The 72,089-nt window shown below is 36.0% G+C and overlaps 1 long non-coding RNA gene across 1 annotated transcript; it reads right to left on the bottom strand.

Annotated features, from left to right (window-relative positions):
- Positions 1 to 39,738: 39,738 nt before the first annotated feature.
- Positions 39,739 to 69,760, bottom strand: LOC120093250 (uncharacterized). The gene is made up of 3 exons (XR_005486365.2): positions 68,308 to 69,760; positions 60,584 to 60,699; positions 39,739 to 40,112 (listed from the first exon to the last, which is right to left on the bottom strand). It is a non-coding gene; the product is annotated as an uncharacterized LOC120093250 (long non-coding RNA).
- Between the last annotated feature and the right edge of the window lie 2,329 nt (positions 69,761 to 72,089).

Below are 72,089 nucleotides of genomic sequence, written 5' to 3'. Positions count from 1 at the left end.
ATTTAACTATCCTAAGACATTTATTTTTGTGCATATGTTAAGCCTAAACTCAGCAAACGATAAAACAAAATGAACCATTTCCTTGAAATCTGTAGAGAATGGTGACCATGAACAAACAAAAGAAGCTCTGGTGCTCAGATGAGTAGATTGAAAGTCTACCACAGGAGGACTTTGTAAACCGTCCAAAATTTCCAAAGGATGGGTTGTGGTTGTTCCTTCTTAAGGTGGGGGAGAGTCTGTCTCCCGCTAGATATAGCAGTCAGTGAAGATCATTCTAAAGATATAATATTAAAATTAAGAATTGATGGCTCAAAATTAGTAAAATAAACACATCTATAGGAAAGCAGAAGACTGCTAGAGTAATGAAGCCAAGCTTTCATGTTCTAACACAGTGATGAACAGCGAGAGATTGGGAGGTAGAGAAGTGAAGCATAAAAGTGGGGCAAGAAGACAGGAACCAGATAATAGGACAAAACATCCATGCCTAACAACTTTCAGGAAATGCATCCAGAAATGAAAGTGAAGTAAGTTTGTTCCCCAGCTGATCTTCCAATCTGAATTGGAAGTCAGGGTACACTGTGAATGCACCTTGTAGTAGGAAGACTCTGTGTTGATGCACTTTACTGCCTCCCAGGTCAGATCCAAGAAACAAACAAACAAAACTGTTAAAAATGGCAGACATGTTGTTACGCTTATATGGATTGAAAAAGTCTAGCTGGTTGTTCAAACAGCACCTCACAACTTATTTTTCTTGGGCAGATTATGTAATTCAAACTCTGAGCTTCAGCTCTCCTTGAGCAGGAAAATATCAGTTAAATTTCTTTGTGTCACCTAGGTTGACTTCTGAAAACTGTACATTTCAGGAGCAGAGTATGTGATCTCATTCCATACTTTCATTTATAAAATATTCATAATCAAACCTATCTCCTAACGACGTATAAATGTTCTCTTTTAATTTTTGTAAATGAGATACCATAGTCAAAGATCATTAGCTATTTATAACTCAAGCTAGAAGTCCAGAGTTGTCATTTTGTCTGAAGGACTACTGAGGAGAAATAATGCCCAATAAATGACCTTCAATGCACAGAATCATGTACCAGACATTGCTTTATGAGGTTCTGATTTAATGAGAAAATGATGGAGCTGTTTTAATATGAGCAGCGGGTATTATGGTATCTTCTTTGAGAAAGTTCAGATCATGGGCTGGAGAGGTGGCTCAGCAGTTAAGAGCACTGACTAATCTTCCAGAGGTCAATTCCAAGTAACCACATGGTGGCTCACAATCATCTGTAAAGGGATCTGATACCCTCTTCAGGTGTGGTTGGAAACAGCTACAGTGCACTCATATAAATAACTCTTTTTTAAGAAAGTAACTAAAGATCAGCCTAGGGAGAAAGATAGGTAGTAGTGATTTATATGATATTAAGCTCTTTCTTACCAAAACATAACTGCCTAACATGAACATCTGAAAGTTTTGCCAACCAGAACTACATTCTGGATGACACAACTTCTCATTCTCTCCCAGAACCAGACAGCACACTTCGAATTTTATTAAACAAAATGCATCAATATTGGAAGCATTTGTTCATTTAATCTTATGTATAGGTTTTAATGGTTTCAAGGTATTGGGGAATCTCTGAGACTGTATAAAAATGCATTGACTACTTTTAGAAGTATCCTTATTCACCTTTTGTAATTGTTGTCTTATAATTGTTCACTTACTGCCTCCTAGGTTACTGCTAACCTAGGTAGGCCTGGTCCTGGAAGCTTGTAACTTCTTTACTCTCTAATCTAGGTAGGCCTAGAATGTTTTCAGCCCCTGAGACTGGCTTCAGAATAAACTCACCCTTTCTAGGTTTGTTTTAATTAATTCAATTAATTAATTAATTAATTAATTTATATACAAATATCAGCACCCTTTTTCCTCTCTGTCCCCCCTCATGCAGATCTCCTTTCATTATGTGTCCTTACCTTCTGCTCTAAGAAGACAGACACCCAATTAGGTATCACACATAGAGAGAGAGAGTAAGAGAGAGAGAGAGAGAGAGAGAGAGAGAGAGAGAGAGAGAGAGAGACTGCCTCCCAACACTAAGTAACTGCAGGACTCCCATTGAGGCCAGACAAGGGGAACATGCTTCACAGTCCGGATACAAGTTTAGGGACACCCCCTGCTCCAGTTCTTGGATGAGCAACATGAAGATGAAGCTGCACATCTGCTACACGCTGCTTAGGGGGAGGGATCTAGGTCTACCCCATGCGTGCTCTTTAGTTGGTGGTTCAGTCTCTGGGAGCTCACAAGTGTCCAGGTTATTTGCCTCTGGTGGTCTTCCTGTAGTATCCCTGTCCTCTTCAGGTGCCTCAACTCTTCCATGACTCTGTGCTCCAACAAATACTGGGCTGTGGTTCTCTGGAGAGCTCTGCCTGGCATCTTCAACTTAACTGTTCTGGCTCCAATTCCTCTTCAGACTGACTAATTCAATCTGGCCATTTTTCCTCTCAGCTTCTCCTAAATAGCTCACAGTAACTTTGTGTTATATATGCTAATTTCCTGGCTCCTCATTCTTTGGCGTATTCTGTCTTCACCTATGTCTACTCTATTCTCTCCTCAACTTCTGTCTGTAAACGTCTCTTAGTACAACTCCCTTATTTTCCCCACTTTGTGCTATTATCTTAAGTAGCCTCCTTTTCCTCTCTTCCTTAGAGTTCGGCATAATCTAGTCTGTCAAATCTTTCTCTGATTTGTCACTTTGCCACTCAAATTAGACATCAGTTTCAAATATGGTTGCTTCTTTCTATGAACAAACTTTACTCTCACTTTTCGGAATGAAAGTTTTTTACACAGGGAATGTCTCTATTCCCATCAGAGGGATTACAGGTGTCTGCTAAAGGCTGAGCACAATTAGAAACATTTTTTTCAGTTAACATAATCTTGGGGTTCACAGTTGTGTTCAAAGATCCTGTTACTTTTTAACATTTTACATGCTAATGCATTTGTATATTCATATAAAATATCAGAATGATTGAGAAAGAAGAAAACGTTTGGGATTCAATACTATGTGAACAAGAATAGTTTCTCGCATGTTCTAACTTGAGATCTGGGTGATGGCTATGCACATAGTATGGTGAGTATGAGAAAAATTCCTTCAGCTATAGACACATGATGTTTGTTTAGCTATATACATTTACTAATGAAGACCTTCACTTAGTTTTCAGTCAAATAAGGTACTGTGGTAATCCAAAAATTGTCAACTATGGACTCAGAGAAGACTTTCTTTGAAATTGTTTTTCTATTACTTTGAAACTGGCTTAAGTATTAACACTTCTAAAGTTAATTCACCACTGTATTGAGGATAAACAAATACTTTCATGATTTTCTGTCCAAATATAACCATTTCTTTATAATTATTGATATACCTGATTTTTCTAATATTCAAATTTTTATATTCTATGAAACTACAAAGTAACTAATAACTGATTTCTCTATAATATGAATCTAACACAATGAGTAAAAGACACCATGAGTGATTGAAGGCAATTATTTGAAGCTTAATAGCACAGGATAACTTGGCTACAGAAATGAATGTTCCTGGGGTAGATAGATAAGCAAGATTGGATATTTGAAAATGGAGACACGGCTTTAGAAGTCAGCACATACTGTTATCACAGCTGTTACTACATGTATATCTACAAATAAAATAAATGTAGAGAATCCGATCATTCCACAGACCACAGATTACAAAATAAGACAAAAAATACATTGATTCAGATGTGTATTGATTATGTAGAAACATACTGTCAAAAATGCAAAACTGAGTAAGAATAGTGCACACTAGCTATAAAAGTGCAAGAAATAATAGCCTGGCATACATGTGCTGAAGTTACTAATGTCATAGTTCTACATAGTAGAAATTCAAATAAAAATGTTTCTTAAACATATGGGATGTGACTTTCTTTTTAAATCACACCAGTTTTATTAGCGAATCATATTTCAAAGGGAAGCTGATTTGGAGAATTTGGGGAATTCAAAGAAAAATGTATTTATAATGCAATGATGCCATAAAGAAAAGAAACTAATCATATGCAGAAAGATATGGAAAGATGAAGTCTAAGACAAGCTGATCAGATAAAGTAATCAAAAAGAGAACTATGAACGAAAAAGTATTGGCTAGCTCTTGAAGAAAGAAAATTGAGATTTCTTCATTTGTTTGTAATAATTTTGAATAGGAAAATTATATTAACCAATGAAAGAATTAATCATAGAAATGTAGATGAATTTCATATTTCCAACTTGGTTAGTCTCTGAGTAAGAAATGAGTGAATGTGACCTGAGTCAGCAGGGAGCAGACACCCTGGCTATAGGAAAGTCACACTCACAGGAGCTTCTGGGAGAATAGTAGCCATTGAGCACTCTTTCAGTGAGCTTCCCTCACTGCTACAGCTCAGTCAGTATTAACACATGCTTAAATTCCTCACATTTACGTACGATGTATGAAGTTATAGTTGATAATGTCGAGGAAAGCATGAGCTGAGGACATTGAGCTGGTGATGTTATCTGAAGCCCAAAAGCAGAAAATATATGGTACTGAAAATAGCACTGGACTGTAATCTCCAAATATCTTCCCTCTCCTGCAAATAGCACCTCATCCAATGGTCCTCCCCTCCTAATCATTCCCTTCTTCCTAAATGTAGCACAACCTTCCAAACAGAACAATGTATTATAGACAAAGCAATAAAACAGAAGAATATCTACACAATGACATCATCAATCCCAAGACAAAAATAAGTCTTCACAAAAACCAGTGTTCACATTTTCATACTGCACACTTAATGGTAGAATCCACTTTTAATTATATCAAATAAACCCATGTGATAATCTGTATATATTAAAGTATCTTCCTTTACATATATTATGTAAAGTATTTTACAAGTCCTAGAATAAGTTGGGGCATCCAGGAACATAGCATAGGGGGATAAATCAAATCTGTTATTTCATGGCCACACTGAAAAAACACTTAACATAAATAGTAGATATATAGGCTTATCATATCCATAGCTTTGGTATCTACTGTGGATCTTGAAGTATCTTCCCAGTGAAAAATGGCTGTTTTAAACTATATGCCTACAACCCTTGTACCTTTTACTTTACATTCACTTCTAATTTCTAAAGGAGGGATTGTGTTGTTTTTCACTCTATGTGCTATTTTCTCTATAAACTTCATGAATATTTTTATTATTTCCTTGGACTAGAGAAACCAAGGCACAGAAAAGTATTTCTTTCAGTGTAGGCATGAGGTGTGAATGTTGAATGTTCTTTCTCCAGTGAAATGCTGCCTCATATATCTGTCAGGCTTTTCAAATATTTAGCAAATGCTAAAAATTAAGTATAGAAACTGAATTATAGTTTTGTAGTTTCTGTATCCATAATTTGCATAGAAAGAAGTAAAATATTGAATGTTTCAGGGAAACAGTAAGACTAGTCAAGTGATCCAGAAAATTTTCTCTTTCATCTGAGATGTCCCAAATAGCTCTACTTGATAAGGTATGTTCCTTTTTACTGGACTTTCTCCTAAAAACTAGTTTGAAGTATATAGTGTTTGATCAGGATTGGGGGGAAATAATAGAAAAACAACCTTCATTTCCAAAAGCAGAATTGTTCCTTGAATCAGAACAACTGAAGGTTCTACAGAGTTGACTCTGTGCATGTGTCAAGGGGTGCTTTGGGTTTTATAGAATGGAAAGCACTTTGTGGGAAGATTAGATCTGTGGGTCCCCTGGAGTCTCAAGTGACAGCTACTACTCAAATAGGTATGTTGATCCTCTCGTCAAAGCACATTGTCAGATGTTATTATTAAAGTCAGCTTCCCTGTCCAGAACTTCTCAGTTCACCTGAGGATCTTAGGTGATTAAACTTTTATATACATATATCTTAGATATAAACTTTTTGAGCATAACTATAAAGAAGTTATGGGCATTGAAGTCTCAAAGCTACCAATCACCAACATTTAACAATGTTCCCTTTGGTGACTTGGTAGCTGTTTCGAGGAACAAGTTTGTACCTTATGAGTTTTTATGTTTATTCCTTCAAAACAGAGAGCTCACACTGAGAGAAAGGAAGAGGTTTCTCTTTTCCTTATCAAAAGTTAGATTGGCCTTATGGATGCATTTAGAGAGAAAGGTGCAGACGGGTATTAAATTGTATTATAAATTTGACATGTGGGTTATAGTGATCCAAGTATGGATGTACTGCAGTGCGAGCCTTAATCAAATATCTGTGGTGGAAAGGAGTGAAGATTAGAGCATCAAGAAGTCGGAAAAAAATAACATCAAATTAATAGTTATAAAATAAATGGCAACAATATAACATCGCCTCTACTAAATTTGGCATTAAACATACCATTTGTCTAAGACCTCTGTCATCTAATACATAAATTTTCTAATAAACGGGTTCTTTCTATTGTTGCCATCATAGAAACCAGAGTTTTCTGAAGACAGACCCAATTCCTGTGTTTTCTGCTACTAAAAAGTCTACTCACTGGAGAGCAAAGAAACCAAGAGAAACTCCATATCATTCAAACAAAAAAGAAGCATCTTAGCACAGTGAGACAGATACTTAGAAAACCATCTCTTTACAATTTGCAAGGATTTAAGCTTACTTATTTTTAAGAGTCTTATTCTACTTTTGATCATGCCATTTTGAAATGACTTTTAATGATGACAAGCAATTCTAATTGAATAAATACTTTTGAAATCAAATGGTTTGAGAAAAGGCACTGTGTAGGACCATTTTTTCCAGAGAAATATGTACTTAGACTGTCAGAACAAACTAATAATTTTCCTTCAAATCTCTATTAATTCCTCACAGAAGAGCAAAAGAGGTAATTTTTGTTTATGGAACTTCTTTTGTGTTGGTGGAATGAGTCATACAAAAATGCAGTTTCTGGCAAATGTGTCATTATAATCTAGGACTTAGTAGTTCTTTTGTTAAATTATAATGCTATAATAGGCGGTGCTTTTCTTCAGCTATCCTAATGATAATATCACTTCATAAATCATTATTGCTATTAAAAGTGTAAATCAATGCATTTGAGAACATGTCACATTTTGAAAATATGGATGTTTTTATTTCTCACGTATATTACAGCTTACCCTCAATTTTAGGATTGCACAATTAAATTCTAAATATAGTTGATTTATCTTCTTTCAAATTTTGATTCTAAGGACAATCACTGGAAGAATGGTGTCTTGCATACAAGGCCGCTCATTTTCTTAAATTTATAAAGTAAGTTTTGATCATTTTCTAAGTAAGAAGACTAAGACTCAGGTGCTATTTTCTAACCCACAGGATTATCTATACTAGAAAGTATTTTAATGACTAGCATGAATTATTTTCGCTATAATTTACAACTGATAACTGGTACTAGGCATGTATTATTATATTAAACAACAATAAAAATAAAAGCACACAGTGAGTCAATTGTTTTTGGCCATTAGACCAAAGACTATAGTGTAATCAAGTCTGAGAGGAGGCACAGTCATCCCAGTATTCCTCTCTTTTTTTGATGAAAGATTGTTGCTGAAGCCATGCAGGAGGAATTAAAAATGGCTTTAGCACTCATGGAATGTGATCCCCACCAGTTACCACAGCCACTTGGGTGAGCCTCAGTGTGGGACGACCTGAGAACCAATGGCTCTCATCAGCAGTACTCCATGCTGTTAAGGAGTTCTGCTCACCCATCTCCTAATCTCAGAATTACTTGAAAACTCTGTGGGGGTTTTCAATCCATTATTGGACAGTATATATGGCATTCACAATAATAATGTCTGGTATCTTTCAAGCATTGCTGCTGGGGCAGATTAATGATTCAATCATCACCGTACAAAAGAATGTAGAGACGTAGATTGTCAGGAATGAATAGTACCCATAGGAAAACATTTAGCATAAATGAAATTGTGAGTGAAGCTAGGTTGAGATGTTTTTGCTACTTGCTCTGATGTAGAAAATCTTGGGGAATGAAACTATGAACCCTGCCTGTATGGTCAGGGACAAGAACAATGGCAGCACTGGCTGACATGACTCTCACTTAGGCTAGAGAGCTGATAATTGTTTTCTTATTCCGATTTTTGCTCTTACCTTCCTGATATGATTCATTAAGAAATGCTGATGAGTAGATATGTATTTTGAGGATTTAAAGTAGATATAACTGATTTTTATATAAATATTTAGATTTATGATTCTTTTAAGATTCTTACAATATTACATTTTATTAAAAATTGTTCTATTTATCTACATTCCAAATGTTTTCCCCTTCCTGGTCTCCATTCCAAGAGTTCTTCACCCCGCTCCCTCCCGTTTGCCTCTGATTGGGTACTCCCCAATTCACCGCATACACAACCTTGTACACACTCACTCACTGGAACCTTACCAAGATTATTTTTAAAAATATATAATAAAGTAATTACTCCCTTCTTTGTGACTGCAGATTGTTTTGTGTCAGTAAGAGAAACTGGCTGAGAAAACTAATGTTCCTGCTTACACTTTGTTAATTTATAACAATTGCTTAGTTACGAATGAATGTACCCAGGTTTGGGGAATAATTTGTTTTCTTTACCAGTATAACATAATGTCATTTCGTATAATGATCTTGGGAAACACCCAGATTTTTCCACAATCACTCATTAGAAGAAAACTAAAAGGTAATTGCATTGTAATTTCATACTATTTGAGAGATTTTGCTTGGATAGATAAGCCATAGGAAAAAATAAACTGTTAGCATTGGAAAATTGTTCTTAATATCCATCACCTCTCCACCTATCTATATGTATGTATGTATGTATGTATGTATGTATGTATGTATGTATGCATGTATATGTATAAGGGCTGTATGAGTGGGGGTTGGAATACTGTTTCTTTCACCTATCAACTACATATATATATGATATATATTATATTATTTATTATATATCACACATTTTATATATTATGTATTATATAAATGTACTTTATATCATATATTGTATGATATATATTATATACTATATAGTATATAGTATATACTGAATGATATATATTATATATTACATGTTATATATTTTATCATATATTATATATTATATATCATATATCATATATATGCACATACATATGTAAAACTTCTCTGAATATGTCTTAGAGCTTGCTTCATCCACCAATTTTGTGTATATATGTATGTATTTACATGTGCGAAATGCTTGGAACCTGCTTTCTGGAACTTTGCTCTAAACATTCTATGTCTGAATGAGTATGTCTGTCTACCAACATGTGTGTGTGTGTGTGTGTGTGTGTGTGTGTGTGTGTGTGTGTGTGTGTGTGAATTTTCTATCTCTTCTCAAACCACTGGCTGCCATTGGCTGCATCCTCTGTAGGTATCTTGCAGGTATCTAGATTCACATGTGTAAGCTGCTCTCAATACTGACCTCTGCCCAACAGCTAAATGACTCAGTTTATCCTTCAGTGTCAAAGCTTGTTTTTGGCAGATGGTAGATCCACTGTCACAATGCAGATACCTTTTTGAAAAGGTTTTAAAAGTTGATATCTGTTGACCAAGATGTCTATAACCAAAGTGAATCTCTCAGGTTGTAAATACAGGATGTCTCAAACAGCAAGCGAGGTTGCTTCTGAGGAATGATACCTGAAGTTTTCTTCTGGCATCCATCCATACATACACACATGTTCATAGGGCATAGACCTATATACGAAGGAAGAGCAAATATGCTTGATAATGAAACAAAGCCAAATTTTGGAACTACTGCCATATAGTAGATGATAATTAATTGAGATTAAAAGATATCCAAAAGTCATCAGAGGTTAAGCACTGTGAGAAAACTTGAAATACTTGCTTAAAAACTGGAGGGATTTAAGAAATATTTGTTTACATGAAGACATGACCTTAGATTTATTTTTTCTTAATTTCAAGTAATTGCACGCAAAAAGATTGTTTTTACCTAAAAGAAAATGAGAGGTAACTCAGTACTTTTAACTCTAAAGAGGGACGATAAATTCTTTGGGGTATTTGGAATAGATTTTTCTAGAGCATGTGATGGTTACATACATTTGTACAGTTTCCCAAGCTCACAACATTGTGTATTTAAAATGTGCTTAACTTTGATTTATCTACTTAAGTCTCCCTAACTATCCTAAGCAGCATTGTCTAACGCCATTTCTCTGTAAAACAATAATTCCTGGTTTAGTTTCTGTTAGGTACTAAAGACAAAGGTTATGGAGAGCCTCATATTTCAGCTCAGATTTTTCGTGTAAAAAGAACATCTAAATACTGAAATCATTAAATGATTCATCTCGTTTTAATTTTAAACAGAATTGGAACAAGAATGCATATTTCTTAAGCCTTTCAAGTGTTCTCAGTGGAAGAATGTCATCTAAAAAATATTTACATGGCTCCCTATCCTTCCTACTCATTGATATACCCTTAAATGCCAAAGCTGATCCAAGATTAAAAACATGAACTCATCTTATCTTTATTTCAGAAGAGAAACACACAAACCTCAAAGAAATACAAAATGACTGAGTGGGCTAAGAAGACTGCTTTTATGGTATTTTTTATGGAGATGGCACATTATTTACAGACTGTTAGAAACAATTATCACCTTTTCCCTAAAGAAAGCTCTCTAATACCTTTCTTCAAAACTTTGATGGTTTCTTCCATTTTTGCACATTATTTAGTTTGTAAAACCGTGGATGTTGTTCTTAGTTTTGACAAATTATCTTACTTTGTATATGAAAATAATCTAAGGATATATTTCTTGCTACCCAATTGTTTTCTACTTCTTTAAAGTAACTTTATTGCATTATAATGACTTCAAATTCTGCATCATAAATGGTCTATATCACCAACTTGTTTGAATATTAATATAACATCTTTCCACATGTATAATTTACCACTTTTTATGTTTGGGAGAATTGTCTCATTGTACTTTCTAAGATGTTTATATGTTTGTGGGCTCAAGCGTTCCTTTGACCTCAGTTTCAATAATAGGTGTTGGTATAAATGAACACAAAGTCAGGGCATTCTAACTTCTTAAATCTTCACCCATAACTTCTTCCAGAAGTCGTGGAGGAGGGCAACCCCATAGAAAGATCAGCATTTTCAACTAACCTGGATCCCTGAGATCTCTCAGTTACTGAACCACCATCAGGCAGCATACATTAGCTGGTACAGTGTCTCCAACACATATACAGCAGAAGACTGGCTGGTCTTGCCTCCATGAGAGAAAAGAAAGAAAGAAAGAAAGAAAGAAAGAAAGAAAGAAAGAAAGAAAGAAAGAAAGAGAGAGAGAGAGAGAAAGGAAGGAAGAAAGAAAGAAAGAAAGGAAGGAAGGAAGGAAGAAAGAAAGGAAGGAAGGAAGGAAGGAAGGAAGAAAGAAAGAAAGAAAGAAAGAAAGAAAGAAAGAAAGAAAAATTTACCAATGAACTCCTTAAAAACCACAGTTATTGATATGTCTCCTAGTTGTTTGAAACCACTTCAATAAAAACTTCTGTGCTTCATTGTTGCAGGGGGAGGATTTTTTTTTGTATTATCTCATAGAAGCTAGTTCTAGTGAGATCATAGATCTTGGAGGAGAACCTATATCAACTAATTTATTAAACCACTATAATTCCTAATAGCAATAAGTACAATTACCTTTCACAGATCAGTGTGGTCTTCACCCATAATCAGGAAAATGTTTCTTTGCAGCAGACAAAAACCACTATAGAATACCATAACCAAGAAAATTATAGAGTTCTGAAGCACAATTCCAGTGGCTGTATTATAAAACATACCCACCTCTAAGTCTCAGAAAACCTTACTGAAAAGAAGTCAGAGATTGTAAAAGCCAGAAATCGGGAAGTTTTCTATGATACTATAATTCAAATGTCAGAAGCTACATCCATAAAGTATCACTAACGTGACTGTCCACACATGAGCTGAACAAGGAAGACATTAGTAAACATGCAAAAGTGGGACCTGGAACAGCTCTTGAGGCTTCAACCCTATACAAAGTTAACTAACAACTAAGAAATGCTGATCATTGGATAAATAGCCTTCCCAGGGATGAGCACACCAATTTATTATCTCATACCAAATAATCAGTCCCGGAAGCATGCATACACGTTACATTAGATGGACTCAACAGGTTATATTTGGGGTACTTAAGCACATGCATATGTGTGTGTGTGTGTGTGTACATAATAAAATATATGTAATATAATATTAAGAAGTAATAAACAAAATTTGCCATGAATAGAAAAGAGTGGAGGATTGCTTGAAAGTGTGTGGAAGTGACAAAGGGAAGGAAGAGTTGCAATTATTGTATAATCTAAGAACTGTTTTGCAGTCATATTACAAAAATTGTTCCTGTCAACAGAATCATTAGTGATCTCAAACTTTTACCATCCCTTTACTCTTGCTTGAGTCTGTAATGCAGTTGCCATTTTGACATCTCTAAAGAACTTAGTCATTTGCAATCCAAACTTAATATGTGAAATCTATATAATAGTTTAGTACCCTCATTCACTTTCCAGCCACCCTTCAGTGTTTCTGTATTCAACACAGACCACATTTCATTTGCTTCTTCAAACACTGACTAATCTCCTCCATTTCCACCACTACCTTATTCAGATTCTGTTCATTCCTTGACAAAATCATGATAGTAACTCTCATTTGAGACTTCCAATTGTCAGTATTTAACTTCTACATTCTTTCCCACCAGCATACAGATAAAAATTAAACAAAATAAACCATAAAATCTAAAATAAAACTACAAATGTATTGAATGAGAAATTATTTCACCAGTGTTTTACTATGTTTTCTTTAAATGATGTGACTTCAAACATTATTTTTGTCCTCCAATCAATATTTAAAATATACATGAAGGACAGCTAATATTTCCTATGAATATTTTTCTGATATAACTAATAGATAGATATACTTGCAAATGTTAGTAAACTTGAGAAACCTACATTATTTTTCGTTCTTTTACAGGGTATTTTTATTTACATTTCAAATGTTATTCCCTTTCCCGGTTTCCCAGACATAAGTTCCCTATCCCATCACCCTCCCCTTCTTCTATAAAGGTGTTCCTCAACATTTACCTTCTTCTCACCCCCAACATTTCCCTACACTGGGGGTCCAACCTTAGCAGGACCAAGGGTTTCTCCTTCCATTAGTGCCCAATAAGGCCATTCTGTGCTCCATATGGAGCTGTAGCCATGGGTCAGTCCATGTGTAGTCTTTAGAAACCTACATTATTATCCTAGCATGTATTTTTCTTCTCTATTAAGTAAAATAGACTGTAGGTTTGTTGTCAATATTTTTTGGTTTATTTTCTTAGCTTTAATAAAACTTTTTTTAACTTATTCACTCGATATCCAACTCATGGTTCCCCTCTTGGTCATCCCTTCCACAATATGTCTCCCCACCCCCTTCTCCTCTAGGTAAGTTGGGGCACACCGGGTATCCCTTCACTGTAGCATATCAAGTCTGCGAATACTCTATCACTGAGGCCAGACAAGGCAGTACAGCCTGAACAACATTATCTCACGGAAGGCAACTTTTTAATTATTTCTTTTATTTGTGAGATTACAATATAATTAAATCATTTCCTCCTTCTCTTCCCTCCCTTCTTTTTTTTTTTTTTTTTTGGTTCTTTTTTTCGGAGCTGGGGACCGAACCCAGGACCTTGCGCTTCCTAGGCAAGCGCTCTACCACTGAGCTAAATCCCCAACCCCTCTTCCCTTCTTTCAAACACTACTATATCTCTCCTTCCTATTCAAGTTAATGGCCCATTTTTTCCATTAATTATAGTTACATTCACAGATATAGATACATGTTCTTAAATATAACATGCTCAGTATTTAATGGTACTTCTATTTATATTTACAAGGATGACCATTTAGTATTGGGTAACCAACTGATGTGGACTTCCTTGCTAAGATTCTTTCCTACACTCATCATTACTCATTTTTTTTGTGTAGAGTTGAGTGTTCATAGTCTTTCTCTTACGAACTTAGTATGTCTGTTGTTGTGGTCCTTGTTCAGCCTATGTTTACAGTTATGTTGTTAAGAATTTATAGACATAGCTTCTGAAATTTCTGGAGATACAATCTCACAGCCATATCCTCTGTCTTCTGACTCACAATTTTTTTTATTCCCCTCTTCCATAATGTTCTAGTAGCATTAGGGTACTGAGTATTTTGTTAGATGTGTCCGTTGGGACAGGCCTCCACTACTCTATAATTTTTTTTCGTTTTAATTTTACTTAATCTGTGGGTTTTTGTTTTGTTTTGTTTCATTTTATATACTCTTGATTTTATCCCCCTCCAGGTCCACCGTCTGACTGTTCGCCATCCCATATCTCCTCCCAACCCCCTGTCTTCAAGAGAATATCCCCACCCCCACAACCCCCAAAACTACTAGACCTATAAATATCCCGGACCCTCCAGTCTCTTGGTGGTTAGGTACAGCTTGTTGGACTGAACCCAGACCAGGCAGTTCTCTTCTGTATATGTGTTGGGGCCTCATATCACTTGTTGTGTGCTGCCTGGTCCAGTGTTGAGAGATCTCGAGGGTTCAGGTTAATTGAGGCTGCTGGTACTCCTACAGCGTTGCTGTCCTCCTCACCTTCCTCCAGCTTTTCCCTAATTCAGTCACAGTGGTCAGGTCAGCAGCTTCTGTCCAATGGTTGGATACAAATATCTGCATCTGACACTTTCAGAAGCTTGTTGGGTTTTTCTGTGGGTAGTCACATGTCCCTTTTTGTGAGCACCCCATAGCTTTAGTAATACTATCAGACTTTGGGGCCTACTATAGTTATTTTGTAATGATCTCCATCTCTATAAGCATTTCTTGAAAGATTTTAAAAATAAATTTGTTGTCTTTCTGTCATTCAACCTTTGTCTTTGACTCTGTTTCTGTTTCTCTCTATTTTTCTCTACCTGTGTGTGTATGTGTGTGGGGGGGAGGTGTTCATGTGTCCACATGTGCAAATGTGAGTGCAGTGCCCACTGAGGTCAGAAGAAAGCATGAAATTCAAAGAGTTATCATTCAAGGCAGTTGTATGCCAACAGAAAGGAATGCTGGCAGCATAACTCAGGTTCTCTGTAAGAACAATACTCAACTCTGAATTACCAAGCTTTCTCTCCATACCAAATTTGTAGCCATCTTGAGAGAACCATTGTCTTTAAGATGAAAGCCGTAAGTCTCTTTCACATGTTTTTGATAGATTTTAAGATCTTACTATAAGGTAATTTTAAAGTTGTGTTTATAAGTAGAGAAGAAATGGATATTCAGATGTACAGTTTTACTATACATTTGTACCTTCAGTTTGAAGAACAGTAAGTTTTCTTTGTATGCATAATCAGTCTGTCCAGTTTAGAAACCATGGCTCTGCCTTTGGAAAAACAATGAAAAAGGGTTAAGTTCCATGTTCTTGTCTCTGTCATGTGTGCAATTAACCTCTTGAGACCTTTGTAAGTTTCTTAAATTAGTAGATTTCTAGGGACATTGTATGTTTTACAGGTTTGTGCAAAAACATGCTATATTGGTAGATGAGATGGCCCAATATCTGGACAAACAGGTTGAAGTGCAAAACTTTTGGAACATTTGCTTTATTCTGTTATTTGTTTCTTATACTTCCATCACCCTTACTCTTCTCCCACCTAATCCATTCTAAACCAACAACACTAGAAAGATAAGAGAATAAGAGAAAGTAAATTAGTGTAGAAAGGAGACAGGGACCACTATATCCTACTTCCCATAGATTAGGTTCACTGGGTTCTTTGGAGCAAACCCAAACTTCCTCATCAAAATATCCAGCATTCCAGTAATCCAGCAATAAGTAGCAAATACAGCAAGAATATGGCAGCAACAGCAGGGAACAGTAGTTGTCTTCTTTTTGGAGTACATCCTAGCCCCCTCGAGCCTCTGGCATTTATTCCCTCTTGAATGATCCCAGAATCCAAACGTAATCTATCCACATCAGGCAAAATGCCTTTCTAGAGCATGAGATAATCAGAGTTAGCATCTGTGGACAAACTGAAGCAGCCCCATACCCCATATCTGGGAGTAAAAGAAAAACATTAACATAACATAACTGGATTTTTAAAGAGATTAAAATTCTCACTACACAAAGCTTTGGACTCTTGTAACTGTGAATGCAGCATAATACTGAGTAAACTCTTTATCAACTGATCACCTGCTTTCTTACCAGGAAGTGGTGCTTAAAAAACATCATTGTTATTTTTGTTTCTCTGACTGCTGTTGTAACAATACATAACATAATAGGTTTGGAAAAAGTTGATCTCTTTAGAGAAAATACTTTATCATTTGGTAGCTATTACTTGACATGAGAGTTTATCCATGAGTTTGTTGATTTTCGTAAGCATCTGGTATTCACGTGTATTCATTAGTGATACATGGCAGTAAATATCCGTGTGTGTACACTGCATTCAAGAAGACTAAATGTTCCTTTCAATTGGTATAATACATCTTTAGTGAAGAAGGGAGGGGGAGTCAGATGGATGGAGACTTATCAAAAATATTTTAACTTTTTAATAAAAGTTATGTGATTATTTGTTCTGTTGTATTGTGACTCACACTCAAGAGAATAGAGAGATCAAGGAATGACCCAGTTATGACACTGTCAGTTGGAAAAATACCATGCAAAGAGGTGGTTTACGTAGAGGATGATCTTGGGGGAATTCTCAGGATTACAAAATCTTCAAACTCTATTTACTCCATGGTAACTATAAAAATGACCTTTCCATGGCAAAAAAAAAAAAAATGAAAACAGACACATTGCACCGAACTATAAATTATATAAAATATGGAGATTATTTGATATTTTCCTCTAAGTTCATGGAAAACAAGTGTTTCTGTGAGGCATGGATTTTATCATAAGAATTCTAGTATCTTATAAGTATATCAGACAATTATTGATTTCCACAAAAACAATATATTCATTAACTTCCTCAGTACCTATATTTCTTAACTTAGTAGCATTATAGTTAAACATCATGTTCATGCACTGGTGTAAATCATGACCCAGGATAAAATAGAGAACAGTTCACAGATCAGATTAGACTCAGGAAAATAAGGTGTTGCCTGCTTTATTTCTTTATTTTTAAACCCTAGTTTACCTGAACCACACCAGTTTTCTCAGTATTTCTTAGTTTTCAAATACTTGCTCAGTTCCTCCATGTCAGATCACTTTAAATTGCCATCGTTCCAAACAGAATTTTCCATATTTACATGAATGGCTAAATTCTAAGATTTGTATCCCTTCTGTACTGCTTATTATACATTCCTCTTAGTCAATGAATTGTGGGAAATTGTAAAGCATTTCAGTTGAGCAAAAAGAGTTACATGCATTTTACCAAGAAGAGAATATTTTCTGTTTCAGCATCAGAAAGATCAACCATAAAAATCTAACAACATTAGTTGTTTTTGAAAAAATAGAAATACAGTATTTAAAGTATGATCAATAAAATGACTTATAAAAATAAAATGTAAAATAAATAACTCAGATTTTCTATTTTAATAACTGTCTACAAAAATTGAGAAACCTATAGGAAATTTCAACATAATAAATATTGTCTAAAATCACTGATCAATAAAAGACAGTTTCAATAATACATGTATCTAAACATTAATTTTGATAAACTATGTAAGATTTTTGCTAAGATGTTTCTTTTTTAAAGGTTTCTTCTGTAAATTTAATAGTAATATCTAGAAACCATCAAGTGCTAGTTTCATGTTAGGTATCACCTGTGTGTCAGAAGTAGCAGTAAAACAGAGCCATGCTTTGAAGCTGTGAAGCTACAGAATAGAAGACGAAAGTTTTGAGCCTGAGTGCCAACTCAACTTACTATGACACAAGACATGCACACTGCCATTGGAAAAACAAAATGAAAATTGTCATATGAATAATATATGGAAAAGACATTTAAGACTTACATTACTTTTAATGCTTTTTAACTAATCTTCATTGCCAACTCTATCCCTTGGAATGAAATATAACTGTCTTCAGGATATTAGTAGGAAAAAGGAGAAAAATGTTGAAAAGAATATATGAATATGGAATGATGTGAAGTGGCATTTGAAATTCATAGTTGTATTGAATCTTTTCTATATATTTTATGAATCTAAGAGGGAAATTGCCAAATTCTTCTCCTCATCCAAATTGTTGAGGTTTGTCTAGTTTTTTGTTTGTTTTGTTTTGTTCTGTTCTGTTTTTTGTCAGAGAGGATGTTAAGGAGTCTACACAACCCTCAAGTTCACTATGTATTCTAGTCTAGACTAGAATACCCTATCTTCCCCCTTCTACCTTGCGAGTGTTGAAATGGTAGATGTATAATATCAGACCCACTGTACGCAATTCTCAGGATCAATCTAGGGCCTCTACCAAATGAGCCTGTTCTGACAGGATCTCTATCTATTGAAATCCATCCACAGCACTTTCAGCTGAATTCTAGGATATGTGCTTACGAAGTCTTGTCTCTGTGACATGTAACCGTAACCTCAAAATGAAAAACGTCCACTCCAAGTTCACAGTTCTTTTAAGCAGTGATTGGTATTAGAATAATCCTTGCTGAGTCTGGAGACATAGGACTCTAATCCAACATACTCAGAAGGCTGATACAGAAAAGTCACAAATACTGCTGAGTGTACAGAATGAGGTAAAAGCTAGCATTGGTAACTTTGTGAGACTCTGACTTGTAGCAAAGATATATGTAGAGGCCGCTGTAGCACTTACCCAGAAGATCAACCTCAAGCTCAGTCATGCAGAATGAAAACTCGACTGACCTTGCCTCATCATTAATACTGAGAAGCAAATATGAGTTTGAAAAGCTTCTAAATGTATAAGTACATATACTATTATATGAACTAATTTTGGACCATGTGTTTTCAGTTTGGACCAAGTAGTCTCCCCCCTTTTCCCCCACCTCTCTGTGTGTGTGTTTGTGCGTGTGTGTGTGTGTGTGTGTGTGTGTGTGTGTGTGTGTGTGTGTAGCTAGGATTTATTTGAAATCATTTGTGTGCTATTTCCGTGTTCACAGTGAAATGTTTTTGAACTATTCTTTGAAGAGTTTCTCTTTCAAACAACATATTATCTGCCATATGTTCTTGATATTTATGTTTAAAAATAACAGTATTCCTTATGCTGTTTTATTAAGATATGTTAATTATGAAATTCTGTTATTTCAAAGATAAGAGCATATCTGACTCTTCATGTTTTAGATAGAAGCAGAGTACAGATTTTTTTAAACAGTTTTGCTATATATGATGTCTAAGATTCTTTCCTTTCAGTATGGGGTTTATGAATTTGCCCAAATGTTTAAATGCTTAAACATTGTTTTCTATTTTAATTGTGAATGTATATATAAGATAATAGCTTAAACTATGTAGGAAAATGTGGATATGAAAACACTTTATTCTTAAGTCAAAAAGAATTTCGTTAATGAAAACTTGTTCAGCTGGAGCATAGAAGTGGTGAACTGTTGATGTTTTGGGGTCATTCACATACGATTACAAACTTGGGTCAGATCCCTTAGGGCAGGGTGTGGGAGAAGGGTGGGAGGTGTCAAATGTACAAACTGCAAATATTATTTCCAAAAAATGAGTGATGATGACTACATCGTTTCAGTCATTCCACATGGCAAGAACTACAAGTCAAAGTATTTACAAACAGTAAAGTTTACCTTAAGCTTTATTAAAGCTACAGCACAAAGGACTGTGCCCCTAATTTTGATGCATTTCACCAATATGAAAAAAATTTCTATCACTATCTTGGGTGACCTATATTGCATAAAATTCCAGACAAAATTTAAAATGAAGACAATACTGTAAATATAATCTTCTTCTTCCTATATATATCTCCAAAAGTGACTAGCATGGGCTGTGATAAATTGATTCTTAGTTTCATTAGTTAATTATTTGGTTTACTCAGAATCTAGGAGTTCTGAATGTCACTTTCTTTGTAACCTTGGCAAAGTCCGTTAAGTACTCTAAAACTCGATGTCTTTTAAATAGGAACCCTGAAACCTTACCAATTATCACTCATTTTTAAAACCAATAGTAAGGTGTCCAACACCATCAGTCCGTAATAGGACCCATTTGAAGCTCATCATTGGCATGTGTCCTTAGGGCAGTAAAGGAATTAGAACTGTTTAATTAGATATTAACAGCTTAAGGGAACCCAGAGTTGTCCCCACTGAGAACAGCTCAAGTGCAAACTGTGTGTCTTGGGAGTCATGAAGAATGCAGGAGAAGAGTGAAGAGTGTTCTCAGAGGCTGAGAAAGCATAGCTTATTCTTGTTTTCACATCGTAGTTGTGATTTCATGACTACAGGTCACACTTCCATAGACAAAATGCACATTGGTTACTTAAAGTACATTTGAAATTTATGAAATACATTTATAAAATCTCCTCTTCAACGACAACAAAAAAAACACAGAAAAATTGACAGTTGTGACTATGCTACAAATCCATAGTAGAATATGCTTTAGAGAAGATTAATTTGTGTATACAATAGACCAAAAGTTAACTTGTCAGAACAAATTTATATATGTTACAAATCCCATATATGTGCAGGGGTTCTGATAACAAACAAGATGCATTCCTTTCGCCTATGTCAAAGGCTGAATGTAGACTAAAATGTAAAATGGAAGAGAAATAAGCAGTCAACCTCAAAGAACCCTGTGATGGCCTACTTTTAAGGGCCCACTTCACTGGGTTGAAACAGATAGCATTAGTAAATATACATTTCCTCTATCTGTGAATGTAGTAATAAAGGGGATTAACCAGGTAGGAAGTGTTGCGCTGAGTGTGGGAGACATTGTCCAGTAGGCTTAGTCCTGATAGAATAAATAAATGTAATTGAGGTGGTGGAGACATGGCTCAGCAATGCTGCTTTTCAAGAATAATTGAGTTCAGTTGGCCTCCATGTTGGATAGCCTACAGCTACCTGCAATACCAGTTCCAGGGCATCTGACTCTCTGTTCTAGCATCTACAAACACCTACATCCATAAGAGCAGTTGCACTTGTGCGCGTGAACATGTGTGCCTGCACGCACACCCAGACGCACACACACACACACACACATACACATACACACACACACACACACACACACACACACTTTTGAAAAAAAATTCAAAGACACCACACCTCAAATATCTCTCTGCTGATTCTGAGTTCTTTTTTCTTAAATGCCCTTGAAACTCTAAAACACATTTTCCAATTAATGCTTTACTCTCTGAGTTTTTTTTTTTAATATGGTATTTTGTCGTACAGACCAGGAAGATAAATGACATAAACATATGTTCAAGATACTGACCAACATCAAGAGCAAGATAAGAAATAGTTGGGAAACTCACTCAATGATAGAAGGATAGTCATTTGAAATGACTTTAAGTTATGAAGTAAATTACTTTCTTTGTTTTAGTCCATAACAAGGTAAACCTGTTCTAAGGTATTTGCAAATAATCTAACACATGGAAACATATTTTCATGGGACAACACATTTGTAGTGACTAACTAGATTGTACATCCCCATCATGGACATTCTGAACTCCTTTATTTAATATTGTAACAGATCACTCATGTTCAGAAAATTTCTTGCTCCCCATTCTTCTTGGGTGTTCTCTCTGAATTTCACTCATGTTTTTATATGTTTGGAATCATCTGACTGACTTCCTATTGATTTCTGATTTTCCAGTACATTTGAGTGAATTTATTTACACTTTAGGAGGAAAGGCTACTCAACTTATCCACATAGACTTTTGTATTTCTGTTGCTGGTTTCCAGATATCTTCCTTGTTTATATCTGTATTGTTTCATGTGCCTATTGTTTTCCACCACTAGTGCAGACTAAAAAAGAAAGAAGGACTTACCACTTGGATGTGAACCCATACGCAAAGGTACATTCATGATATGTGTTCATTTAAAGGTGTATGTTGGCCATAAAGTGCAGTCCATAGGCCCAAAGAACTCAATTAACAAGGAGGGCTTAGAAGGGGAAATCAATATAAGAGATGGGTGGAGAATGGGAACTGGTGGGGAGGGGATGAGAAGGGGAAGTGAGAATCAGGTGTAGGGAGAGAAGAGGAAAGAGAAAGAAAATCAGTGGTAAGCAGAGGAAAACAATCTACGGAAACTTGTAGCAGTGGGAGATACAGATCCTGAAGTAGCCAGATAGAACTAACAGCAGACAGATAAGGACAGTAACCCACCCACAAAAACCTTCGACCTAAAATGTGTCCTGCCTACAAGATGTGTAGGAAAAAGGAAAGAAAAGAGTGAAGGAATGGTCAACCAATGACTGGCCCAAATTAAGAAAAATCTCATGGGCAAAACCCAATTTCTGTCACTATATTAATGATACTCTGTTATGCTTGCAGACAGGACCATAGCCCAATTCTCCTCTGAGAATCTCCAGAGGAAATGGGGAAGGGACTGCCAAAGGGGAAATTGGGAGGAGAGGGAACCAATGATAGTTAATTAATTAATATTAAAAGAAAGACATCTATATTCTTGTCGTTGTATGAAAAGAGCTACTCAGGAAAAATGCCTTTGAAGCAGACCTATTATACTTAGAATTGTCCGTTGTGACAGTGATGTGCCAGTTTCTTATTCCAGTTTACTGAAGACTGACAGTGATGATTCCTTCGGTATTGATGTAGATTATGTATTTTATTAATTTGTTATTATTGTGAAATATGGAGAAAATTTTGTGTGTGTGTGTGTGTGTGTGTGTGTGTGTGTGTGTGTGTGTATACACATATAAACAACTGAGTCCATTAAGCATTGGAGGTATACACCTGTGTTAAGGCTGTCCATTTGTAATCGTACAAACTATGTTTGAGCTTGTTCCAGCAAGAAACACTTATCTACTCTCAGTAGCCTCTGACGACCTATAGTTTTCAGCTTGAAGTAGATTAATATGCAAAGTCTCATGTCCAGGTTGGCATGTCGACTGGTACTGGTGTTATGCTAGTCTTGTTTAGGCAATCATGCTGTTAAGATTTTATGGGTACATTTTCCCTATTTTGTTTAGGAGATACTGTCTAGAAGCAAGCCTTCTGTGATTCTGTCTATTATAATCTTTCTTTTTCCACTTCCTTGATTTTCCCACATGCATATTGGTTGCATTTTGATATGTTTTATTTTCTCTTATATTATATTTAAACTGATTATTTTCTGTGTTTTTACCAATACTGGACTTTTCATCTGTACCTTTTTTTTAAAGTCATTAGTGATCATATCTCATTTCTAAAATATTGCAGCAACACCTTCCAGTTGAACTATCCTGCCCAAATGCAATGTTGAGTAATATTTGCCGCTAGTTATCCTGCTTCCAAATGTATTGTTATCTCCACACCTTTACTCCACTTTGCTCAATGTGGATAGGTTATGATGGAGATCAAATCCACTAACTGCTCCACTTTGAATATTGCCTTGATATTTTCTATGAAAATATTCAAAATGTCTTTTTAATTTTTCATGTTGAGTGTATATATTTTATAATCTATTATCTATGTAAATTACCTTATATGCTCACCGTGATAAATCACCTGCTTTTGATGGCTTTCTCCTGACTTAGTTTCAATTATTCTCAGACTGGTTCATGCATCCACTGTGGATGTTGCATATTCGACTCTTTATTCTCAGTTTCATCATTATTAATAGCAGTCACTTGTAGAGTCATGAATTCTAACAGATTAGTGTTGAAGCTCAGCAATAGCAGATCTGCTGAGATGCAGGAAGTCTCTGTCTCTATACAAATTACTCTCTTCTAGGTAGTTAGGTAGGTCAATAGACAAGTGAGGACATAGAAAAACATATAGGTGACAGATCGATAAAAATACATACTTACAAATTACATAAATATGTTAATTTTATATAAATATTTATGTTATTTGTATATATGTAAAATATATTTTTTACTTTACTACTAATGCATTTTTGCTATTGCTTAGTTATATTGTGTTAACCCATTACAATGAAATTATATCTTTTATTAAACATAAAAAGAAATAATAAATTTAAATTGGTATTGGTGAAAAAATAAAATAGAAGCAATAATTTTTTAATGTCCAGTGACATGGTTCGCTACTTGTTTTTGGTGAAGTTTTTCCAAATGTAATATATTAAAATTAGTGATGGTAAGCTTGAACTTTCCTTTCCTTTTTAACAGGTGTTTCAGATAATTTTAATATGCAAATAGATACAAACACAACTGGTCATAGATTACTGCCCATCATTCTGTTAAAAATTTTAAACTCTTGTTAAATAAATTGATAGAATATCCCCTGTATTAAATGAAAATACCTGTCTTTTGCTTATAATCTCAGCACTAGGCTGAGTAATTAAATTGCAGCATACTTAAAATAATCTATATAACAGCAAAGTCAGAAGAAAATGAAACTGGAAAAGCATAGAAAAACATATTGCTTCTCTCTCTTACTCAGTGGGAAAATGTTATTTAATGGTTTCAAGGATGTCATATGTCTATTGATGATTGTAACTATTAAAAATTTTGTAAGTTCAGATTAGACACTATGGTAAATATCAGAGGAAATATCTGTCTGGTGTGTACAAAAGCTTAGTAAATATTACTGTCACTGAAGTGTTTATCTTTTTGAGAATTTCAAAGACCATTCTATCTCATTCTTCACTCACACACTGAAATACTCCTTCTTACTCTGATGTCCCTGAATGTACTTTCTTTTTTTTCCAATTTACTTTTAATTTTTAAGTTAACCTTTGTATGTTTTGCATTTTCATATTGTGTATTTTCTGTATTCACATTTCCAATGTGATTGATCCCCCATCCAGGTTTCCCCTCCAGAAGCCCACTATCCCATCACCCCTCCCCTGCTTTTTTGAGGGTGCTCCCTCACCCACCCAGCAACTCTGGCATCCGTGTCCTGGCATTCCCCTACACTGGGACATCAACTCTTCCAAAACCAAGGGCCTTTTCTCCCACTGATGTCTGAAAAGGCCATCCTCTGCTACATATGCAGCCAGAGCCATGGATCGCTCCATTTGTACTCTTTTGTTGGTAGTTTAGAAGAAGGAAGAGAAAAGTGTGGATGCTTCAGTCCTTCTTAGAAAGGGGAAGAAAATATCACAGGAGGAAATATGGAGACAAAATGTGGAGCAGAGACTGAAGGAAAGGCCATCCAGATACTGCCCCGCCTGGGGATCCATCCCATATACAGTCACCAAAACCAGACACTATTATGGATGGCAAGAACTACTTGTAGACAGGAATCTGATATAGCTGCTTCCTGCTCTACCAGAGTCTGACAAATACGGAGGTAGACACTGACAACAAACTCTTCAGTGGCTATACCACTGAAAAACTGATGCTCCTTCCTGCAGTGATCACTCAGGCATGGGTAAAGTCTCATGAACTCACAATGCGACAGGCACTTCACCCCTAGAATTATTTTCCCTGCGCACTTTCCTATGCTCTGGTTGGTAAATTCTTGCTTATCCTCTTAGTCAATGTTTTCTGAACCTTGGATGTGAAACATACATGTGCTCTGTTTAAGGCTAAGCACATAAAGCTGACTTACTCTCACTTAAATAGCTAAACGAGAGTCTCTGCATTAACCCCTGCCCATTGTCAAAAGTGAGCTTCTATGACAGAAATGGAAAGCTGCATTAGTTTATAAATATAAAGAAGGAGATCCTTCAACATGTTTTTTGTTTTGTTTTGTTTAGTAGAGAACAATTATAGGTTTAACGCTTGGGCCTATGGCCTACCTATCTATGGGTTCCTGTCCAGGTTTATAGTACAAAGCATGAGTTCCTACCTGTGGAGCAAACTTCTAGTTGAACCAGAGCTGCCACTTACCCTGAGAATAGTCATGTCACTATTGTATCAGTAAGTTCATATTTTGCCAGGCAAGGTCCACAGCCAGGAAGAACCCTCAATAACTATTTGCCCGTAACAGAGCTCATGGAATGCAGTAGGAGATCTTTTGAAGTTCTTGCAGGACTAACACTGCATATCACAGTTTTTAACATGCCACTGTTAACTTACACATTTTAAGTTTTAAATTGAATGCTTTTCAAATTTTAAAGTAGATGAAATATTATTCTGTATGACTTTATTTTATTTATTTTGCCTTCAAATGACAATATCAGTTTTTTTCCTCTTCCAACAGGTATTAGCAAATCACAATGTGCCAAATAATGTGTGTGATAGAACAGTTGAACTTTCCCACTCTTCTCCTATAATAAATTACTTTAACAAAGGTGTAATAAAACTAATATTTTTACAAAATCTCTTCTGAGAAATAGAAATCCCTAAGAGTTTCAAATCTGAGTGTCCAGTGATGCTTTGTGGAGATATTAATAAAAGGAAGTTAACCACTGTAGATATGCCTGGACAAGCTGACATACTCAAATTGTTTTTATCAAAAATCTGTTGGCATGACGCTTCAATCTCTCACTGGCTTTTTGTAGGCATATCTGTTTCTCAAAATGTGACCTTGACTGTGTCCAATGTGATCTTAAAACATGTAGGTAGCTTTTTGAAAGCTAGTTAAAGCTAAGACTTACAGAACTAAAAATGCATCGACAGAAACGCTGCCTATTCACACAGTCTCTTCCAAACCAAGTTGACATTGCTTCTACCAAAAGAATTATTTAAAACATTTTCTTATTCTCTTTATTGTGCCAACAATCATGCCAACAAATCTGTTGACTGTGTGAACATTTTTTGTTAGATATTTCCTATGGACTACCTCCTAAAAACTTCTCACTCACTCCCTACTTTGATATAAAGAAGTACTGAGTTTTTCCCATGAAAATTTCAGAGACCTTTTTGTCTTAAAAAGCATTCTAAAACCCTGATCTTGACTTTCTTCTTAGAGGATGTTTCTTGATGCTGTTTCTATCTGCAGACATTAATAATTCAGAGCAATCAAGTGCTTCAAGAGTATTTTGTCTTTCTCCTGTAACATTGTAAGAAGAACTCAAGTAGATTCTTCAATATTTGATTTCCTAAGTTCCATTGCTGCATACCCAAGCTTGTTGGGTCCAATTTTTACTTGCTAACTTTTTTTAAACAATTCTTGCTAAACTTTTTTGATACTAACTGAAAGATTTCAAGTTTCTAGTAAGATTTTTAATATCTAGTTTCTAACCCCAAACACTGTCCTCAAATTGCACATAAGATTTCTTCAAGGCTATTAACATCTTCATTTTCTTTGCTAGTTTGTAGCTAATGCTCAGCTCCAAAATGGCTCACAGAGATTTCAACCTTCTCATAGAAAACTAGGGCTGATTCATTTCGAGTATTATTTTTGACTAACAATTAGAAGCTACAGTTCTCTAAGAAATGGTTGCATCCCATTTGTTAGAAAAGAATTGGAAGATTTCAGCTCACTCTTAGATGAAACAGTGTCAAAGTGTTTGATTTGTGTGTATAGTACAAAACTCTAGAGGATGAAGTTATTAATAATAAATGTCATTTCACTTTAAGGCACTCATAAGTAGAAAACAACAAAAGGAAAAGTAAGTTTGATAATATGAAAGCCACAAAATTCAATTTATTTGTGATGTTGCAGGTACTGAAAAAGAAATGTAAATGTCAGTTTCATAAGTTGGTAAAATTTAACAGTGAATTCAAAGAAACAACTCAAAGAAGGTGAAGAATGGTATTTTAAATAAAGGAGTGCAAGAGGGTTAGGAATGAATGAAATAGAGGATGAGTTTGAAGTTTGAAACTATTGTCCATTAGAGACAAAGGAATTCAGTATTGAAATATTATAGGATGTAGTCATGGCTGCAGTCCAAGTGTGAAGAGAATTGTATACTACAAAGAGGAGACCAGACTAAACATCAAAAATTAATTTTATAGTTATTTGATTTTGTTTAGGTTCCTCTGAAAATTCATATTCAATTACAAAATTAATGTGGCATTTTAGTCAAAGTAACTTTTATTAATCTAAGGTAACTGTCAGATGGGTGACTTACTGCTAAATCACCTCACGCTTTTTACTTATTTCTGAACTATGGCTTGCTGGCCAAAGTTCCCTTCAAGCTGACTGATTCGATCTAACTTCTCTCAGCTCTGTTTGACATCAAACTAAATCTTGCAACTTGTTGAAATCTCTGGCTTCTTCTTCTTCTTTTTTTTTTTGTTTGAAAAGAATTTTTTTTATTTACCTGAGTATTTCTTATTTGCATTTTGAGTGTTATTCCCATTCCCGGTTTCTGGGCAAACATCCCCCTAATCCCTCCCCCTCCCCTTCTTTATGAGTATTCCCCTCCCCATCCTCCCCCCATTGCTGCCCTCCCCCTACAATCTAGTTCACTGGGGGTTCAGTCTTAGCAGGACCCAGGGCTTCCCTTTCCACTGGTGCTCTTACTAGGATATTCATTGCTACTTATGAAGTCACAGTCCAGGGTCAGTCCATGTATAGTCTTTAGGTAAGGGCTTAGCCCCTGGAAGCTCTGGTTGCTTGAAATTGTTGTACATATGGGGTCTCGAGCCCCTTCAAGCTCTTCCAGTTCTTTCTCTGATTCCTTCAACGGGGGTCCTATTCTCAGTTCAGTGGTTTGCTGCTGGCATTCGCCTCTGTATTTGCTGTATTCTGGCTGTGTCTCTCAGGAGCGAACTACATCCGGCTCCTGTCGCCCTGCACTTCTTTGCTTCATCCATCTTGTCTAATTGGGTGGCTGTACATGTATGGGCCACATGTGGGGCAGGCTCTGAATGGGTGTTCCTTCTGTGTCTGTTTTAATCTTTGCCTCTCTATTCCCTGCTAAGGGTATTCTTGTTCGCCTTTTAAAGAAGGAGTGAAGCATTCACATTTTGATCTTCCGTCTTGAGTTTCATGTGTTCTAGGCATCTAGGGCAATTCAAGCATTTGGGCTAATAGCCACTTATCAATGAGTGCATACCATGTGTGTTTTTCTGTGATTTGGTTACCTCACTCAGGATGATATTTTCCAGTTCCAACCATTTGCCTACGAATTTCATAAAGTCATTGTTTTTGATAGCTAAGTAATATTCCATTGTGTAGATGTACCACATTTTCTATATCCATTCCTCTGTTGAAGGTCATCTGGGTTCTTTCCAGTTTCTGGCTATTATAAATAAGGCTGCGATGAACATAGTGGAGCACGTGTCTTTTTTATATGTTGGGGCATCTTTTGGGTATATGCCCAAGAGAGGTATAGCTGGATCCTCAGGCAGTTCAATGTCCAATTTTCTGAGGAACCTCCAGACTGATTTCCAGTATGGTTGTACCAGTCTGCAATCCCACCAAAATGGAGGAGAGTTCCTCTTTCTCTGCATCCTCGCCAGCATCTGCTGTCACCTGAGTTTTAGATCTTAGCCATTCTCACATGTGAGGTGAAATCTCAGGGTTCTTTTGATTTGCATTTCCCTTATGATTAAAGATGTTGAACAATTCTTTAGGTGTTTCTCAGCCATTTTGCATTCCTCAGCTGTGAATTCTTTGTTTAGCTCTGAACCCCATTTTTAATAGAGTTATTTGTCTCCCTGCAGTCTAACTTCATGAGTTCTTTGTATATTTTGGATATAAGGCCTCTATCTGTTGTAGGATTGGTAAAGGTCTTTTCCCAGTCTGTTGGTTGCCGTTTTGTCCTAACCACAGTGTCCTTTGCCTTACAGAAGCTTTGCAGTTTTATGAGATCCCATTTGTCGATTCTTGATCTTAGAGCATAAGCCATTGGTGTTTTGTTCAGGAATTTTTTTCCAGATGCTTCCCTAGTTTTTCTTCTATCAGTTTGAGTGTATCTGGTTTGATGTGGAGGTCCTTGATCCACTTGGACTTAAGCTTTGTACAGGGTGATAAGCAAGGATCGATATGCATTCGTCTACATGTTGACCTCCAGTTGAACCAGCACTATTTGCTGAAAATGCTATCTTTTTTTCCATTTGATGGTTTTGGATCCTTTGTCAAAATCACGTGCCCATAGGTGTGTGGGTTCATTTCTGGGTCTTCAATTCTGTTCCATTGGTCTATCTGTCTGTCTCTGTACCAATACCATGCAGTTTTTATCACTATTGCTCTGTAATACTGCTTGAGTTCAGGGATAGTGATTCCCCCTGAAGTCCTTTTATTGTTGAGGATAGTTTTAGCTATCCCGGGTTTTTGTTATTCCAGATGAATTTGCAAATTGTTCTGTCTAACTCTTTGAGGAATTGGATGGTATTTTGATGGGTATTGCATTGAATCTGTGGATTGCTTTTGGTAAAATGGCCATGTTTACTATATTGATCCTGCCAATCCATGAGCATGGGAGATCTTTCCATCTTCTGAGGTCTTCTTCAATTTCTTTCTTCAGAGTCTTGACGTTCTTATTGTACAGATCTTTTACTTGCTTGGTTAAAGTCACACCGAGGTACTTTATATTATTTGGGTCTATTATGAAGGGTGTCGTTTCCCTAATTTCTTTCTCGGCTTGTTTCTCTTTTGTGTAGAGGAAGGCTACTGATTTATTTGAGTTAATTTTATACCCAGCCACTTTGCTGAAGTTGTTTTTCAGCTTTAGCAGTTCTCTGGTGGAATTTTTGGGATCACTTAAATATACTATCATATCATCTGCAAATAGTGATATTTTGACTTCTTCTTTTCCAATCTGTATCCCCTTGACCTCCTTTTGTTGTCTGATTGCCCTGGCTAGAACTTCAAGAACTATATTGAATAAGTAGGGGGAGGGGTTGGGGATTTAGCTCAGTGGTAGAGCGCTTGCCTACCAAACACAAGGTCCCGGGTTCGGTCCCCAGCTCCGGAAAAAAAAAAAGAAACAAAAGAAAAAGAATAAGAAGGGGGAGAGTGGGCTGCCTTGTCTAATCCCTGATTTTAGTGGGATTGTTTCAAGTTTCTCTCCATTTAGTTTAATGCTAGCAACTGGTTTTCTGTATATGGCTTTTACTCTGTTTAGGTATGGGCCTTCAATTCCTATTCTTTCCAGGACTTTTATCATGAAGGGGTGTTGAATTTTGTCAAATGCTTCTCAGTGTCTAATGAAATGATCATGTGGTTTTGTTCTTTCAGTTTGTTTATATAATGGATCACATTGATGGTTTTCCATATGTTAAACCATCCCTGCATGCCTGGGATGAAGCCTACTTGATCATGGTGGATGATTGTTTTGATGTGCTCTTGGATTCGGTTTGCCAGAATTTTATTGAGCATTTTTGCGTCGATATTCATAAGGGAAATTGGTCTGAAGTTCTCTTTTTTTGTTGGGTCTTTGTGTGGTTTAGGTATAAGAGTAATTGTGGCTTCATAGAAGGAATTCGGTAGTGATCCATCTGTTTCAATTTTGTGGAATAGTTTGGATAATATTGGTACAAGGTCTTCTATGAAGGTTTGATAGAATTCTGCACTAAACCCGTCTGGACCTGGGCTCTTTTTGGTTGGGAGACCTTTAATGACTGCTTCTATTTCCTTAGGAGTTATGGGGTTGTTTAACAGGTTTATCTGTTCCTGATTTAACTTCGGTACCTGGTATCTGTCTAGGAAATTGTCCATTTCCTGCAGATTTTCAAGTTTTGTTGAATATAGGCTTTTATAGTAAGATCTGATGATTTTTTGAATTTCCTCTGAATCTGTAGTTATGTCTCCCTTTTCATTTCTGATTTTGTTAATTTGGACACACTCTCTGTGTCCTCTTGTTAGTCTGGCTAAGGGTTTACCTATCTTGTTGATTTTCTCAAAGAACCAACTTTTGGTTCTGTTGATTCTTTCTATGGTCCTTTTTGTTTCTACTTGGTTGATTTTAGCTCTGAGTTTGATTATTTCCTGCCTTCTAATCCTCGTGGGTGTATTTGCTTCTTTTTGTTCTAGAGCTTTCAGGTGTGCTGTCAAGCTGGTGACATATGCTCTTTCCTGTTTCTTTCTGCAGGCACTCAGCGCTTTGAGTTTTCCTCTTAGCACAGCATTCATTGTGTCCCATAAGTTTGGGTATGTTGTACATTCATTTTTACTACATTCTAAAAAGTCTTTAATTTCTTTCTTTATTTCTTCCTTGACCAGGTTATCATTGAGTAGAGAATTGTTCAATTTCCACGTATATGTGGGCATTCTTCCCTTATTGTTATTGAAGACCAGTTTTAGGCCGTGGTGGTCCGATAGCACGCATGGGATTATTTCCATCTTTCTGTACCTGTTGAGGCCTGTTTTTTGACCAATTATATGGTCAATTTTCGAGAAAGTACCATGAGGAGCTGAGAAGAAGGTTTATCCTTTTGTTTTAGGATAGAATGTTCTATAAATATCTGTTAAGTCCACTTGGTTCCTGACTTCTCTTAGTCTGTCTACGTCTCTGTTTAATTTCTGTTTCCATGATCTGTCCATTGATGAGAGTGGGGTGTTGAAATCTCCCTCTGGCTTCTTCTTGTTCTCTGGCTTCAACTACTTCTGCTTACCTGCAATGAATTGCATGAACTCATAAACTAACTTATCTGTTAAACTCAACTAACTTACCTGCATTACCTTAACTCAACTCAACTTCTTTCTTCTTGTCTATATTCGTGAGAGTTGGACATAACCTATATCTAACACATATTTTTTCTCTGGTTCCTTACCTTATCTGCCAATGAAATAGTCATTCTTTTCATACATGGCTGCTTCCTTCAATAAATTATCCTTACATCCATTGTTAGGGCTTAAAGGTATACTCTAATTGAGTTTCCACATTCTAGCCAGAGCTGCCATGTTGCTGCATTAAAACTCCTCTACAACTTCCATGTTTCTGTTTAAGCAAAACAGTGTACACAGTTTAACTTTTTACAACAAAACTATTATCAGTCCCATAAAACTATCAGTACAAATACCTTTATGAAGATCCATTGATGTGTTGATCTTTATCCCATGAAGAATCCTAATCACACGTCTTTCAGCAATGTCTATTTCAATACCTAGGTTTTCAATCTGCTAGAATTGGATCTTTATGAATTATGATGTTTTTTAATCTTTTATCACTTGTGAAAATATAGATAAAACTTCTACCCAGTGTAACATTCTGAAGTTATATCACCTTTATATAACACATGTACATCTAACTCAACAGTTTTTTCCTACAATCCAGTCTCTTTCAGCTAATTTTATTCTGCTTTACTGTTTGTCAAGGTACAACTAGATCTTTATGAATCCATGCATAAATTAGACACTTAGGAAGTAACATTCCATGCCCAGGTCCACATCAGTGAGCTGAGCTTCTTACCTATACATGTTATCCAAGGTAAATCTATATTTATTTAAGTTTTCCTAATTACTAAGTATATTTCTGGAACAAATGTACTTGCTCTGCTTTGAGCAGATTATTGGTGTGGAATACTTATGAATTATCTTTGAAGATTTAGCACAGTCTACCATGTCCTCAAAAAGTTCCTTTTGGAAATAATTAGCATCACAAACTATATTTTGAATAATTGAGAAATAATATTATTTTATACAATGATTTATGTCTAAACTGTTGACCTGAATGACAAATGGAACAGAACGAGTTTAATAAATATGGGAGCTCAGTGGAATGAATCAAATTCTTTATGTTGCACAAATCTTTGTTTTCAAACTAGCTCATTTAAATCTTTATCCTGAGAGGATTTCCTCTGGAAGCAAGTCTTCCTCATTCTGGTCATCTTGTAAGAGTCACACTATAGAGGTATAGAAGATGTCACAGAGTAGAGGCCTCTAGAAGTTGTATTTCACTTTTCACTAACTACAAGTCTAAGCGTAGTCTAATTAGATGAAGTTTTATTTATTAAGCCAGGGTAAATAAAATGTATAATTTGCAACCTTGGCATTGTTGTGCCAAAGATATCAGAGATTTATTTCAGATTGCATTCATAGCAACCCATCATATTAATGATGCACATATAAAATTTCACAAAGAAAAAACTATGCCAGGATTCTATTTCAAAAATAAATCTAATACCCCTCAAAATTATATATTTATTGGTTTCTTACAAGCCTGCCATTTACTTTCTTGTGCTCTCAACTCTCAGAGTTTATTGCTTAGCCTATTAGAAATGAGGAAAAAAATATAGTATGTCTGCAAATCCACTCTACTAGCCCACTTCCTGCTGAAGGGAAAGGAGAAAAAAAGACTAGTATTGAAATCCTGTTTGTGTATTTTTGTTTTTTTTTCATGTTGTCACATAGTTTTAGAATCTGAAAATATAAAATATATTTCAATAACTTACCTTTCTTCCACTAAAAGCCAATTATCCAGAGGAAAAATTTAAGTAGAATGTGTGGGAGGAATTGTCAGAATGCACACAAGAGGCATCAGGAATGAGGATTAAAATGATCTTCCTGACAACTTGCCTCCTACTTACCAAATCCTTGTGAGATGACAGCATTGCCTGAGTTAAGCAGATGCCAGACATAAGAGCAGAGAAAGCTGGACAGAAATCACAAAATGACCATTAAGACAAAATCCTCTAGAGAGGAAGAACCATGTTCAACCATGGTTTAACATTTCTGACTACAAAATGTTTCAGACTAAGACACAGAAAAATGCCTCTAATATAAATGCCTTGTTATAGTTAAATGGTAGGAAAAATAGTGCTGATCGTTTACAAGTTTTCTATGAAGCAATAGCGGAAGCTCTAGGAAGACATTAGAAAATCAGGTGCTTTCGTACTGCCATTTCAACACAACTGTTATTTGGTGAGGATTAAAAATGTGAAAACAGAAAAAGAATATACTTTGATGACAATGGAGAGCTCATTTTTTCATATATAGTAGGAATTCATTTTTTCTTTTTTCTTCTATTGGACATTTTATTTATTTACATTTCAAATGCTATCTCTCCCTTTCCCCGTTGTTTTCCTTCTGGAACCCGGCACCAAATCCCTCCTCCCCCTGCCTGTATGAGGGTGCTCCCCTGCTCTCTACTCACTCCCACCTCACCGGCCTAGCAGTTTCCTACACTGGGACACCAAGTCTTTACAGGACCAAGGGCCTCTCCTTTCATTGATGCCAGATAAAGCCATCCTCTTCTACATATGCAGCTTCAGGCGTGGGTCACTCCATGTGTGCTCTTTAGTTGGTAGTTTAGTCCCTGAGAGTTCTGGAGTATCACCTTGGTTGATATTGTTGTTCTTCCCATGGGTTTACAAACCCTTTCAGCCCCTTCAGTCCTTTCCCTAACTCCCCCATTGAGCTCCACATGCTCAGTCCAATGATTGGCTGTGAGCATCTGCATCTGCATCTGTATTGGTCAGGCACTGGCAGAACCTCTCAGGAGACAGCCATGCCAGGCTCCTATCAGCAAGAGCTTCTTGGCATCTGCAATAGTATCTGGGTTTGGTGTCTGTGTATGGGATGGATCGCTAGGTGGGGCAGTGTCTGGATGGCCTTTCCTTCAATCTCTGTTCCACATTTTGTCCCCATATTTCCTTTATAGAGGAACAATTCTTAAGCAGCACACACCAGGGTATACTAAAATTAGATACTCTTTTTATGAGCTTTAGTGCCTGCCCTTACCTCAAAAGACTTTATTACATGTGCATGTGTGTATGTGAAAATCAACAAAATTAAAACAAAATGAAACAAAGCAAACTAATTACCCAAACTAAATAAGGCATGGAAAAACTGTCCTAATTAGCAAAATCAGAAATTAAATGGGGGAAACATAACAACATATACTCGAAAATTCAGAGAATCCTAAGGATACTATAAAAATCTGTACTCCATCAAATTGAAAAATCTAAAATAAGTATGTAATTTTCCTCATAAGTATCACTAACCAAAGTTAAATCAAGATCAGGTAAATGACTTAAATAGATCTATAAGTCCTAGTTAAATAGAAGAATCATTCATTAAAACTCTCCCAAACCAAAAAAGTCCAGCATCAAATGTTTTAGTGAATAATTCTGCTAGACTTTCAAAGAGATTTAACTAAAACTAATTCTCTTCAAATTATCCCACAAAGAAAAATGAGACGGAACAAGAAACAATTTGTTGTATGAGGCCATAGTTGTGTACAAACCACACAAATCTTACTTACCATGTCAGTAAGATAATTTACCATGACCAAATATGTTTCATCCCAGAGATCCAGCAATGGTTCAACACACAAAAATGAGTTAGCGTAATCTAAATAAACTGAAAGACAAAATGTGCATGAACGTCACATTAGGTATCTTTAACAAAATCCAGCGCCCCCGCAAGATAAAATTTTCAGAGAGATTAGTGATCGAAGGAACATATCTGAACATAAAGGTAATTTATATGAAGCTTATAGCTGACATCAAATTAAATGGAATGAAAGTTAAAACAATTCCACTAGAATCAGGAACTAGACAAGGTTTTTCTACTCTCTCCGAATATATTCCATATAGATATAGAGAGATAGAGAGTGGTAAGATATCCAAAGGGAATCAAGAGATTACAAATTGAAAAGGGTGAAGTCAGACTTTTCTTTGCAGGTGATATAAGTATACATAAGTGACATGAAAAACTTGGCTAGGGAAATCCTACAGTTAATAAACATTTTCTGTGAATTGACTTGGTACAAAATTAAATCATTCGATCAATAAATCAATAAATCTGTAGCCTTCCTATATACAAATGACAATACTGTTCCTAACAGCCACAAATAATGTAAAATATCTGAGACTAAGTCTAACCAAGTAAATGGAAATCTTATAAAAAAAACTTCAAGTCTTCAAAGAAAAACATTGAAAAGCTTGAAAAATATATAAAAAGATTAATATAAATGGCCGTGTTGCCAAACAATCTACAAATTAAACACAATCTCCATCAAAATTTTAACACATTTTTTACAGATATTGCAATGATAGTTTTCAACTTCATTTGGAAATACAAAACAAATAAACAACCAAACCCTAGGATAGCTAAAACAATCCTGAACAATAAAAGAAGTACTTGAGATCTCACCATCCATTCAAGTTGCACTGCAGGGCTACAGTAATAAAAACTGCATGGTATTGGTGTGAGCACAGACATACTGATCAATGAAATTGAATTAAAGTTCCAGATATAAATCCACACACTAATTGAATTATTTTTATAAAGTAGCAAGAAATAAATACTGGAAAAAATAAATTATCTTCAATAAACGGTGCTGGTCAAACTGGTTGTCTCTATGCAGAAGAATGTAAATAGATCAATGTCTATCACCCTGCATGAAACTCAAGGCCGAGTGAATCAGACGCCTTAGCATAAAACCTGACACATGGAACTTGATAGAAGAGAAAGTGTAAACCATCCTGAACACATTGGCCCAGGAGACAACTTCCTGGATAGAAAACTGATAGTACATGCATTAAGATCAACAATAAATAAATGGAACCTCATTAACCTAAAAGCCTTCTTTAAGGCAAAGGAAACTGTCAACTGGAAAAGGGGTCAGCATACAAAATGGGAAACAAATGTTATCAACTTCACATCCAATAGAAGCCTAAAATCTAAAGTATATGAAGAACTCAAGAAATTAAATATGAAATGCAAAACAAAACAATATAAGTAAACATGGAGTACAGATATAAACAGATAATTCTCAATAGAGGAATCTCAAATAGCCTACAAACACTTAACTGTTCAACATCCTTAGCCATCATGGAAATGAAAATCAAAACTACATTGGCATTTCATCTTATACCTGTCAGAAGAGCTAACATAAATAACACAAGTGGCAGTTTATACTGGTAAGGATCTAGAACAAGTGTAACTCTCCTCCAGTGCTAGTAGGAGTATATATAGTCTTGCACAACCACTATGTAAATCAATATAGTAGTTCCTCAGAAGATTAGGGGTTGAATTACCACAACATTCAGCTATACAACTCTAGTGCACATACCAAAGAATACTCCATCTTATCACAAAGAAACTTGCTCAGCCATATTCATGGTGGCTTTATTTATTTAGGTAGAAAATAGAAACAATTGAGATGTCTTTCAACTGAAAAATGAATAAAGAACAGTGTGATACATTTACACCATGGAGTGCTACTTAAATGGCTTAAAATATGACTATAAAAATTTCAGGATAACGGACACAACTAGAAAAGAAATATCATCCTGAATGAGGTAACACAGACCCAGTAAGTAAATATGGTATATATTTACTTAGAAACGGCTTTAACCTCTTATGTACATAATAATCAATTTGTAATCCACAGGTACAGGGTGGTGAGATAACGAGGGCTTCTTGAGGGATGGTGAATGAAGGTTTCTGGAACGGGGAAATTGGATAAATTTACCCATACTGAAATCTATAAGGATTACCCTCATGAATACTCCTTGTAATGGGGGATATGGAGGAGTCTGAATTGGTTACCTTTAGCCAGGTGATTTTTTTAAATTGTGGTATTAGGTTGCATTCAGTTGAGTTGTTGGCCAAGGTGTATCATGAACATTCATAAACAACTCATGCTGACTCTAGGCACAAGGTTGCTCTCTAAAAACTGACATCGGGGCCCCATCAACAAAGGACAATATCCTTGCAACTCATTGAATGTGGATATATTATTCTGGTGCCTACAAGGAGCCTTCAGTGCTATGTTCTAGAGTCTTTGGTGCAAGAAGATACTCTGTAGGCTACAGAAAGAACTACTTATACACCACCCCAGTCACAAAACTCTGGAGCTTCAATCTTTTCTGTCTTCAAGATGTGCTGGGGCATGGAGACACAAAACTTGTGATAGTGGCTAACCAATCTTTGCTTTAACTTGAGGCCCTAGGCTAAAGAGGTAGCCTACATCGCCTGGATGTCAGGAAACAGGGTAGCCTAAAGACATAGGATACAATGAAAACAACAAGCATATATACACACCTCAAAAAAAGCATGAACTTCTGCTACATGTATATACCTCTGCCATTTCCCATCTTCATCAGGGAAGCTTCCGTCAGAGCAGATGGGAGCTAGTGCAGAGACCCAGACCCAGACCTTATCAGGCATTATGCAGGGAGAGAGAGAGAGCGAGAGCGAGAGCGAGAGCGAGAGAGAGAGAGAGAGAGAGAGAGAGAGAGAGAGAGAGAGAGAGGAGAGAGAGAGAGAGAGAGAGAGAGAGAGAGAGAAATTGAAGGTTTTCATAAGATCCATGTACAACTCTGCAGAAAATGCAGATGAATGATCTATGTAGGATTTAGAGGGGATGAGTGGATGGAGGACAACCGGAGAACATTGCCCAATGAATGAACTAAACAGGCCTCACATGGGCTCACAGATAGTGAAGCTGTGAACACAGAGCCTGGATGATTCTGCATCAGGACCTGTTTATAAGCTATGGCTATTAGCTTGGTATTTCTATAGAATTTCTAACAGTGGGTGGTCATGTATCTCTGACTCTTTAGCCTTCTCTTGGAACTCTTTTCTTCCTAGTGGCTTTCCTAGTCTACCCTGCATATGAGGGATTTTGCCCTATTTTATTGTATCTTGTTTTGTCTTGCTTGGCTATAATCTCTTGGAGACCTGCTTTTTTCTAAAAAGAAAATGGAGAGGCAGTGAGTTTGGATAAAGGGGAAGTGGGGAGATTATGGGATGAGTGCAGAGAGGGAAAATTGTGGTGTGGATATATTGTATAAGACAAGAACCTATTTTCAAATATGTCTCTCTCTCTCTCTCTCTCTCTCTTTGTGTGTGTGTAATAAAAAATTAAAAAGAAAATATATTCATTTGTAGTCATATAAAAAATATTTTATGTATTTACAATACCCCTCCTCCAGGTCCCCCTCCTACAATTTTTCATCCCATTCCTCCTCCCCTGCTCCTGTATTCAAGCAGATACTCCCGCACCACCAGGTCTCCCCATTCTCAGGGTCCTCAAGTCTTTGGAGGATTAGGCACATCTTCCACTGAGACCAGACCAGGCAGTCTTTTACTATATAAGTGTTGGGGGCCTTGGCCAGATCCTGTATGCTGCCTCCTTGGTGGCTCAGTGTCTGGGAGCTCCCTGGAGTCCAGTTTGCTTGAGACTGATGGTCTTCCTATGGGGTCTTCCTCCTCTTTGTCTTCTTCTATCCTTCCCCTAATTCAAGCATAGAGGTCCATGACATTAGTCGAATGGTTGGTTGTATCTTCATCTGTCTTAGTCAGCTGTTAACTTGCTGAAATAAATAATAATACAAAATTAATTTTAAAATAGTTAAAAAATAATCCAAAATCAAAAGGAAAATAAGAACAACAAACATTTTTCCTGGATAGATTGCTAGCAGTTATGTTAGGTGAGACAGAGATACTGTATGACTCTCATAGTTATTAACCACATTTAGGAGACTATCGTCACAAGGACGGATGCTTATTATTTTTCTTTTAAGGCTGGTCTTTGGTCAGTGAATATTTTCATATTTATTTCTACATTATGCTATTTTCTTAAAAATTCTCCTGAGATTTGACACAATTATACATAGTTGTTGATAGTTGAAGATGCCAGGCCTGCACCAACAAACCCTTAAGACACAAAACAACAGAACACTCAGAACAAAGCACATAACAATTTCTTAACTGTGGGTATTAAAGGGAATTCAAAACTGTCTGCATCTTTTGATCAAATATATTCCTGTATTACCCGACAATTTAAATGTACCTCAATTTAGGGACCATAAAGAGGGAAGCATTATTAAATTCTTATTAGAGGTCTGGTTCCTTTTAGATGAGAGAATAAATTATTGTAAAATTCCATACTGGAGATTTTGAATTAAGCAAAGCAATTGTTTCTACTAAATTTGAAGGAGTTCTCAAAACTTTTTTTTTTGTCATTTAGTGTATTACCAGAAAGTCTAGTTGAGTTTCTTGACCATTTGACAAGGTAAATACAGAAACTTCAGATTAAAAATATAATTTTGTTTTTAATCAACATTTCTTTACCAGCTCATGGAACATCCAGAGGCTTTTTAATGAACTAAACCCTTTCCTAAGGAAGCCAGAAAAGTTACTACGAATATGGAGAAAATTTTATTTTTATTGTATTTTTTGGTTCTGCCCTAGATCTCTGGACTATCCAATCTCCTGTTCTCAGGCATCAACGCAGTGCAGGGCATGAACTCCCTCTCCAATGTAAGCATTATTTAATGTGGTCTTGGATTCAGAAGGAACCACCGTATCAGCAAATCTCTGCTGTATAATGTCATTGAGCTTTTGTGTTCTTTTATAGTCCATTTTTTAAAGATAAGCACATCTCCATATGTACATGGGAAAAAGGCAGAAAAAAATCCTAGGTACTGGCACTTATCCTACTCCTTAATATCCTTCCCTGTCCTGTTCTGCCAGGCTTATTCTGAAACTTGACTGACAATAGGCTTATGACCCTCTTGTCTCAGACTCAAGATGTCAAGGACTGCAGAAATAGGTCAAATAAATCTGTATTCCACCCATCATGAGACTTGCTAAATTTAAGATTTGGGTGTTCTATATTTCAATACTCTAAAATTTAAACTTTCAGGAGGATGATGTCGAGATTTTTAGCCATTAGGTATTTCAGACTTTAAATGTCTTACAATCTATGAATTTTGATTTTTTTCTGACCTTGGCATTTGAAATTATGTTGTTTAGAGCTGTGTTTTACACATATGGTAAACATTAATCTGTCTTTTAATTTCAGAATAATCATTTGGGTATCACAGTACCATATCTGGGACTTCAAAAATTTAAAGATATCACTTTTAAATGCACTGTAAATACCCAGGTGAAAGATTTGTAAGTGAATATTCAATACTAATGTGATGTTAACTAAAAAGTACAGAACTTGAGATTGTAGATCCTTGTTATTCAGAGTGTGCCCTGGGCACAGAAGCATCAACATACATGGTGAGCTAATTAGAAATACAGTCCCTCTGCCCCTACCTCAAAGAACAGAATCAGTCTTCATTTTAATGGAATCTCTGAGTGACCCTGTGCACATTATTGCTTAAAAATAAGACAATGGAAATGTGAGGGTGTTCTTGGCTTCCCAAACTATGTTTTCTGTTAAAATATGAAGTCAATTTTACTGAGAATATTGGTTTCATAAAAAATCCTAGCTATGTTACACGAATCATTTTTTGTTTTAATCCTAGGTATAGAATAAGAAGCTGATACACAGTAGGTGATTATGATTTGCCTTGAGCACTATCAGGAGCATGGATTGTGCCACCTGCCTGTAGTATATTGTGAGGACTCTGGAGAGAGTATAAATCGAAGATCCTCTAGAGGGCATGTGGCAACTGCTGCCCCTGCTGCTGTTTCCCTTACACTGTTGCTGGTACCTGCGGGTTCTAGATGCTGACTTTACTTCTGCTGGATGGCTAGTTTGCTAGTTGGATAGACTGCTGGATATTCTGATGGTGAAGATTGGATTTGCCCCAAGGAATTCAAGGCCCTTATTCAGTGAGGAATAGCCTATAGAAATCTATGTCTTCTTTTATCAGTAACCTTCATTTCCTTCTACTTACTGTTAGGGGGTTGAAAGGGATTAGGGTGGAATAGGGTGGGAAGGGAGTTAAAGGCAAAAGAACCCAATAAAATATGCTAACAATCCATGGGCTACAGATTTAGCTGTGAAAGGAAACCAGAAATGAGAATCACATGAACTTAATTCTGATCTGTCCTAAGTCTTCGTATTACTTCTTCTTTCTGTTGGTTAATGATTGTCAGAATGAATAGTTCCTTGTGGCCTGCATCATAATGAATCTTCAATTTCAAATTTTAGAAGTGTCCTACATTATTTGGCAAGTACATGCTGTTCTTATCTCCTGACAAATAACAGATTAAAAAGTAAAGTACCCCATGTTTCAGGGTAAGAGGGAGGCTAGTAGCTGGATATTTCATATCTGTGTTACATTTAGATGTCTGCACTTTTCACAGATGACAGACAAGAAGGAGCAGTAACAGCTCTTTTGGATCTAAAAAATATCTGAAAAGAAGTGTGGAGACATTAACATTCTATTCATTTCTTCAAATCCTTATCAGAAAAGATGTACAAGTAAATTAAATCATCACTAGTCATATTGTGTCAAGGATTTACAATTAAAACTATTAACATATAATATATGGCCCTTAATATAGAGATATTTTACTGTCCCATTTTATTGCATTTTAATATACAATTATTTGCTTCTTTAAAACATTTTGGCTCAGATTTTCTCTGATCTTCCTGTCAATACATATTGTTCCTTATAAAAGTATTGTAACATTATTTATTTATGTGTGTGTGTCCGTGTGAATGTGTGTGTGTGTGTGTGTGTGTGAGAGAGAGAGAGAGAGAGAGAGAGAGAGAGAGAGAGAGAGAGAGAGAGGGGGAGAGAGGATCAACTTGGGGAAATTGGTTTCCCCTTCTACCAGGTGGATCCTGCATATTGAACTTAGATTATCTGGCTTGGCAGCAGGTGGTTTAACCCACTACAGAATCTCACTGGCTCTCAGTTTTTATTGTTCCAGTCTAATCTTTTAGTTGTCAATATCGAAGATTACAAATGGACTATCAAATGTACTCTGACATTGTTATCCAGGGTTTGGATGGAGTCAATGGGAAAAACTTTAAAACTGCAAACAGCTTACCTACTCCATGTATTTTCCGTGCTGTTTGTATATGAGGAATGGTGCAGGTTTAAAGCTGATTAACTATCTGTGACACTAATATATCACTCTCCCTCTGTAAACCGAACTGTTTTGTTTTTTAAATGTATTTTCTGTTCAGCAAGTTTAAAGCTGTCTAACTCTGACTCCACTCTCTCCATAAATGACCCTGAAAACATTTGTGAGTTAGTATCACTTAGCATTTCCAGCCACAAGCTCAATAACACGCTGGGTGGTGATGGAATCTTAATACTAATGATATCAGCTTTGCTATCCTGCAGGGAATTACAATCATGCATCTAACTCCCATCCGATGGCAGATTTCTTCCTTAACTAACACAAGCCACTTATTCATGTCCCTACAGACTCACATTTAGACAAACTGGCTTTTCTTGAGAAGAGGAGATGAACTAAACACTACACCACCAGTCTTGTCTAATTCATGTATCACTCTTTAAAAGCACAGCTTGCAGCAAAAACAAAACTTGACAGTAACAGCTCAGTGTTACAAACACATACTGACTTTCACACAGCTGATTCTTTAGTTTCTCATAGCTCTTCCACTTAGGATTAATAATTTATACCCAAGTTTCTCAAGATTTCTACTTACCTGTACTCTGCAAGTCAATGTCCCATCAGCAGTAAGCCCACATTTATGAAACAAGGAAAAACTACACATTGTATTTCAGCTCATGTCTACCAACTGTAGAATCATATTAAGAACAGTAGGGATCATGCTGTCAGAAAGGCAGCACCTTCTACAATTCATCAAGATGCTTCTACTCTGATCCCAAGGGGGCCTTTTTGATCAGAAAAAACAAAATAGGGCTCTAACCACTCTAGGTGTCCTCTCTGCTGATGAGAAATGTCCAGAAATTGCAAGTAATTCTTGATTTTGAATACCATTACCAACTGTTTTATACCATTACTTAAATAAATATTTTAGCACTAAGCAGAATAGAATCATTCCTTTTCTGAACAACAGCTACTAAAATATTTGAAGGTTTGTATAAATTGTCTTAGTCCTCTGAGATCATAATTTGTTTTACCTGGATTTTGTATTAATATTGCCATAAAGAAAGTACCAAGAATAAGGGGGTGGTGTACACCTACATATTATATGCTGATTATATGTATCGAAGTATAATGTCACATCCAATTAATATATACAGATTTTGTAATTTTATGCATCAAATAAAATGCCACTATGGAAATTAGTGTGGTCATTCCTCAGAAAAATGGGAATCAAGATACAGCTATATTATAATTAGTTCTAAAAATCACTTCATCCTACTCTTCAGACACATTTTCAACCATATTCATTGATGCTTTACTCATAACAGCAGAAATAGGAAACAAACTAAATGATTTCAACTGATGAATAGATAAAGCAAATGTGATACATTTATATAAAAATATATTACTCAGCCATTAAGAAAATTAAATATGCAGGTAAATGCAGAAACTAGAAAAATTTATCCTGATTGAGGTAACCCAGATCCAGAAGGACAAATATAGTGTGATACACTTATATATGGATATTAAATGCTAAGCTAAGGTAATGATAAGCAAGCTATAATCTGTAGAACCACAAATACTAGGTACAGAGTACAAGGTTAGAGGGGAACAGATAGTACTCGCTCTGTTCAATTATTTGACTCTATTTGATTCTAGAATACTATAGAGCTGGGTTTTCCTTTTTTTTCTATAATTTTCTCATCTGTAATTGTGTTTCAAAATTGTTTTCATCATGTAGAAATGCTTTGCAAACTACATTTTTTCTGAGTACTTTAAGATCCAATGTGTTCAAACAGTGAAATGTTGTAAATCCTATTTTTCATGCATTTCACAGCCATCTGTTCATGTTTTATAAATATGTGTTCTCTCAAATCTTAACGTGTAATTTCAAGTGGAGACAATTCCACATATGGTCCCAAATCCTTCTGCTCCCTCTCTCCTTTTCACTAATTAGTCAATTAGTATCAATAGGTAGTCAAATTTTCTTTAGCTACTTGTTCTTTTATTCTTCATGTCTTCCTTAATTTAGAAGGTGTGTCTATCACATTAACATTATTCTAGGCATTATAATGCTATTAGCATAATTTTCAAAATATTTTTAAAATTAAAAGAGGATAAAAATTTCAAAAGGATGATTGATTTTATATACACATCTACCATGTTGTCTAATAAACTTTGTCAACAACAATGTAACTTTTGACATATTAACCAATAATTTTTTAAAACATTATATAATATGAGGCTGAAATTCATTTTAATGAGCAAAATGGGTATCACAGGTGAATAACCTGAGGTATACATTGAAAAATGTCAACTCAAAATCAATCTTTTTTTGCCACATAATAATCATTTGAATCACTGGGCAACCCTGGGGATGGGATAAGAATTCCTCCCTGAAGAGGGCAAGCTTCATACTCATAGGTGAATTGTTCCAATGTTTAAATGCCTCCGTTAGATTAGTTCAATAGATAATCTGTCCTCCTCTGTTTTTTATATTCCATAGGTGCTGAATAATAACAGGCAACTATGTTCTACACTATAAACAGAAACACATCGGCACACAGGAACAAGTGATCATGAAACAACTCTGGGGAACTTTTTTTTTTTTAATTCATTATAGAGACATTGACTTTTCTTTTTTCTTTCTTTTTTTTTTTTTTATTAACTTGAGTATTTCTTATATACATTTCGAGTGTTATTCCCTTTCCCGGTTTCCGGGCAAACATCCCCCTAATCCCTCTCCCTCCCCTTCTTTATGGGTGTTCCCCTCCCCATCCTACCCCCATTGCCGCCCTCCCCCCAACAATCTAGTTCACTGGGGGTTCAGTCTTAGCAGGACCCAGGGCTTCCCCTTCCACTGGTGCTCTTACTAGGATATTCATTGCTACCTATGAGGTCAGAGTCCAGGCTCAGTCCATGTATAGTCTTTAGGTAGTGGCTTAGTCCCTGGAAGCTCTGGTTGCTTGGCATTGTTGTACATATGGGGTCTCGAGTCTGGGGAACTTTTTAGGTTAACACATGTGATTGCTAATTTAAATATTAACTTGAATAAACCCTGAATAACCTGAGAAGAGAGTCTCAATGAAGAGTTGTCTAGATTACACTGGTCTATAGGAATGCCAGAGAATTCTCTTGATGGCCTTAATTGAGAGTGGATAGCATCATTCCAAGGTTGAGGCTCTGAACTTGTAGAGAAAGTGACCTGAGCATTAGCCATGCATACAGTTATTGTCTCTTTCCTTTAAAGACAGCAATGTAAAATGGAACAAACAAAACAGCAAAAAGAAAGGAAAGGAAAACAACAACAAAAAATGCTCTATACTAAAAAGCTATTACATGAAAATAAATTCTACAAAAGTGCAAGAGAAGACAAAGAAACTGAAATAAGGAAGAGTTCCTTTGAAAAGCAGCATCTACAAACTCTTTCAGGAACTTTTAAACATTTAGGTTATAATTAGCAAAGCTGAAAATTCAGTATATGGTTGAATAGATTATTGAGATTCTCATTGAGAAAAATAGGAGAAAATAGTATTAAAAAGATCTAATAGCTTATTTTTCACAATCAGAAGTAAAATATAATCATTTAAATACAACCCAAAAGCAGGGACATTTATCCAAGGTTTTGGGGTGACTTTTAAAATTGAAAACAGACAAGTATCATTGGGAATCTTTTATTTATTTATTTATTTATTTATTTATTTATTTATTTATTTTATGATGAGGTGTTTGTTTTAAAATAAATCCTTAAGAAATGGTTATAATTTTTCTATATATGTAAATATAACTATTAAAAATAAAAATAATAAACAGATAAGCAAAAGGAGATTTACAGGCTTATAGATGGCCTCATGTGTCCAACACATAATCACCACAGCATGAGTCTTCGTCCTTCTTCCTTTGGGCTGTCTTTCTCCTATAGTTACAAGAGGACTTGTTAAGCTTTCACATGCTTTGAAATCAAATTTTAATTCTGTCAGACTATGAACTGCTAATTCTTTTTCATGTCAGTAATTTCTCATATTGTGTAAGAAATAAACTCTCTACTTTGACACCGATATTTCAATATTTTCTCAACTTTTCAAGCTGTCACACCACTGGGAATTAACATTTTTTTTTTGGATAACAATCTACCTTGAATTTCAGGATTAAATGATAAGAATCTACTAAATAAATTAGAATATTTTTAAGTAACTGCTTTTAAACACATAAATTTGACTACAAGTTTATATGTACAATTCATGTACAATCTAATGCTTCTTTATAAAGCCTCACCAATTGATGTTGAGTTCAGAAGGAAATAGAAACAGAGCAGCCTGCCTTTTCTGTCACTAAAATGAACAGCTTAGTAGCTGTATTTTATGGGGTCATTGCCTAGAGTTTCATGACTGACATGTCAGGACCATCTCTATCTAGTTTCTGTATATTCACCACGACAAACAAATAGCCTAGCATTCCTCTCAAATTGCTCACTCAGTGATGGTATTATTTTTTTTTCTTTCAAGATCTTTTACTTCGCTTGACAGGTTTGTTTATTTGTTTGTTGGTTTGTTTGTTTGTTTTCTAATTTTGGTTTATTTCTGCACATGGAACTCTAGTAGCTTTACTCTTTATTGGTTATTTTATTTATTTACATTTCCCCTCCACAAACCCCCTATTACCTTCCCCTCCCCTGCCTCTGTGAGGGTTCTCTCCAACTCACTCATTTACTCCTGCCTCAGCTCCATAGTACTCCCTTATCCTGGGTCATCAAGCCACCACAGCACCAAGGAGTTCCCTTCCCACTGATGCCATATAAGCTAGTCCCCTTCTATATATCCGGTTGAAGCCATGAGTTACCCCACTGCCACCCCGTGTACTCTTTGGTTGGTGACTTAGTCCCTGAGAGCTTTAGAGGTCTGGTTGGTTGATATTGTTCTTCTTATGGGGTTGCAAACCCCTTCCACTCCTTCAGGCTTTGATTGAATTTCTCCATTGGGGTGCCCACGCTCAGTCCTATATTTGGCTGCCATCAACAATAAAGTCTAGGTATAATGTCTGCAGGTGGGATGGATCCTTAGGTAGGTCAGTCTCTGAATTGCCTTTCCTTCAGTCTCTGCTCTACTCTTTGCCACTGCATTTCCTTTTGACAGGAGGAATTCTGGATTCATATTTTTGAGATGAGTTGGTAGCATTATCCCTTGACAGGGGGCCATGCAGATCAACTGGATAAGGTCTCAACAGGCTCTCTAGCCCCTTTGTTGGGTATATAGGCTAATGTCCTCCCTGTTGGGTCCTGGAAACCTCTTGGGCTTCTGGCATCTGTGACTGTCTAGTGGCTATCCCCAGTGTCCCACTGCTACACACCTCCTTTGAAATTCCTGACCCTCTGTACATCTCCCCCATCTCCTCCTCTATCTGAACCATCCCTGCTTTTTTTATCCCCTTCTCTCTCCCTCACAGATCACTTGCTTCCTCTACTTCTGAAATTATTTTCTTCCCCCTTCTGAGTAGGACTGTAGCATCCACACTTTGGTGGTCTTCCTTCTTGGGTTTCATATGGTCTGTAAGTTTTATCATAGGTACTCTGAGGTTTTTTGTTTGTTTGGGTTTTTTTGTGTGTGTGCTAAAATCCACTTATCATTGAGTACACCCATGTGTGTTCTTTTGTGACTAGGTTACCTGACTCAGCATGATATTTTCTACTTCCATTCATTTCCCTAAGAATTTCATCAACTCATTGTTTATGATAGCTGAGTAGTACTCCATTGTGTAAATGTACAACATTTCCTATCCATTCCTCAACTGTGGGACATCTGGGTTCTTACCAGATTCTAGCCATTATAAATAAGGCTGCTATGAACATAGTGGAGCACGTGTCTTTGTTATATGTTGGAGCGTCTTTTAAATATATTCCCAGGAGTAGTATTGCTGGGTCCTCAGGCAGAAATGATTTCAATTTTCTGAGGAAACTTTCAGACTGATTTCCAGAGTGGTTGTAACAGCCTGTAGTCCCATCAAAAATGGAGGAGTGTTCCTCTTTCTCCACATCTTTGGCAGCATCTGCTGTCACCTGAGCTTATGAACTTAGCCATTCTGACTGGTGTGAGATAGAATCTCAGGGTTGTCTTGGTTTGAATTTCCTTGATGTTGAACACTTCCTTAAGTGCTTCTCAGCCATGTGAGATTCCTCAGTTGAGAATTCTCTGTTTAGCTCTGTTCCCCATTTTTAAAAGGGTTATTAGATTCTCTGGAGTCTAACGTCTTGAGTTCTTTGTATATTTTGGATGTTACCCCTCTATCAGATGTAGGGTTGATAAGGATCTTTTCCCAATTTCTGAAGCTACCAAGCTTTCCTGCTGCTGACAGACAATTTCTTGTCTGGTTATTTCTCCTTCCTTCCTCAGCCATCATATGGATTTAGCTTTATTTTTTCATGAAGTGAGCTCTTCGATATTCATATTTGAAATGCTATCCACATTGAACCTTTTTGTCTCTACCTGAGGGCTTTCCTAGAACTTCTAAGGGATTTGAAGGGTACACAAGTTTATTTGCTAATTGTTTTTATGAAATCGTCATTCCCTTCTGTATTCTCAAAGTTGAAAACCACATACCAATATCTTTTCTATTCCCAAGGTCACATACTATCATGACTTATTATTTTCTTGGTTACTATACTCGTCTGCTCTTTCTAATGGTGATTTTGAGTCAGTCTAGACAGCGGAATGTAAATCATATGCATCATTATACAACAAATGAAAAGAGTGGGCATGTTTCATTGAATAAGTGAGTATTGGTAAAGAAAGAATTTTTTTACATTTTCTGATACTGATTTTACTTTTATTCTAAATACATTGACAAATATGATTGTGCTGTGAAAGAATCACCATAAGAGAAAATATTGGTGATCTTCAGAGCTGGCTGCATCCCAATGATGGAAAGACAGTTTGTTATATCCCTTCCATATTCCAGCTGGAATATGTGGCTAAGACCTTTCTATATCCAAACTTCAATTTCAGTTTTCTAATTATACATATTCATTTATAAATGTATTACTTTGCCAATATATTATCATTACTATTATTTTGTTTTTCTGTAATAACTTTTAAAACAACTGTGTGCCTCTGGTTTGGATTCCTAAAAAGATTTTCTTCAAAGTTTAGTCACTGAATTCTAAATATTTTGGGTCAAATATTCCAACCTTCCTGATGACAGTGTATAGTGAAGGATATAAAGGATGTAGTTATAGCTGCCATTGGTATAAACTAGGGCTTGTTTGTGGAGCAAGACACAGTTTGTTGAAATTTTCTCTACAGAAAAAAGCAAGAACATTTTTAAACCTCTTGTAGAATTTGATTAGATCAGGTATTCACCTATCATATTCAAACTGTGTGATTGGTTTTTCTTAATGTGAAGGCAAATATTTATAATATCTAATGCCAAATACTGTGTATTCTGTATAAAAATATGTGGTGAGTTAAACTATTAAATAACAAGTAATGAAACCAATTCAGACATAAACAAAATACTACATTGTTATAAAGAGCAGCTTTGCTTCAACTGCAATAATGCTGAGAAGTCAGACTTCTATTTAGTTCAGATTTACGGGGTATTCCTAACACCATGCAAGAAGGAGAAGAATAATAACACACAAATTCTCAAAGTACAAATTGCAACTCACACAATAATAGTGGGAGACTTCAACACCACATTCTGTGTCAATGGACAGATCATGGAGACAGAAACTAAACAGAGACACAGGAAAACTTAGAGAAGTTATGAACCAAATGGATTTAACAGATATCTATAAAACATTTCATCCTAAAACAAAAGAATATACCTTCTACTCATCACCTCATGGTACATAGCACATCTGAAAGCTCTAGAATAAAAAGAAGCAAACTGTAGGAAATAGTCAATAATCAGGGCTGAAAATAAGCCAGTAGAAACTAAAAGAACTACACAAAGAATCAATAAAACCAGGAACTAGTACTTTGAGAAATAACAATAAGATAGATTAAACCCTTAGCCAAACTAACCAGAGGGCACAAAGACAGTATCCTAATTAACAAAAATCAGAAATGAAAGGGGAACAAAAGAAACTGAGGGAATAAAAAAAACAAAAAAAAAAACAAAACAAAGAAACAAAAAAACCAAAAACAGAACACAACCAAAAAAGTACCTATCAGATCCTACTACACAGGCCTATATTCAGCAACATTGGAAAATTTGGATGAAATGGACAATTTTCTAGATAGACACCAGGTATCATAGTTAAATCAATATCAGATAAATCATTTAAACAGTCTCATAACCCCTAAAGAAATAGTCATTAAAAGTCCCCCATCAAAAAAGTCCAAGACTAGAAGGATTTAGTGCAAAATTCTATCAGACCTTCAAAGAAGACCTATAACCAGTACTCTTTAAACTATTTCACAGAAACAGTAGGAACACTACCTAATTTGTTCTATGAAACTAAGATCACACTCATACCTAACCACAGAAAGACTCAACAAAGAAAAGATCTTCAGAGCAATTTCACTTAGTAATATCTATGCAAAAATACTCTAAAATTATCACAAACCAAATCCAAGTACTCATGAAAATATCATCAATGAAGATCAAATCGACTTCATCCTAGGAATGCAGGGATGGTTCAATACAAGGATATTCAACAATATAATCCACTATATAAACAAACGCAAAGATAAAAACCATGTGATCATTTAATTAGATACCAAGAAAGCATTTGATAAAATCAACATCCCTTCATGATAAAATTCTTAGAAATGTCAGGAATTCAAGACCCATACATGGACATAGTGAAAACAATATGCAGGAAACCAGTAGCCAACACCAAACCAAATGGAGAGAAACTTAGAACAATCACACTAAAATCAAGGACTAGATAAGGCTGCCCACTCTCCTCTTGCCTATTCAATATAAGATTCAAAGTCCTAGCCAGAGCAATTATACTACAAGAGGAGGTCAAAGGAATACAAAATAGAAAGGAATAGGTCAAAATATCACAATTTGCAGATAATATGATAATTCACTTAAGTGCCCCCAAATGTTCTACTAAAAAATTCCTAAACCTTATAAACAACTGCAGCAATTTGGCTAGATATAAAATTAATCCAATTCAGTAGCCTTCCTCTACTCTAAGGATAAACAGGCTGAGAAAGAAAATAGGAAAATGACACTCTTCACAAGAGTCACAAACAATAAAAAATTCCTTGGTGTGACTCTAACCAAGCAAGTGAGATATATGTATGACAAGAACTTCAAGTATTGAAGAAATCAAAATAGATCTCAGAAGATAGAAAGATCTCCCATGCTCATAGATTGGCAGGATTAATATAATAAAAAATGGACATCTTGCGGAGAGCAATCTATAAATATAATAAAATCCCAATCAAAATTCCAGCTCGATTCTTCAAAGAGATAAAAAGAGGAATTTTCAAATTCATTTGGAATCACAAAAACTCAGGATTGCTAAAACTATACTCAAAAGAAGTTCTGGGGGGGAATCACCATCCATGACCTCAAGCTGTATTACAGAGCAATAGTGATAAAAACTGCATGTTATTTATACAGAAACAGGCAGGTAGATTGATGGTATAGAATTGAAGACCCAGAAATGAACCGACATATCTATGGTTATTTGATCTGTGACAGAGGAGCTAAATCCATCCAGTGGGGGAAAAAGGAGCATTTTTAACAAATGGTTTTGTTGTTCAACTGGAGGTAAGCATGAAGAAGAATGCAAATTGATTCATTCTTATCTTCTACAAAGCTCAAGTCCAAATGGATCAAGAACCTCCACATAAAATCAAATACACTCAAACTAATAGAAGAAAAAACGGGGAAGAGACTCAAATACATGGGCACAGGGGCTAATTTCCTGAACAGAAAACCAATGGCTTATGCTCTAAGATCAAGAATCAACAAATGGGACTTCATAAAATTGCACAGCTTCTGTAAAGCAAAGGGCACCAAAAATAGGACAAACTGACAACCAACAGATTGAGAAAAGATATTTACCAATCCTACATCTGATAGAGGGCTAATACCCAATATATACACAAACTTAAGTTAGACACCAGAGAGCCAAATAACACTGTTAAACGATGGAGTACAGAGCTAAACAAAGAAGTCTCAGCTGAGGAATATTGAATCGCTGAGAAGAACCTAAAGAAATGTTCAACATCCTTAGTCATCAGGGAAATGCAAATCAAAACAAACCTGAGATTCCATCTCACACTAGTCAGAATGGCTAAGATCAAAACTCAGGTAACAACAGATGCGTGTGTGGATGTGGAGAAAGAGGAACACTCCTCCATTTTTGGTAGGATTGGAAGCTGGTACAACCACTTTGGAAATCAATCTGGAGGTTCCTCAGAAAATTTGATATTGTACTACCTTTGGACTCAGCTATACTACTCCTGGGCATATACCCAAATGATGTTCTAAAACACAACAAGGCACATACTCCACTATGTTAGTAGCAGCCTTATTTATAATAACTAGAAGCTGGAAAGAACACAAATGTCCCTCAACAGAGGAATGGATACAGAACATATATATTTATACAATGGAGTTCTACTCAGGTATTAAAAACAATGATGTCATGCAATTCTTAGGGAAATTGGATGGAGCTAGAAAATGTCATCCTGAGTGAGGTAACCGAGTCACAAAAGAATACACATCATATGTACTCACTGATAAGTGGTTATTAGCCTAAATGCTCAGAACACCCAAATAATGTCTTTTAAAATGAGCCCAATATATCCTTCTAAGTACATTAGCAGAAACACTAGAATTAATCTAACAAAGTGATGTTTTCAGACTCTAACATTTAGCAGTTTCTAGAATATTTAAGTCAACTTTGAAAAGAACAGCCTCAAGATATTGAATTTCTTTATATAGTTATCAGCATATATGTATATTATATAGATTATAAATATAGTTATAGATATATAGATATAGATACAAACAAATGTAATAGAGTTAGAGATAGAATTTGCAATAGAATTAGAGGTAGATTTATGTTGATTGGTCCTCTCAGTCTCAATTTGTAGAAAAAAAATACCTGTAAAGTTTTATCTTCATTTGTGCAAAAAATAATTGTTTTCTCATTCTTTGAATTGTGATAGCAAAAAGAAATGTGATGCACATTTTCTCCTACTTTGATTCACCAAAAGACAAAAATTATTTAACTGTGGTTCTGCCACATTTCTAGGATGCAAATGACTACTAGTTTACTATTACGACTATATCCAAGGGGAAAATTCCAATATGTGTTGCTATCTTTTACCTTTTTAAAAGGTGGTTTGTCTTTGATAAAATGTGCTTATCTTTTCCCATAACATGATTTAGATGTGGGATGTAAAAGAGTGTCTAGAAGAAGTCCTTTATTAAAAAGAAATAGAGACGGATACCCTCTATAGTAGAATTCAATTAGAGACAAATTAGGCCCCTGGACATACGTGTGTATGCATGTGTTTCCTGGGTACTCATTTTAAACCTACACTCAAACCTAATCAGAAAACCAAAGATAGATAGCAATAAAATTTGTGTTAGTTCACATTCCACTGCTACACTCTGAAATGTCTTATTAAATATCCTTATTAAAATATCTTAAAGGCAAAAATATACCTATTTAATTGTTTTCACTATTTCATAGGTTTCATTCAATGAATATTTTACTCCATTAGTTTGCACATGTGCTGAACAAAGCATCATGGTAGATTGAGTAGTGTAAGCAGTTAATATCCACATTTCCTGGCATTCAGGAACCATAAAGAGAAGAAAAGGGGACAGTTGAAAAGATTTTTTTCAATATAATACCTCCTGTCACTTCCAACTAGTCCTCAATGCATGAAGAAGATTGTGCCACCTCCCAATAATGTCATCAAACAGTGAACTCACCTATACAGTAACCCAAATCATCCAGTGTTTTATCAATGACAGACATCACCAACTATGAATCAGCTTCAGCACCTAGCCTTCTGAGGAATAATTAATAACCAACAACTAAGACAGTTGCTTTAATTTTAAAAATCATTCTGTAGAATATCATTTTTACTGAAGGCATTTTCTAGACACTTACAACTGTGGAAGAACAATGAGAATGGAAGGTGTTTGACATTCTTCTTCCTAAGAACTAAAAGTTTGTGCCTTCTCTTTCTGAATCAGTGAATGGTGATTCAGTTTGTTTTTATTTATATTGAACTCTTTTTCTCTGCATTATTATCTAAAATAAAGCACCCTGGTCAGCTGTGTTCTGGAAAGAAGCTATATGTTTTTCATTAAAGAAATAGTAATAATGATAACAATGTAATAATAATAATAATAATGTTGATGAAACTTTGTATCTGAACTCAGAACTTTGAGAATCATTTTACTAATACTATTTTTATGAGAAAACTTATATTTTTATGGAAAATCTGTAGAATAAAAATAAAATAATAAAATGGATCAGAGAATTATTCCAGAATGATAAAACGGATCATCTAAAGAGGAGGATCTTGTGAAAGAATCTAATTCTTGTTTTCAATATTTCAAATCTCCTAGATATCTGCAATGCCCTCAGAGTCACCAGAGGACTGGTATGTATCTAAACAGATGAAGCTCAGCTTACATGTCCCTTGACAGAAAATGACTGTAGTCACTGCCATTTTCAACTGTCCTTGCAAGCACGCTTGTTTTAGGCTAAAATAATTCCATGTTCTTCCCCTATGTTTTACCTTGATATAAATTTATCGTGCACAATGGCACTTTGTTTAAACCATACAGGCAGGAAATATAGATTGACATTTTAGGGTAGTTTCAACAAAAATGTGGAGAAGAGATAAATATTCATCCTGATGTAGGTTTGATGATTCTCTATGCCATCTTTTGTCTCTTGGTGTGTGTGCTCGTTTGTGTGTGTGTGTGTGTGTGTGTGTGTGTGTGTGTGTGTGTGTGTGTGTGCGCGCGTGCATGCACGCAGTTACACCTGGTAGTAAATAATTTTCAAATAAAATCTTTCAAGCTCTCTTTGTTGTTTATAGCCAATTGTTTAAATACCCTTGACTCAATTGTACATTGCACATAAATAATAATCTAATTTCCTTCCTGTCATAGTTTGGGAAGTTATATTAAAATACAAATCACTATGATGGCCTAATAAGCTATTATTCAAAGGAAGGTGTAAACTCAGTGTGTGATCCTAAAGTTAGAATACACCTTTTCCTTAAGGCATATTACTGAACTACTATATTCTTTCTCATGTAGTAATCAGCTTTTGGACACATGCTCCACTATCTTCATAGCAACTTTATTTATAATAGGCAGGAACTGGAAAGATCCCAGATGCCCCTCAACAGAAGAATGAGTACAAAAAATGTGGTGCATTTACACAATTGAGTGTTACTTAGTTATTAAAAACAATGACTTCATGAAATTCTTATGGAAATGGATGGAACTAGAAAATATCATCCTAAGTGAGGTAACACAGTCACAAAAGACCACACATGGTATGTACTCTCTGATAATTGTATATTAGGAAAAAGCTAGGAATACCCAAGATACAATTCATAGACCGTATGAAGCTCAAGAAGAAGGAAGACCAAAGTGTGGATGCTTCATTCCTAATTGGAAAGGACAATAAAATAATCTCTGGAGGAGGATGGTGAGAGGGACTTGGATGAAGAGAGGAAGAGGAGAGGGAAAAAGGGAGGCGGGATCATGTGTGGAAAGAGAATGGAAGATATACAGAGGGTCAGGAATTTGAACAGAAGTGTGTGGCAATGGGGGATGGGGAACAGAGGTAGCGAACAGAAAGACCCAGACGCCAGGAAAGCAAGAGGCTCCCAGGACCCAACAGGAATGACATTAGCTGAAACACCTAACAAATGGGAGAGAGAACCTGTAGAGATCATATTCAAAGGTTAAGCACGGCTCCTGTTTGAGGGATGGAGCCATCCAGCCTTCTCAAATATTTTAATCCAGAATTTCTCCTGTCAAAAGGAAATGCACGGACAAAGAATGGAGCAGAGACTGAAGAAAAGGCCATCCAGAGACTGCCCCAACTGAGGATTCATCCCATATGCTAATACCAAAACCAGACACTATTGCTAATGCCAAGAAGGGCTTACTCTGAAATAGCTATCTCCTGTGAGACTTTGACAGAGCCTTTCTGATACAGATGCAGAGGCTTGCAGCCAGCCAGCAGACTGAGTATGGAGGAGTTAAGGGACAGCCTAAAGAAGCTGAAGGGGTTTGCAACCTCATAGGAAAAATAACAATATCAATCATCCAGACCCTACAGAGTTCTCAAGGACTAAACCACCAACCAAAGAATACACATGGGAATAAAAGAAAGAAAGAATACACATGGATCAACCCATGGTTTCACCTGCCTATGTAGCAGAGGATGGTCTGATCTGGCATCAATGGAGAAGGTTGGCCCTTGGTCTTTTGAAGGCTTGATACCCAGCATAGGGAAATGTTATGTTTGTGAGGTGGGAGTAGATGGTAAGTAGGGGAGCACCCTCATAGAAGCAGGGGGATGGGTTGGGGCAGGAGGTTTTGCAGTGGGGAAGCTGGGAAGAGGGACAACACTTGAAATGTAAATAAATAACCAATAACAATTTTTACAAATCAGGTTTCTATTTAACTAGAAATGTGGAAGTATTTGTGATAGAACAAATTAGTAAAAGTGCCACATAGTCAGGGAATGTGTGCAAAACACGTTTGAAATACGATTATATGTATTTAATGGAGGAATAAATAGACATTTGAAGAATGTTGAGATCAGAGTTGACATTTGTAGAGCTAATGTAAACATGGGTGAAAGATCAATGTTTGCCTCTGAATGAATACATGGGAGTGGATAGATAGCTCAGCCCTATTCCAGCTATGATGTTCCAAACTCTCTTCATCTCATATTTTCAGGATGTTAAACAAAGCCCAAACTGCTACAAAATCTGCAGTTACTCTTTTCAAGCCAGAGTTTCAGATTTAATACAAAACAACCTTTTTAAAAATGTGAGTGTTTTTGCTCTCCTACATGTCTGTTTATTGCATATATGCCTGAAGAGTGTGTTTCATTCCCTGGAACTGGAGCTATGTAGAGCTGTGGGCTTCCATGTTTATACTGCTAACCGATCCAAAAAGAATCCTTGGCAAGAAGAAGAAGAAGTGCTGTTACCTGGCTAGCTATCTCCCCACCCCTCACCACTGAATTTTAACTACGGATCTCACATTATTAGTTTCAGTCATTACTGTCAAGAAATTGACTTTAACTGAGAAATGTTCTCACTCTTCATATATATTCCAGAGCCTTGCTTTTTCTTCACAAATACTTTTATTGATTTCAGTCAATATTTCCTGTGGAGGAACTTCTGAGATAAATAAATTCTACACTTACTAAGACTCCTTTTCCAATCATACTGTTTGTCTTCCCATGTCTTCTAGTCATTGTTGCTACATTGCCTAGTATGTAGATTTTAGGCGGAGGTGTTTGTTTTTGTTGTATTTTGTGGGGGTTTGTTGCTTTTTTTGTTTTGTTTTTCCAGTTACAATGAAAATACTAGCTCTACATAGGATGTTTTCATAGGTGCAGTTTCCATATATATCAAACAGCAAAGTGAAAATAACTTAAAAGGACTCCTTTATTTGAAGGGAAATTGGAATAACAAAGAGTATGTATTAGCTTCATATCATGTTGCTGTGGTCACTGGTTTTCTCTGCTTCATGACATGAGCAAAATCAGATACAGTTGGAATAGACATGCATAGAATTCTTCATGTCTTCATATACTTTAGTATTTGATATACACAATATTGTCAGAAAAAAGAAATTAAATAAAAAGGATTAAAAATAAAATATATCCAGATAATCAGAACACTATGTCAAATGTTTTGGGGACTAGGGGTTTTTTGAATATGTACATGAACAAAAATGTGTTAGGTTTGTTCTCCTTTAGAGATAAATGCTTGTGATGGAGATAGCATGACTGCAGAAAGCAATTGTAGTCAATTGTACTTTTTTTCCCCTCAAAGAACCAGCCATCATTAGTAAAACCCTGCAGTCAACTGCCCTGGACTATAAAACTTTTCAAGGTAAAAACCCAATCCTTACATTACAACTTAACATGTTGGCAGATATTCTTAAATTGCACAATAGAAACACTCCTCAGATGGTCCTTACCACTTCTTACCTCTTTATCATAACTAGGTAAAAAGATAAATCAATTAGATAAAATTACAGGTAGCAGCCTAAGTGAGAATTAATATTTTTTAAAATGACAGTCTCATTCTGAACAAAATCATTAGGTAAGAAAACTTGCTTTATTTTTAATCTCAAGTTTTATAAGAAATATGTGTACTATTCATCATATATCCTATAAATGAACTTGGAACTTGGGGCTAACTGTATATTGGAGAGTCAATGGAATAGGAGAAGATGAAGTTATTATTGATGAAGCAATTTGCCCATTTCATACACAAAGTTTCTTGAGTCTAAACCTTTAATCTTACTATTTTCCAAATTCAACCATCAGAGAAATGCAGTTATCATCATGTGGGGCCTCCCTTTGTTCTTTTTAACAACCTTCTTTACAATAACTATGATAATAGCATCTGTGATATTCTCAATAGATCAGGGTATCACTAATTGTATTTCTTCTTTATTAATGTTTGAAACCATAGGTCTCTTTACCCTCTCCTCCACCCTATTATACACAGATCAATTGGATTTAATGCACAAGTTAAACTTTAAAATTATAAACTATAACTAATTACAGTGGATTTTTTAGCAGAAGAGAGAACACTTTGTGTCATGAATTTACAAGGTAAATATAATCTTCCTCAAGTGAAATGAGGACAAGTATCCATGAGATGCACATCTGTCTTTTTGTTTATCTCAGCCCCTTAAATGCAGACAGCATACTGTAAACACAATTACTTTATATGTGACCTAGTCACATACCTCATAACGCTAATGGTTAACATTTCACAAGACTGGAGCACTGCACGGTACTCACCAAAATGAATTTTATTTTTCAAAAATTTCCCATCACAGAAGAAATGTTCGCAAACCTGAAAAATGTGGTGATTGTTCTTCCTCTAGGTAAATGAAACAGCTTTTCTCCTGTCTTTCCTAAATGCAAAAGAAAACCAATCATCACATGAAATATATACCTAAGGTTCTGTTCATTCATTTCTCAGTAAGCAACATTTTCCTTTCAAATCTGGATCTTCTGAGAGAAATGAAATTATCAAAGCTATGAAAGGTATGTCAAAACTATAAATGACACGTTAAAGTTTGCTATAAATATGCTTAATTCATTTCAGTCAAAGCAAAAATTAGTTCATTCTATAATTATAGCAAAGGATCCCCCTAACTCTTTTCTTAAAGAAAATAAAAGCAACAAATATTCTAAGTCAGTTATTTCTTGAAGCTATTTTGCCGCACTTTAATGCTTCAATTAAAATGAGTTTTGAAAGAGATAGAAGTTAGTCAGCGGCTTGCTGTAACAAGCTATTAGGTGAATTTTAATGCCAGTATTGGCTAAAGAAATATTAAATGTGAGGACTTATGTTTGTCCTCTAGCACTGGTATGTGAAAAGCCAAGTAAAGAATTGACTCCCTGAATTCCCAGCACTGAGGAGATAAGAAGGAACCAGACAACTTCCGGAAGAACTTGCTAGCCATCCAGAGTAGCTCATCAGTGAGTTCTGGGTTTAGTGAGAAACTCTGTTTTAAACAATTAGATAGAAAGTGGCTGAAGAAGGTCAAATGTTGACCTCTAACTTTCTTATACACACAAATGCATGTAAACATTTGCACATGTGTACACACACCCAAACATATACCTAAGCAAAAATAAATAAAAGTCAAATGTGTTATTTGTGACTATTACTAGATTGTTTCTTTATACTTTAAATAGAATATTTAACATGCTATCTCCTGTTATCTGAGTAGTATCTACAAATAAAGGGATAACAGGGAAACTGCACTATACTTTGGCTGTTTCTCTTCTGAAAGAGACAGTTTAAATATATGAGAGTATTAATGATTTCAATCAGTTAGTAAAATATTCATGTTGACTCTGGCACAATCTATTTATAACTTTCACACTGGTTCAGGTCCACAATTCTTTTCAATCCAGTATAGATTTTGACTCCCGGCATCAATGACAGAACCAGACATGTAAGGCATCTGTAATGCTAAATTTAATGGAGGAATTCAAATATTTGTTTTTATAGTGTTCATCAAGAATTCATCAAAATATTAGCACTAAAAGAAAGATATGACTGTATTAGAAACTATGCTAAGTACAAAAACTGAAATATTGACTAAGGCAGACATTATACTTAGTACCATACAACTTAAATCATACTGATTATAGAAAGTTACAAATGCATTTTGAAAAGATGGAAATAAAACACACCTTTGTGTAAGCTCAGTGAATGCAATAATTGGATTAGGAATGGATGGTTTTTTGGAGAAATTTTGCTTAGATTTATGAAGCTCAAGGGAGTAATTTCTTATATTAGGCCAAAAGCTCAAATTACCCAAGATGCAATCCACAGACGACAGGAAGCTCAAGAAGAAGGATGACCAAAATGCGGATGCTCCCACTCCTTCTTGAAAGAGGGGAAAATATCAATAGGAGGAGATATGGAAGCAAAGTGTCGAGCAGCAACTGAAGGAATGGCCATTCAGAGCCTGCCCCACATGTGGCCCATATATATACAGCCACCAAAACTAGATAAGATTGATGAAGCTAAAATGCATGCTGAAAGGGACAGGATATAGATCTCTCCTGAGAGACACATCCAGAGCATGTCCAATACAGAGGTCATTGCTAGCATCAAACCACTGAACTGAGAACAGGACCCTCTTGTGGGGAATTAGAGGAAGGATTGAAAGAGCTGAAGGAGCTTGCAACCCCATAAGAACAAAGCAAACCAACCAGAGCTTCCAGGGACTAAACCACTACCGAAAGACTATACATGGACTGACCCAGGGCTCCAACTGCAAATGTAGCAGAGAATAGCCTTGTTGGGGCACCAGCGGAAGGGGAAGCTCTTGGTCCTGCCAAGGTTGGACCCCCAGTGCAAGGGAATATGGGGAGAGGCAGTTAGGGGGATGGAGAGGGGATGAGGGCTTATAAACACAAAACAGGTAAGGGAATAACATTTGAAATATAAGTAAAGAAACATATCTAATAAAAAAAAGGGAGTAATTTCTTTCCAGGGATCACAAGGTTAGGAAGAAAACTACTTCTAATGGACAGTACAAATGAAAGAAGAAGGAAGGTAGGAAAAAATGAAGGGAAGCAGGGTAGGGCATGAAAGCAGGGAGTGGAGGGAAGTGAATGGAAAGTGGAGAAAAAAGAGAAGAATAGTAAAACAACATACAAAAGGAAAAGTGGATTAAGAAATGGCCAAAACTCCTAAATATTCTTTCTCCATGATTACTTTTTCTAACAATTCTGTCTATACAAACATGATGTCAGAGATGGAAAAAGTCTTATTATTCCCAAATAAAAATATATTCCATTCTGAAATTTAAATGTATGAGTGAAATATTGCTCCCAGGAAAATATGGAGCATATATTTAAAATTATTAACTGTGATTTATAAGAAAAAAAATCCTTAATTATTAGCTTCTCATCCTCAACAAATGTCACTTGACTACAATAATTTCTATATTGATCATGTTGTAAATTTGCCAAAAAAGATTTGTAAGCATTTCCAAAGGGCTTTCAAAAAATCTTGCAATAGCATCCATTTTATGATATTTAGATGCTAAATTAAACAGACATAAGTATAACTGTTGAATATTGATAATATTTGGCTAAATGAATATTTACACCAATTTAATGCATAACTTTCTCCTGTTAATGTTTAGGAATGAATAAGAAATATAGCTAGTGGCATGGTAGGTATTGTAAGAGCATCCAACTAGACCCAGCATAGCATTATTAGGGAAAATGGTGACTTTCCACCCCAGCAGACCTATGGCTAGCAGTTTCCTTTAGATGCACAGAGAATACATTAGATAGTTAAAAAAAAGCATAAACATTTTCTCCCTTTCCAAGTTAATCGCTCCTTTCATATACATCTTTAGAATTGATTCTTCAAGTTCTTGTTAAAGCTTCATTATGTGCAATTCGGTTGATCAAATGTAACTTGTATGATTCCTAAGGGTGAACATGCAACGTGCTACCTCAAAAAAGAGATTTGTATTATCAGAATCAGGGCCTGGATGAAGAGAGATGGTTGAATGAATGATTTTGCTTCTTTGTCATTAATTTTGGCATGTATGTACTTATTCCAATGCACAGTGTGAGACACATGTATATCAACAAAATTACTATACACAATTACTATTTAGAGCAAAGTATCTAACTTGGGTGTATGACAAAAATGTCTAAAATCTGGTACACAGGTATAGTAAATCATGTAAACAAACCGGGCTATTTCTATGTAAGTCAAAATAGGATCTCCCCATCTGACACTTATTAAAAGTTAATATTGTAATTTAATTATACTAAAATAACATGACAATTTTTAGAATATAAAATATAATCTCTAAATGCAAAAGGATTATGAACCTTGTGTTTATTCTCTCTTATTTTTTACTTTGTATTGTATTAGTTTGCTCTATTTCTACAATCATCATCTCCCATATACAGGTTTATGCTGGTATTAGCTATTGTTCTACAGCTCTAGTAAAAAGCCCATGAGCAAGGAAATTTATAAAAGAGTTTATTTAGGTTTGCATATTCAGTGTTTTTTAACATCATGGCATGGAGCATGGCAGCAGGCAGGCAAGCATGATGGGGGGATAGTATTTGAAAGCTTACATTCTTTTCCAAAGACATGAACTAGAAATAGAGATGAAAGGTAATACTTTCTAATCTTTCCAAACAGTTCTATCAACTGGAACCCAAGTATTCATGTAGAGCCTATGTTAATTATTCTCATTCAAACCACACAGTAAGTATGGATTTTTCTTGAGAGGTAAAGAAGGATAAAGATGATAAAGACAGAAAATGAATGATTATATGTGTTACTAACAGAATGAAACCAATGATCATTTGATAATCACATGTTATGCAAAAGTAGAGTTCAAAAAATCAGAGTTGGGGCATTACCAGCATTCCTTAAAGTTGCATAAAGGTTTAAGGTTTAGTCAATTAAATTTTAATAGAAAATAGGTACCTCAGAAGAGTGTAGTCAAGCTGCTGATAAGAATCAGAATGAACGCACACACCTATGGTCACTTGATTTTTGACAAAAAAGCCAAAACCATCCAATGGAAAAAAGATAGCATTTTCAGCAAATGGTGCTGGTTCAACTGGAGGGCAACATGTAGAAGAATGCAGATCGATCCATGCTTATCACCCTGTACAAAGCTTAAGTCCAAGTGGATCAAGGACCTCCACATCAAACCAGACACACTCAAACTAATAGAAGAAAAACTAGGGAAACATCTAAAACACATGGGCACTGGAAAAAATTTCCTGAACAAAACACCAATGGCTTATGCTCTAAGATCAAGAATCGACAAATGGGATCTCATAAAACTGCAAAGCTTCTGTAAGGCAAAGGACACTGTGGTTAGGACAAAACGGCAACCAACAGATTGGGAAAAGATCTTTACCAATCCTACAACAGATAGAGGCCTTATATCCAAAATATACAAAGAACTCAAGAAGTTAGACCGCAGGGAAACAAATAACCCTATTAAAAAATGGGGTTCAGAGCTAAACAAAGAATTCACAGCTGAGGACTGCCGAATGGCTGAGAAACACCTAAAGAAATGTTCAACATCCTTAGTCATAAGGGAAATGCAAATCAAAACAACCCTGAGATTTCACCTCACACCAGTGCGATTGGCTAAGATCAAAAACTCAGGTGACAGCAGATGCTGGCGAGGATGTGGAGAAAGAGGAACACTCCTCCATTGTTGGTGGGATTGCAGACTGGTAAAACCATTCTGGAAATCAGTCTGGAGGTTCCTCAGAAAATTGGACATTGAACTGCCTGAGGATCCAGCTATACCTCTCTTGGGCATATACCCAAAAGATGCCTCAACATATAAAAGAGACACGTGCTCCACTATGTTCATCGCAGCCTTATTTATAATAGCCAGAAAATGGAAAGAACCCAGATGCCCTTCAACAGAGGAATGGATACAGAAAATGTGGTACATCTACACAATGGAATATTACTCAGCTATCAAAAACAACGAGTTTATGAAATTCGTAGGCAAATGGTTGGAACTGGAAAATATCATCCTGAGTGAGCTAACCCAATCACAGAAAGACATACATGGTATGCACTCATTGATAAGTGGCTATTAGCCCAAATGCTTGAATTACCCTAGATCCCTAGAACAAACGAAACTCAAGACGGATGATCAAAATGTGAATGCTTCACTCCTTCTTTAAATGAGGAAAAAGAATACCCTTGGCAGGGAAGGGAGAGGCAAAGATTAAAACAGAGACTTAAGGAACACCCATTCAGAGCCTGCCCCACATGTGGCCCATACATATACAGCCACCCAATTAGACAAGATGGATGAAGCAAAGAAGTGCAGACCGACAGGAGCCGGATGTAGATCGCTCCTGAGAGACACAGCCAGAATACAGCAAATACAGAGGCGAATACCAGCAGCAAACCACTGAACTGAGAATAGGACCCCCGTTGAAGGAATCAGAGAAAGAACTGGAAGAGCTTGAAGGGGCTCGAGACCCCATATGTACAACAATGCCAAGCAACCAGAGCTTCCAGGGACTAAGCCACTACCTAAAGACTATACATGGACTGACCCTGGACTCTGACCCCATAGGTAGCAATGAATATCCTAGTAAGAGCACCAGTGGAAGGGGAAGCCTTGGGTCCTGCTAAGACTGAACCCCCAGTGAACTAGTCTATGGGGGGAGGGCAGCAATGGGGGGAGGGTTGGGAGGGGAACACCCATAAGGAAGGGGAGGGGGAGGGGGATGTTTGCCCGGAAACCGGGAAAGGGAATAACACTCGAAATGTATATAAGAAATACTCAAGTTAATAAAAAAAAATGTTAAAAAAAAAAAGAATCAGATGATCAAAGTTTCAAAATAGGTAGACAATTTTTCTCCGGTATAAGCTCAATATGCATAGTTAAAAACTGTGTTTTATTGGATTCTAAACTTCTTTGGAAAATCAAAACATATTTTGTTCTATATTTAATATTGAATGAGACTTTTATGAAAAACAAATTGATTATGAAATATCATAATCTTTACAGAAATATCAATAATGCACTAATGTATTTTGTGAATTTAAAAGATAAATATGTAATTTTCAGTCTTTATGTTTACTTTGTTTAAACATATAAATACTGAAATACTGAAATTTAGATATATAAAACTGAGTTTTATATGGAAAACTATAAAACACAGTAATCACAATTATTATTTTTGTCATCACTGCTATTAAAATGCACCTTGTTATACATTGCCTTCAATTATGAGAGTTGTCAAATATAAATAAAAATTAGTGAAAAATTTTTTGGCATTTTTTTCAATAAAGAGAAGATTCTTAAAATTTTATTTTCTTTGATAAAAATAAAACTGGTCCATATTGATGCAAATAACATCCCCAACTGGACATCTTTTATCATCAAATGAAGTTTCCAGTATTGGGAATAGGTCACATTTAATCAAATTGTTGAGCAAAGGAGTTCCATTGGAACTCCAAAACAACCCAAGTTATTGGTTCCATGCTCTCTAAAACCTGAAAGTAAGGCATTATCGGTGAAGACAAAACCTGTTCAACACATTGAACACAGAAGTTGATTTGATGTCTGCATAAAGTCTTAATTTTTCTGGACTAACGTTCATGGTATGTACTATGGATGCTACCAAAAGAGAAAGGTAAACATGAATGCAGCTATAAAGCCTTTGATTTACAAGGGTGACCTTCCTATGAGATATACTAATTCAATAGAGGCACAAAGCTTGTTGGAGTAATCAACTGATATCTGATTTGGCTTATGGCACACCCCACAGAATGGAACTATATACAACACTACATGTAGCCAAGAACTGAAAACTAGATATATCAATAATGTGGTGACAAACCAAATATTATGTTCTACTAAGTGAATATACCAATAAATGGTGCCTATGGAATTTGTGTTGTACTCATAGAGGAATGTCTTGCATAGAGAAGCTCCTTTTTGCAGCATTTGGGTTTATAGAAACCTAGAGCCAGACAATATGTGTAGAGTGAAAAATTTTAGGACACTCAATGCTAAACTGAGTGTTTCCATAAAATCCCTCAACTAATTGTACAGGAAACTCTTTGGAAGAGGAGGCAGAAAGAATGCAAGAGCTTATGGCCTGCAGAATAGCAAGGAAACAGAGCAGTAGTGAAGACACATAGATAAATTCACAGAAACTGAGACAGAATGCAGTGGACCTGTACAGATCTGTAGCAGATGGGGTCCTAGAGCTGAGAAAAGAGGTCAAATGCCAGCATTCCTAACGTGAAATGTATCTTTCCAATTCATAAACATTTGTATGTTTATATAGAGAGTGGATTCATTTGACTGTTTTACAAAACCAGTCTTATTGATTCTAACCTGACCCTGAATCTATGCCATTGCCATTCAATAACTGAAAAACAATAATCCCACTTTTGGTCTCAGGTGTTTGTTGCTGAATATATGAGTTCATATTTATAAATTGCTAAATAACACGTTTACCTTCAAAACAGGACCTCCTTCAGGAATGGAACCTTGTATTTGGAGTGAAATCCCCATAGCAGAACCCTTCCAAGGTGTACTCATGAAGGATTCTCCATGGCTGCACCCATATCTCCAACAGCCAAACAGGAGTCCAGCATGACTGCACTCCTAAAGGCCCAACACGCACCTAAAAGAATCAGATACAGATATTTACACCCAATCAATGGAAAGAAGCTGCTGACCCCTGTGGTAGAATTAGGGAAAAGATGGAAGGAACTGAGGAGGAGGGCAAGCCTATTGGAAGAGCAGCATCTCAACTCACCTGCCCCTCCCACAGTGAGATTACTCAGACTCTAAGCCACCAACCGGTCAACATATCCCAGCTGATATGAGGCCCCAACACATATATAGCAGAGGACTTCTGGGTCTTATTTGAGCCCCCAGGGAGTAGGAGGGTTGGTGGGGAGGAAATAGGGGGTGGGGAGTTGGGGACAATAATAATAATAACAATAATATGAATACAAAGCTTTTAATAAAAAAGTCAAAAGTAGACATCCCCTGGCCTGTGCATCTTTGGTTTAGGATATTGAAATAGCATCACAATCATGGCGTTTCCTTAGCTTTCACATTTCTGAGCTGTGTTTTTCTCTTAGTTTTATTGAGTATTGTTTAAAGTAAGTAGAGGTGGTAAAAATTTGAAAATAAAAAAATTTTGAAAATAAAAAACAAATGCTTTGTTTCCATATCTTATAAATTATCCAAGCGAGATAATTTATAAGAAGCCCCAATAAATCAAGAGCTTCCGTGCATGTTGAGTTCATTCATCTGCATAGTTCTGCCTCTAGGGCATCACAGAAAACAGGAAGCTTTGGAATGCCAAGCTGAGTCAGGCCTAGAAAACATGTCTGGGCTCTCTATTCTCATTTGCCTCCTGTCATTGGTATAATTTTTTTGTTGGGTTTGCTTTGTGGTTTTGTCTTCAGGGAACTCTTCTTATAATTTTTTGGTGCATCACTAACTTGTAGAACTAGAAAGATATTTTGATGGGATAGGATGGGTTTATTAGTGCTTTTTCTTCATGCAATTACCTATCTCAAGTCTGTCTCAATGTCACAGGAAGCCCATCAGATTTGACCACTTGGACACATTTGATTACCCAATTGAAGGCTTTTATCCAACCAACTGGAATTGCACTCAGGTATTAGTCAAATGTCCAGAGCAGCTCCTGACTTTTCTCACTCAGCAAGCTGCATGAGAGCATCAATGAAGCAAGTAGTTTAACAAAAGTGAAGGTAAGTAGTTAACTGGAAGAGCTTCTGTATGGGCAAGGCTTTTAATTGAGATAAGGCAAGTTAGCTGGTGCATCGTGACCTTGAGCTCCTGGAACAGAGTTTGGTCATTTTCCATGGGATTCTCCACAAAGAAAATTAAATTCTAGTCAAATCTGAAATGACCTCAACAAGGATACAAACTGAAGAAAACTGCATTGAATTGTCACAACAGCTCCTGTGGATCCAGTATATATATGGTGCTGTCTTCAAACCTTTGTGGGTACCCACATGTACATCGTATACTAACATGCAAAACACACATACTCACAAACACAAATAAAAACAAAACAAATCCTTTAAAAAAACAGAAAGATTCTTCGAGAGAAACAGTTCAACATCAAATTGATAACAGCATGAATTTAGTATGGATTAATCCTTGAAAGGAATGGTAGACAAGGTCGTGAGTGAGTGTAAAGGAGGGAAAATGAATCAGAACTTCAGAAGTTGAAGCTGAGTTGTTATTTTGAAAATTCATATTAGTCCTGTTCATGGGCTTACCATACTCTCTTTTGAAATGAGAAGAGATATGCTTGACAGAGAAAAAAAAGGAAAGACTCCCTTCAAACTCGCATAAAACAAATAATACTAAGTTTACATGCAGACCTCATTTCTATTTTCTGAAGTAGCGGTTTTCAAATACCAAGTGGATTACCTCCTGCATATCTGACACTACTTCATTTACTGTAGGCAGTCTAACCATCACATATTTTAGAAATAACGCTAATCTGGGCAAACACTAGAAAATCTTTAAAGCTTAACAAGAGGAAAACTTTATAGAGTGTGAAAAAATCTTATTGCATTCATATCTTTATTTTTCCCTTGGTGATTTTTATGTTAGAATGACTGCTGTGATTTTAATAGTGACACGTTCTGTTCACCCAGACATAGGGAAGGCATGATTAGAGTTTTAAATAATACAGAAGATTCTTTACTAGAAAGATTTGAGATGGTTGGGGAATCTAAACTGGAGCAATTTCACTCTCCATAGGTTTCCACTCAGCATAGCCCTTTATTTAAATATACTTGAGTGTAAATAGCTATGTAAAGCAATACATATTTTATTTTTGTATTTTTCTCCTGTGTTGCAGCAATGACTAGACAAAAATGTCAATTGTTTTAACCTAATAAACAGTCCTGTACGAAATTCCTATACAATAGGCAGAATTAATGAAAATTAACACAAAAATTCTCTTTCAATTATTTGGTAAAGTTTTCCAGACAAGAAATATTCTGATAGGAAATGATGCTGTAACTGGAGTTGTGAGGGTCAGAGCCTGGACCCTAAGAGCCCTCAGATGTAATGACCATTCTGAGTCTATTTTCTCGGTTGCTACCACAAGGCTTGAGTTTAAATAGAAGGCAAAAGGTGTCTGATGCTAAACTTCTTTCTCTAACTTGAGACAAAATCTTGGCAGTATTAATCAAAGGGATTGCAGTCTTTTGTCTCAGCTGCCAGCCCCTTGATGATGGACTGGCTCAACAAGCTTCAGGCCAGATCAGGACTTGTTATAGACCAATTTAGGGCCAATCGACCATTCTTCCTCATTTTTAAACTGACCAACCCTAAATTGGGTTACTTAAATTCAGAGACTTAAAATAACCTCCAGTCAAAGAGAGGAAAAGTCTGGATTTTTCAGTTTCCTCACTCTCTCCTCTGTATGTCCAAGGCTATTCCTCTGTGCGTGTCTACATACATGTTTTCTTGTTTCCAATCAATGCCTCTCTTTAACTGTCTGCTGTTGCCTGCCAGGATTTGAGATTTCTCTGTTGCTAATTGTTGCACTCAAGGTTTTTCTACATTTCAATTATTAATTAGTATAGAAAATGAGGGGATAGACAATACAATTTTGTGTCTGACAGTTCTGAAAGAGTAATGTCTGGTGAGGATCCACTTTCTGGTCACGGATGTTCTGCACTTGATAAGTCCTCAAATGAAGGGTAGTCCAAGTAGCACTCTATGGTTATTAGAGTTGGAGACATGGGTTCTGATAGAGTTTACACTGCCAAAAAATAAGCCAATTCAGCTGAATTAAAGTGAAAAGGGTAGGTTTATTTGGAAATGGGATTCCAGGCAAGTTCACCAGTCTCAAGGGATGAAACCATAAGAAGTAGCATGTGGCCCATACATATACAGCCACCCAATTAGACAAGATGGATGAAGCAAAGAAGTGCAGGCCTACAGGAGCCGGATGTAGATCTCTCCCGAGAGACACAGCCAGAATACAGCAAATACAGAGGCGAATGTCAGCAGCAAACCACTGAACTGAGAACAGGACCCCCGTTGAAGGAATCAGAGAAAGGACTGGAAGAGCTTGAAGGGGCTTGAGACCCCTTATGAACAACAATGCCAAGCAACTAGAGCTTCCAGGGACTAAGCCAGTACCTAAAGACTATACATGGACTGACCCTGGACTCTGACCTCATAGGTAGCAATGAATATCCTAGTAAGAGCACCAGTGGAAGGGGAAG

The sequence above is a fragment of the Rattus norvegicus genome, chromosome 6 (assembly GCF_036323735.1).
Source record: "Rattus norvegicus strain BN/NHsdMcwi chromosome 6, GRCr8, whole genome shotgun sequence".
Taxonomy (NCBI): Eukaryota; Metazoa; Chordata; class Mammalia; order Rodentia; family Muridae; genus Rattus; species Rattus norvegicus.
Note: the sequence above shows the minus strand (reverse complement) of the source record. Positions and strands in the feature narration are given on the sequence as shown.